Genomic DNA, 72,089 nt, shown 5'->3' with positions numbered 1-72,089 from the left:
ACTTTACAACCACTTTAAAGAGGTTGTAAAGGTCCGTATTTTTTTTCACCTTAATGCATCCTATGCATTAAGGTGAAAAAACACCTGGCAGTCACTGGCCCCCCCCCCGTTTTACTTACCTGAACCCCTTCATTGAGTCGGCGGGGACGAGCTGTCTCTCTCTCCACGGGCTCCCAGCTCTTGATTGGATAGATTGATAGCAGCGCAGCCATTGGCTCCAGCTACTGTCAATCAAATCCAATGACGTGAGCGCGGGGGGGCGGGGCCGAGTCCTGCATTCGGCCTCTATGGACGCCGAATGCTGGACACGGGAGCGCGCCCGCAAGGTAATCCCCCAGGAGAGCGCTTCTCCTAGGGGGTTATCTGATGTGGGGAGGAGCCACGAGAGCCGCCGGGGGACCCCAGAAGACGAGGTTTGGGACCACTCTGTGAAAAATGAGCTGCACAGTGGAGGTAAGTATGATATGTTTGTTATTTGAAAAAAAAATAAATGACCCTTACAATCACTTTAAGGCGTCAGCATACCAAGAAATTTTGGACAATTTCATTCTCCCAACTTTGTGGGAACAGTTTGGGGATGACCCCTTCCTGTTCCAACATGACTGCTCACCAGTGCACAAAGCAAGGTCCATAAAGACATGGATGAGCGAGTTTGGGGTGAAGGAACTTGACGCAGATCCCTGACCTCAACCCGACAGAACACCTTTGGAGTGAATTAGAGCGGAGACTGCGAGCCAGGCCTTCTCGTCCAACATCAGTGCCTGACCTCACAAATGCACTTCTGGAAGAATGGTCAAACATTCCCATAGACACACTCCTGACCTTAACCTGACAACACAAGTTGCATCTTTTTTATTCTAGGTTATATTTTAAAAATATTTTTGTTATTTACCAGTGGCGGCTGGTAGTATATTTTTTTGGGGGTTGCAAACAATGCACCCACAGAACCCCCCCCCCTCAAGTCAGTCGGGTCAGGCTCTAATCGTGTGCTTCTAAAAAAGAAAAACCCCATTGCGTCCAGCGCCCTGCATGGAGGTTAGGGGGTCGGTTGCATGGATTGGGGGGGGGGGGGGGCGCACCTGTTGGGTACTGTTCATACTTTACAATGATGGAGCCATCCACTAAAGTCTGCGGGGATTTCACTTTTCACAAACACTTGCTTTCATCTTTCAGGCCGCGGAATTTGTTGTGTTCTGCACTTGGGAATGCCGTTAGCAGTTGTCACACAACGTTTCTAAACTCTGCACAGCAGCCATTATACATCGCGATCCTGATATATAACAAGCTGACGGGGAAAAGCAACAAGGGGACTGAAGACCTGGAGATAAGACAGTCGGGTTAATCCTTGTTACCATCAAGAGGTTGCCGATAAAGCTTCCCAAAATACTTTGGTTAACTGAATGTGGTGCAGACTTTTTCCTGGAAACATCTGGTTATTTATAGGTAACTAAAGCACCACCACACATAAAAAACGAAGACTAAAGCCGCGTACACACGAGCGGAATTTCCGACAGAAAAAGTCCGATGGGAGCTTCTCACTGTATATTCCGACCGTGTGTACACCCCATCGGATTTTTTCTGTCCAAAAGTTCAGACGGACTTAGATAGAGAACATGTTCTAGATTTTTCAGACGGAACAAATTACTATCGGAAAAAAAACGCTCATCTGTATGCTGTTCCGACGCACCAAAAACGATGCATGCTCTGAAGCAAGTACGAGACGGAAGCTATTGGCTACTGGCTATTGAACTTCCGTTTTTTAGTCCCGTCGTACGTGTTGTACGTCACCGCGTTCTGGACGGTCGGAATTTGGCGTGACCGAGTGTAGACAAGACCGCTTGAGCGGAATTCCATCGGAACTCTGTCGGAAAAACCATCAGAGTTTATTCCGACGGGAAAAACAGTCGTGTATACAGGGCATAACCACTGATAGACTGTGGCACCCCATAATACTTTCCTGGTGCCAACATGGCAGCATACTAAGGGAGACCACCATATGTATGCTGCCATGGATTGGCGCCAGGAAGGGAAAATGATGGTAATTATTTGATACAATTTTCCCGTTTTCCTGACGCCAACATGGCAGCATTATAGGGGGGCTATCATATCTATGCTGCCATGGATTGGCACCAGGAAAGGAAAATTACTGTAAATATTTGACACATTTCTGTTTTCTTGGCACCAATATGGCAGCATACTAAGGGAGAACACCATATGTATGCTGCCATGGATTGGCACCAGGAAAGGAAAATTACTATATTTTTAACATCTTTCCGTTTTCCTGGCGCCAACATGGCAGCATACTAAGGGCGGTCACCATATGTATGCTGCCATGGATTGGCAACAGGAAAGGAAAATTACTGTAAGTATTTGCTACATCTTTCCGTTTTCTTGGCACCAATACGGCAGCATACTAAGGGATACCACCATACATATGCTGCCATGGATTGGCCTCGGAGATGTAAAATTAATATAAGTATTTAATACATCTTTCTGTTTTCCTGGCGCCAACATGGCAGCATACTAAGGGAGACCACCATATGTATGCTGCCATGGATTGGCGCCAGGAAAGGAAAATTATGGTAACTATTCGATACATCTTTCCATTTTCCTGGCGCCAACATGGCAGTATACTAAGGGAGACCACCATATGTATGCTGCCATGGATTGGCACCAGGAAAGGAAAATTATGGTAAGTATTTTATACAATTCTCAGTTTTCCTGAGACCAACATGGCAGCATCTTAAGGGGGCTACCATATGTATACTGCCATGGATTGGCGCCAGGAAAGGAAAATGACTGCAACTACTTGATACATCTTTCCATTTTCCTGGTGCCAACATGGCAGCATACTAAGGGCGGCCACCATATATATGCTGCCATGGATTGGCACCAGGAAAGGAAAATTACTGTAAGTATTTGCTACATCTTTCCGTTTTCTTGGCACCAATACGGCAGCATACTAAGGTCGGCCACCATATGTATGCTGCCATGCATTGGCCTCAGAGATGTAAAATTACTGTAAGTATTTAATACATCTTTCTGTTTTCCTGGCGCCAACATGGCAGCATATTAAGGGAGACCACCATATGTATGCTGCCATAGATTGGCACCAGGAAAGGAAAATTACTGTAAGTATTTGCTACATCTTTCCGTTTTCTTGGCACCAATACGGCAGCATACTAAGGGATACCACCATACATATGCTGCCATGGATTGGCCTCGGAGATGTAAAATTAATATAAGTATTTAATACATCTTTCTGTTTTCCTGGCGCCAACATGGCAGCATACTAAGGGAGACCACCATATGTATGCTGCCATGGATTGGCGCCAGGAAAGGAAAATTATGGTAACTATTCGATACATCTTTCCATTTTCCTGGCGCCAACATGGCAGTATACTAAGGGAGACCACCATATGTATGCTGCCATGGATTGGCGCCAGGAAAGGAAAATTATGGTAACTATTCGATACATCTTTCCATTTTCCTGGCGCCAACATGGCAGTATACTAAGGGAGACCACCATATGTATGCTGCCATGGATTGGCACCAGGAAAGGAAAATTATGGTAAGTATTTTATACAATTCTCAGTTTTCCTGAGACCAACATGGCAGCATCTTAAGGGGGCTACCATATGTATACTGCCATGGATTGGCGCCAGGAAAGGAAAATGACTGCAACTACTTGATACATCTTTCCATTTTCCTGGTGCCAACATGGCAGCATACTAAGGGCGGCCACCATATATATGCTGCCATGGATTGGCACCAGGAAAGGAAAATTACTGTAAGTATTTGCTACATCTTTCCGTTTTCTTGGCACCAATACGGCAGCATACTAAGGTCGGCCACCATATGTATGCTGCCATGCATTGGCCTCAGAGATGTAAAATTACTGTAAGTATTTAATACATCTTTCTGTTTTCCTGGCGCCAACATGGCAGCATATTAAGGGAGACCACCATATGTATGCTGCCATGGATTGGCACCAGGAAAGGAAAATTATGGTAAGCATTTTATACAATTTTCCGTTTTCCTGAGACCAACATGGCAGCATCTTAAGGGGGCTACCATATGTATACTGCCATGGATTGGCGCCAGGAAAGGAAAATGACTGTAACTACTTGATACATCTTTCCATTTTCTTGGCGCCAACATGGCAGCATACTAAGGGCGATCACCATATGTATGCTACTATGAATTGGCCTCAGGAAAGGAAAATTACGGTAAGTATTTGATGCATCTTTCCGTAGTATGCATTGTGTTATGATGCTATGATCCTTTCCGTTCTGTTGCATCATGTTTTGGGATCCCTTTAGTAGGGCCATATCATCCACAAAACAGCCTAGGCAGAAGCCCCCCAGGGCCTATGGATCTCCAGAGGGCCCAGTTACCACCTTCATGCTCCTAGCAGGACCGCAGAGAGAGTGCAGTTGGTCAAAGCTGTGCAGCTGCCGGTCACTCAGGCCCCTTTCACAAATCACAATTCGAAGTCGGAATTGCCACAATGGTGGGGTCTATGCCATGCCAGTACAGACAATGCAAATTGGATGGCTGTGCCTATTGCAGTCCTTATCAGTTTTAGTTAAAGGGCTGGGGGAGGGGAAGAAGTGCTAGCTTTCCTAGGACCTTATTATGTCTTGGTTCATCACTTCCCTTTAGTAGACATGTGCAATTCGTTTAGTTCCGAATTCGTTTTTAAACAAATTTCATCAAATTCGTTAATTCGGAAATATATCCGAATTAACGAAAACCCGTTTAACTAGTTTTTCCGAATATTCGTAAATTGGAGTATTCAAAAATTCGTAAATTTGTAAATTCGTAAATTCGAAATTCGAAAATCCGAAAACCCGAAAATTAGAAAATCTGAAATAATAACTAACTAATAATAACTTGACTATCATTAACTATTAAATTAGAGGTATTGGAATTTCCTTTCAAATTTGGCTGTTAGCGAACGTAACCAATACAAATTTATCCGAAGTTACGAATTATCCGAAATAAAGAATGCCGCATCTAAACGAATGGAATGTAACAAATTATTAATAATAAATAACAATAATAATTTTTAAAAAATGTTTTATTATTATTATTATTAATTCATTCAGTTCCATTTGTTTAGATGCGGCATTCGTTATTCCGTCTAATTTGTATTCTCGGATAAATTCATATTCGTTACATTCACTAATTTGTTACGTTCAGCCAAATTTGAAAGGAAATTCCGATACCTATAATTTAATAGTTAGTTATTATTGGTTATTATTAGTTAATTAGTTATTCTTTCAAATTTTCGGATTTTCTTTCTTATTTTTCGGATTTTGGAATTTTGTAATTTACAAATTTTTTAATTTACGAATTTACATATTTTCGAAATTTACGAATTTATGAAATTGCGATCATAACGAATGACCCGAAAGAAAAACGAACACATTTTTCAGCAGTGCACATGTCTTTAGTATTTGTTACCAAGTGCTGTTTATTGCTATTTTATTGATGCCCTATGGCACATTGTACTGAACTGTAACACCATGGGGGGGGGGGGGAGATTTACTAAAACTTGAGAATGCAAAATCTGGTGCAGCTCTGCATAGAAACCAATCAGCTTCCAGGATTTATTGTCAAAGCTTAAAGTGGTTGTAACCCCTAACATATACTCAGTGAAATGACTATTCTCAGGTGATACACAGAGATGAAAACAAATCCTCGTGCATAAAGTGTACCTGTACCAGGCGGTGGGTGTACAGCGGTGGGGGTCAGGCGGTGGGGGTCCGGCGGTGGGGGACAGGCGGTGGGGGTCCGGCGGTGGGGGTCAGGCGGTGGGGGTCCGGCGGTGGGGGACAGGCGGTGGGGGTCAGGCAGTGGGGGTCAGGCGGTGGGGGTCCGGCGGTGGGGAACAGGCAGTGGGGGACAGGCGGTGGGGGTCAGGCGGAGGGGGTCAGGCGGTGGGGGACAGGCGGTGGGGGTCAGGCGGTGGGGGTCAGGCGGTGGGGGGTCTGGCAGTGGGGGTCAGGCGGTGGGGGTCCGGCGGTGGGGGTCCGGCGGTGGGGGACAGGCGGTGGGGGACAGGCGGTGGGGGTCAGGCAGTGGGGGTCAGGCGGTGGGGGTCCGGCGGTGGGGAACAGGCAGTGGGGGACAGGCGGTGGGGGTCAGGCGGAGGGGGTCAGGCGGTGGGGGACAGGCGGTGGGGGTCAGGCGGTGGGGGTCAGGCGGTGGGGGGTCTGGCAGTGGGGGTCAGGCGGTGGGGGTCCGGCGGTGGGGGTCCGGCGGTGGGGGACAGGCGGTGGGGGACAGGCGGTGGGGGTCAGGCGGAGGGGGTCAGGCGGTGGGGGACAGGCGGTGGGGGTCAGGCGGTGGGGGTCAGGCGGTGGGGGGTCTGGCGGTGGGGGTCAGCCGGTGGGGGTCCGGCGGTGGGGGTCAGGCGGTGGGGGACAGGCGGTGGGGGTCAGGCGGTGGGGGGTCTGGCGGTGGGGGTCAGGCGGTGGGGGTCTGGCGTTGGGGGTCAGGCGGTGGGGGGGTCTGGCGGTGGGGGTCAGGAAGTGGGGGGGCACGCAGGTATCTGTGTACAGCCCGAGGTCCCGCTGTGTGTGGGTGGAAATCCTCTGATATAAAGAGATCTGCTTATTGTCACTCTCAGATCTTTCATGAACTGCATCTAATAATAGCTGACAAGCAGTTCTTAGATTCTTAGTACCGACACAAGTGGGGCGGGGGGAGGGGAGGGGACGGGGGGACATATCAGAAATCACAATTTCCTAGAATTAAAACAACAAAATACCAACATGGTTCTTTGAAACCAAAAAATATCATCTCTGCTTTTCAAGCTGATGTATATCTTTGTGTATCTTACTAAAGGAAGAACAACTAACCACATTCACACAGAAGTTTGTATAGATAGAATTGTGTCTCTGGACAGGATCACAGCCAAATCTTCCAGTAATAATAGTCATAGCAGCCCACACCACACCACACCACTGCTATGGAGCCTCAGGATGGAAGTGGAAGTGGGGCCACTATTTGGGGGTCTCTTGGTGTTGGCGGAATACAGAATTGCATTTTGTGCAACAACTACTGTACATCGGTATTTAGCAGAGATATATTTTTCAACCAGTAAATGGAAGGGTTTAACCGCCTCCCACCCGCCATATTTAATAATGACAGGTGGGCGGTGGCTCTCTTGTTCTGGGATGACATCATATGACGTTGTCCCAGTCTTGCTGGGGGGTGGGGATGCACAGCATGGCGATCTGTGGTGCGCTCTGTCCTTGGGACACGGCGCAACACTGATGTTGGTAAAGAGCCGATGACGAGGCTCTTTACCCATGTGATCAGCTGTATCCAATCACATCTGATTACATGTAACCAAGGAAATGTCGGTTATTGGCACTCCTCTCCTCGCACTGACAGAGTGTGAGGAGAGGAGAGCTGATCAGTGGCATTTCACAGGGGAGATCTGCACAGATAGTCAGGGCACTGATCATCAGTGCTGCCCCAACAGTGCCCAGCAGTGATGCCGGTCAGTGCCCATCAGTAATGCCAATCAGTGCCACCTTTCAGTGCCCATCAGTGCCGCCAATCAGTGCCCATCAGTGCCACCTATCCGTGCCACCTCTCAATGCCCATAAGTGCTGCATATTAGTGCCACCTCATCAGTGCCACCTCATCAGTGCCCTTCAGTGTCGCATAATCAGTGCCCATCAGTGCTGCATATTAGTGACACCTCATCAGTGCCCTTCAGTGTCGCCGAATCAGTGCCCATAAGTGCTGCATATCAGTGCCACCTCATCAGTGCCCTTCGGTGTTGCTTAATCAGTGCCCATAAGTGCTGCACATTAGTGCCACCTCATCGGTGCCCTTCAGTGCCACCTAACCAATGCCCATCAGTGCCGCCCATCAGTGCAGCCTGTCATTGCCACCAATCAGTGCCCATCAGTGAAGGAGAAAAATGTACAAGATTTAATAACAGAAACTAAGAAGAAGTATTTATTTGTTCTTTATTTTAGCAAAAAATAAAACCCTAGTGGTGATTAATTACCACCAAATGAAAGCTCTAACAGTGTCAAAAAAATGATAAAAATGTAATTTGGGTGCAGTGTAGAGTGACCGCGCAATTGTCATTTAAAGTGTGAAAGCGCTGAAAGCTAAATATTGACCTGGGCAGGCATAGCATAGCTCATTATTGAAGCCGTATGCTCTATGTTTTTTCTCTCTGAATTCCTTTCTGCAGTTAAGCAGCAAATCCCATGTGAGGGCTGTTTCTTCTGTAGGGCTATAAATAACATTTTTAACAGTTGGGACACTTTAAAAACAAATCAAACTTTGTGCATGTGAAGAATATACAAATTCATTACTGTAGCATTAAGCAGAGGTTTCAGTTGACACTGACCCTGTACCCCCTGTGACATTTTCCTCACCCCGTTTAAACCTCATTTTTTGCTGACAAATGTGCCGCAACCACAGGCTTGCACACAGTTGCGGGCCGCTTGCAGCGCTTGCCATTTGCTTGGACGTGTAGTGCTGCCTTCTGATTGTTATATGACGATTAAACTTTGCCGTGGGTGTGAAGCATCGTGACCACACCTTGAAAACATCCCTGTATGGTTTAGGAGATATTTACCATATACGCTTGTGCCAACGTCATCGGCACATTGTGCACTGAAGAAGGGGCACGATCGTGCCGTGACTGGCGACTCACGCGACTCCGGCCAGTCACAGAGCCGGAGTCCACGGCCCCGGAAGGAAGAGTGAAGATGGATGCGGCCACCAGCGGGGACGTTGCGGGCTTCGTTTGCAGGTGAGTGGCACATAATGGGCTAGTATGCGATGCATACTAGCCCATTATGCTTTTACTTTACAGGGCAAAAAGAGGAAGTAAAACCCATCAGGGTTTATTTCCTCTTTAAGAGGGGGGGCCAGTGGCGGGCAGCAACAACGTGGCTCAAATGCGCATTTTTGCTGTCTCCCAACTGCAAATCTAAATGAAGCCCTGAGCTTTAACCACTTGCCTATTGGGCACACTTACCCCCTTCCTGCCCAGGACAATTTTCAGCTTTCAGCGCTGTCGCACTTTGAATGACAATTGCGCGGTCATGCCACACTGTAAAAAAAATGTTTAAACAAACAAAAAAAGACCGAAAATTTTGAAAAGAAAATGTTTTTCATAGTTTCTTTTATAAAATTTTGCAGAGGTAATTTTTCTCCTTCACTGATGGGCAATGATAGGTGGCACTGATAGGCTGCACTGATATGCAGCACTGATGGGCACTGATAGGCGGCACTGATGGGCACTAATAGGCGGCACTGGTGGGCACTGATGACGAGGCACTGATGAGGCTGCACTGATATGCAGCACTGATGGGCACTGATAGGTGGCACTGATGGGGCACTGATAGGTGACACTGATGGGCACTAATAGGCAGCACTGGTGAGCACTGATGAGGAGGCACTGATGAGGCTGCACTGATATGCAGCACTGATGGGCACTGATAGGCGGCACTGATGGGCAGTACTGATGGGCACTAATAGGCGACACTGGTGAGGAGGCACTGATTGGCAGCACTGTTGGGCACTGATTGACAGCACTGATGGGCACTGATTGGTGGCATTGATGGGCACTGATTGGCAGCACTGTTGGGCACTGATTGGCAGCTCTGATGGGCACTGATTGGTGGCACTGATGGGCACTGATTGGCAGCACTGATGGGCACTGATTGGCAGTACTGATTAGCAGCACTGATGGGCACTGTTGGGGCTGCACTGATCATCAGGACACTGATGATCAGTGCCCTGATCATCACTGTAGATGTTCTCTTTCACATTTGCCAGTTACCGGCTCTCCTCTCCTGGCGGAGTGACAGTGTGAGGAAAGGAATGCCAATATCCGGCAAGTGTCTTTACATCGTGATTAGCTGTGATAGGCCCTTTACCCCCCGATCAGTGATCAGCTGTGTCTGGAAGACAAAGAAAACACAGAGTGTGTGGGGTGGGTGTGGCAGCAGGCGTGTGGGGGACGCAGTTTTTTAAAGGGGCGTCAATAGAAGCCCTCCCAGAGCTGGACGATCGTGCCGTAGACAGTTATAGCGCGGTCGGCAAGTAGTTAAGAATCATTGCCATTAGTCACACATCTCCTTTGCAGGCTGCACAAGAAGGGGGATTAGTTTAGTTTAGATATATTGACCTTGGAGCCTCTGGTCATCCCAGTCAGCACTGAAATGATCCCTCTATGTCTAAGAGCCCTTGCACACTGGGGCGGTTTGCAGGCGCTATTGCGCTAATAATAGCGCCTGCAAACCCCCCCCCCCCGAAAGTGCCGCTGCTTTCATTCCAGTGTGCAAGCCCCGAGGGCTTGCACACTGGAGCGATGCGCTGGCAGGACGGTAAAAAAAGTCCTGCCAGCAGCATCTTCGGAGCGGTGAAGGAGCGGAGTGTATACCGCTCCTTTACCGCTCCTGCCCATTGAAATCAATGGGACGGCGCGGCTATACCGCCGGCAAAGCGCCTCTGCAGAGGCGCTTTGCGGTGGTATTTAACCCTTTCTCGGCCGCTAGCGGGGGGTAAAACCGCCCCGCTAGCGGCCGCATACCGACGGTAAAACGCCGCTAATAATAGCGGCGTTTTACCGCCGACGCCGCCCCCCGCCCCAGTGTGCAAGGGCTCTAACACAGTCTTCCTTAGGCTGTAAAAATCCCAGAGGGACTCCTCAGCTAAAAACCCTCAGGGGTCTCCAAACTTTTTAAACAAAGGGCCAGTTTAGTGTGCTTCAGACTTTTTACTGGGGCCTGGACCATAGTCATTGGGAGTAGAAAACAGCTTGACATCAGTGGGAGTAAACAATGTCTTATCCTTGGTTTAGGGGAAATATTAGTGCTCCGTCATTGGTGTCAGTGGGAGGAATAGTGCCCCATCATTGGTATTAATGGGAGGAATAGTGCTCCATCACTGGTGTTAGTGGGAGGAATAGTGCTCCATCACTGGTGTTAGTGGGAGGAATAGTGCTCCATCACTGGTGTTAGTGGGAGGAATAGTGCCCCATCATTGGTGTCAGTGGAAGGAACAGTGCCCCATCATTGGTATTAATGGGAGGAATAAGGTCCCATTGTTGGTGTCAGTGGAAGAAATAGTGTCCCATCGTTGGTATCAGTGAGAGGAATAGTGCCCCATTGTTGGTGTCAGTGGAAGGAACAGTGCCCCATCATTGGTATTAATGGGAGGAATAAGGTCCCATTGTTGGTGTCAGTGGAAGAAATAGTGTCCCATCGTTGGTATCAGTGGGAGGAATAGTGCCCCATCGTTGGTGTCAGTGAGAGGAATAGTGCCCCATCGTTGGTGTCAGTGAGATGAATAGTGCCCCATCGTTGGTGTCAGTGAGATGAATAGTGCCCCATCGTTGGTGTCAGTGGGATGAATAGTGCCCCAAAGCCCAAAGGCAAGCCAAGGGCCGCGTTCGGCCCTCAGGCCACAGTTTGGAGACCCAAAATATACAGCCATCAAGTGCTAACAATTACGTCATCATTTAAAGTATTGTGATGCTCATTATTAATGCTACTAGAACTCCTGTTTTGTTAGGATTTTGCTACAGGGCCTCATGATCTGTAGTCGCCCCTCATGTCCTCTATAAAATATTTAAACTGGAGCCCTCTCTGCCCTATCCGGAGTGCCGGATTCTGGGAATAAAGGGTGAATAATCCCACTTTATCCAGTAGGTGCCCTCAAAGAGCTATTAACTGCACAAAGATCCGAAACAAGTTCCTCGCATGGCTTCTCTGCTGATTCCTCCAACATCTGCTTTACATAAAGTGAGGAAAAGTGCCTGGGAAGGTGAGAGGGAGTGCAATGTACCCTTCTTGTGTGATCAGAGAGTGCAATGTACCCTTCTTGTGTGATCAGAGAGTGCAATGTGAGTGCACAGGTAACAGGCCACCGGTCCTCACCTGGACAGGGAAAAGTCTGACCGTCTCTATATAGAGAATAATGTACTGGGCTGTATATACTGTACACCTTTATAAGCGGGAATACTAGAGAGAGGGAACCCCGTCACCTCATTCATCCTGCAAAAGTTGGACTTATTTCTTTATTCATTATAAAGAGGAGCTTTTAAATTAAAATTAAATTAATTTAATTAATTAAATTTAAATTTGTTTCTGTGTGCACTGGATATTTTAATCCTTTATATATATATATATATATATATATATATATATATATATATATATATATATATATAGTACGATTATTATTATTATAATTTTTTTTTAAATATTATTATTATTTTTATTATTATTATTATTAATAATATTATACATGATTTATATATACAAAATAAAGGGAGACAGTTCAGTTACAATACAAAGTGCCATAGGTCATCAATAAAGTACACGAGGGCCCTGCTCATAAGAGCTTACAATATACAATTTTTTTTTTTATTCTAATTTCCTGGGCATTTTTTTTTTTTGCTCAGACAAGCATTATGGTAGAAGAAGGGTTGTCATTCACCATATAAGAGAAGGACGTGTCAGCCATGCTTTTGCTAGCATTGCGCACGCTCTTTCTGGATTATGGCTTCGGCATTTTGTAGCCGATCGAAGATGGTGGCAGAAGCAACGGTGAGGCAGTTTCCCATGGCAATCATTTAATTTGTTTCATTTAAAAAATGAAACCTTATTGGTCGCGACAGGCAACTCGTGTATGTTTTTTCATTTTTAAAAAAAAAAAAGAACCTGTCAAAGCGAAATTTGGTGAAAACTGAAACAAGTGAAATAATAGGGCTGTTTCCTCCCCCCACCCCAATCAGGTAGAAATGTTTTTTTTCTTTTCTGTACCCAGCATGCAATGTGAGTTACATGGACAAACAAGTAGGTGAGAGGTGAGTTTGATAAAGTCTGGTAAAGCTCAGACTGTTAAATATAGGGGAAATGGTGAAGCGCAGACTGGTGGGTATAGGGACTGATGAAGCCCAGCCTGGTGGGTATAGGTACTGATGAAGCTCAGACTGGTGGTTATAGGGACTGATGAAGCCCAGACTGGTGGGTATAGGTACTTATGAAGCCCAGCCTGGTGGGTATAGGGACTGATGAAGCTCAGACTGGTGGTTATAGGGACTGATGAAGCTCAGACTGGTGGATATGGGGACTGGTGAAGCGCAGACTGGTGGGTATAGGGACTGATGAAGCCCAGACTGGTGGGTATAGGGACTGATGAAGCTCAGACTGGTGGTTATAGGGACTGATGAAGCTCAGACTGGTGGATATGGGGACTGGTGAAGCGCAGACTGGTGGGTATAGGGACTGATGAAGCCCAGACTGGTGGGTATAGGGACTGATAAAGCTCAGACTGGTGGTTATAGGGACTGATAAAGCTCAGACTGGTGGTTATAGGGACTGATGAAGCTCAGACTGGTGGATATGGGGACCGGTGAAGCCCAGACTGGTGGATATAGGGACTGGTGAATCCCAGACTGGCGGATATTGAGACTGATGAAGCTCGGACTGATAGATATAGGGACTAGTGGAGCCTAGACAGGTGGGTATAGGGACTGGAGAAGCTCAAACTGGTGGGTAAAGGGACTGGTGAAACTCAGACCGGTGGGTTTAGAAACTGATGGAAATAGGGACTGGCGAAGCTCAGACTGGTGGGTATAGGTACTTATGAAGCCCAGACTGGTGGGTATAGGGACTGATGAAGCTCAAACTGGTAGTTATAGGGACTGATGAAGCTCAGACTGGTGGATATGGGGACTGGTGAAGTGCAGACTGGTGGGCATAGGGACTGATGAAGCCCAGACTGGTGGGTATAGTGACTGATGAAGCTCAGACTGGTGGTTATAGGGACTGATGAAGCTCAGACTGGTGGGTATGGGGACCGGTGAAGCCCAGACTGGTGGATATAGGGACCGGTGAAGCCCAGACTGGTGGATATAGGGACTGGTGAATCCCAGACTGGCGGATTTTGGAACTGATGAAGCTCAGACTGATAGATATAGGGACTAGTGGAGCCTAGACAGGTGGGTATAGGGACCCGAGAAGCTCAAACTGGTGGGTAAAGGGACTGGTGAAACTCAGACCGGTGGGTTGAGAAACTGATGGAAATTGGAACCGGTGAAGCTTAGACTGGTGGGTATAGGGAATGGTGAAGCTCAGCCTGGTGGGTATAGGTACTTATGAAGCCCAGACTGGTGGGTATAAGGACTGATGAAGCTCAGACTGGTGATTATAGGGACTGATGAAGCTCAGACTGGTGGATATGGGGACTGGTGAAGCGCAGACTGGTGGGTATAGGGACTGATGAAGTCCAGACTGGTGGGTATAGGGAATGATGAAGCTCAGACTGGTGGTTATAGGGACTGATAAAGCTTAGACTGGTGGATATGGGGACCGGTGAAGCCCAGACTGGTGGATATAGGGACTGGTGAATCCCAGACTGGCAGATATTGGGACTGATGAAGCTCAGACTGATAGATACAGGGATTAGTGGAGCCTAGACAGGTGGGTATAGGGACTGGAGAAGCTCAAACTGGTGGATACATGGACTGATAAAGCTCAAACTGGTGGGTATAGGGACTGATGAAGCTCAAACTGGTGGGTATAGGGACTGATGAAGCTCAGTCTAGTGGGTATAGGGACTGATGAAGCTCAAACTGGTGGGTATAGGGACTAGGAACTAGTGAATTTCAGTCTGGTGGGAATAGGGATTGGTGAATCTCAGACTGGTGGGCATAGGGACTGATGAAGCTCAAACTGGTGGGTAAAGGCACTGATGAAGCTCACTCTGGTGGGTAAAGGGACAGGTGAAGCTCAGACTGATGGGTATAGGGACGGGTGAAGCTCAGACTGGTGGGTATAGGGACTGATGAAGCCAAAACTGGTGGGTAATGGAACTGGTGAAGCTCAGAATGGTGGCTATTCAAGTATGAATTCCTAAGAAAAGTCCCTTCTATTGCTCTCAACCTCCTCCAAATCCCCAAATTCCTTTATAGGGCCATTGGGTAGTGGATGTGTATGGACTATTCTGGGAGAATAAAGATATTGTTTGGGGTATAACACCCTGGTCCAAATCTGTGGCCCTTTGGGATGTTTCCTGAGGCTCTTGGGTTCCCTGCAGAAAATAGTCAGTGTATCCCTATTGCTCTGTTATAATAATGATTTCTAGAAGCCTTGTGTAAGATGTCTTCTGTCTATGAAATCTAATCATAAAGCATGTTCACAGTCTCTGACCATCTCTTGTATCATGTCTGAAGTCTCTGACCATCTCCTGTATCATGTCCACAGTCTCTGACCATCTCTTGTATCATGTCCACAGTCTCTGACCATCTCTTGTATCATGTCTGCAGTCTCTGACATCTCTTGTATCATATCTGTAGTCTCTGACCATCTCTTGTTTCATGTCTGCAGTCTCTGACCATCTCTTGTATCATGTCTGCAGTCTCTGTATCATGTCCACAGTGTCTGACCATCTCTTGTATTATGTCTGCAGTCTCTGACCATCTCTTGTATCGTGTCTGCAGTCTCTGACCATCTCTTGTATCATGTCTGCAGTCTCTGACCATCTCTTGTATCATGTCTGCAGTCTCTGTACCATGTCCACAGTGTCCGACCATCTCTTGTATCATGTCTGCAGTCTCTGTACCATGTCCACAGTGTCCGACCATCTCTTGTATCATGTCTGCAGTCTCTGTACCATGTCCACAGTGTCCGACCATCTCTTGTATCATGTCTGCAGTCTCTGTACCATGTCCACAGTGTCTGACCATCTCTTGTATTATGTCTGCAGTCTCTGACCATCTCTTGTAGCATACCCATAATTTTATGTGTGGCTCTTTGGGGTCGGGGGGAGGCACACTTGAGGACCCCATATATCAAGAAAAATGACCATCACCATTAGTGACCTATGAGAAGCACCACATGATAGTCAGTGATAATCTTTACATTGTTGCAAAGTGTTTTTGTTTGTTTGTTTTATTTAATTTTTTCCCTTCTATTGGTTGAACTGAATGGACGTGTGTCTGTTTTTCAACCAGACTAACTATGCAACTTTATAGCAATTTTGCTGATGATTTGGGAGGCGGTGTATAATGATGTATCCATTCCTCACACTGTATGGCAGTATAGATGGTGCACAGGAGACCTCTCCTTGTATTGCACACACCTATAGAGGAGATGTAGTCAGAGGGACCCCTGTGGAGGGAAGAACTCACTACAATAGCTGTGCTGAGTGTGATGGAAGCTCTCAGATGTCAGTGTCATTTTTAACCCCTTCAGATCCGCGCCCATCAATGCAGGCTATCGGTGCCCATCAGTGAAGCCTCATCAGTGCCCACCAGTTCCGCATATTAGTGCCCATCAGTGCCCCCTTATCGGTGCCCATCAATGCAGGCTATCGGTGCCCATCAGTGAAGCCTCATCAGTGCCCACCAGTGCCGCATATTAGTGCCCATCAGTGCCCCCTTATCGGTGCCCATCAATGCAGGCTATCGGTACCCATCAGTGAAGCCTCATCAGTGTACATCAATGAAGGAGAAAAATTACCTGTTTGCAAAATGTATTAACAAAATATAAAAGGGTTTTGTTTTTTTTTGTTTTTTTTTATTGCAGTATTTAAAAAAAAAAAAAATTTACAAAAAAAAAATAACAAACCCAGAGGTGATGAAATACCAGCAAAAGAAAGCTCTATTGGTGGGGAAAAAAATGATAAAAATGTTATTTGGGTGCAGTGTTGTATGACCGCGCAATTGTCATTCAAAGAGTGACAGCACTAAAAGCTGAAAATTGGTCTGGGCAGGAAGGGGGGTTTAGGTGCCCAGTAAGCAAGTGGTTAATTCTGTCCCCTCCTCCTGGGAGTGGCCTTGGAGGGGGGCGTGACATCTTGTCTAGGCTCAGGCTGGAGGCTGGCTGACACTCTAGTCTGGGAGAAGCTACAGGATATCCAGGAGAACTGAAAATATTATTGTTATTGTTATACAGGATTTATATAGCGCCAACAAGTTTGTGCGGTGCTTTACATTATAAAGGGGGACAGTACAGTTACAATATAATTCAGTGCAAAAGAGCTTACACTCTAATGCCCCATACACACGGCCGGATTTTCCGACGGAAAATGTGTGATAGGACCTTGTTGTCGGAAATTCCGACCGTGTGTGGGCTCCATCGGACATTTTCCATCGGATTTTCCCACACACAAAGTTTGAGAGCAGGATATAAAATTTTCCGACAACAAAATCCGTTGTCGGAAATTCCGATCGTGTGTACACAAATCCGACGGACAAAGTGCCACGCATGCTCAGAATAAATAAAGAGATGAAAGCTATTGGCCACTGCCCCGTTTATAGTCCCGACTTACGTGTTTTACGTCACCGCGTTCAGAACGATCAGATTTTCCGACAACATTGTGTGACCGTGTGTATGCAAGACAAGTTTGAGCCAACATCCGTCGGAAAAAATCCTAGGATTCTGTTGTCGGAATGTCCGAACAAAGTCCGACCGTGTGTACGGGGCATAATAGATTTTTTTCCAGTGCCAACCTTAAATTGTTACAAACAATTTTGCTGATGTACTGGTGGTGGGGGGTGTACTGATCCCACCACACTGTGGAGCAATATAAATGGAGCACAGAAAATCTCTCCTTGTATTGCATCTCCTATAGAGGACATATAGAGGAATATTGCACACTCCTATGGATTGGATATAGAGGAATATTGCACTATCCTATGGAGGAGATATAGAGGAATATTGCACTTTCCTATGGAGGAGATTATAGAGGAATTGACTCTCCTATGGAGGAGATATAGAAGAATATTGCACTTTCCTATGGAGGAGATTATAGAGGAATTGACTCTCCTATGGAGGAGATATAGATGAATATTGCACTTTCCTATGGAGGAGATATAGATGAATATTGCACTTTCCTATGGAGGAGATATAGAGGAATATTGCACTTTCCTATGGAGGAGATATAGAGGAATATTGCACTTTCCTATGGAGGAGATATAGAGGAATATTGCACTTTCCTATGGAGGAGATATAGAGGAATATTGCACTTTCCTATGGAGGAGATATAGAGGAATATTGGACTCTCCTATGGAGGAGATATAGATGAATATTGCACTTTCCTATGGAGGAGATGTAGAGGAATATTGCACTTTCCTATGGAGGAGATATAGAGGAATATTGCACTTTCCTATGGAGGAGATATAGAGGAATATTGCACTTTCCTATGGAGGAGATATAGAGGAATATTGCACTTTCCTATGGAGGAGATATAGAGGAATATTGCACTTTCCTATGGAGGAGATATAGAGGAATATTGGACTCTCCTATGGAGGAGATATAGATGAATATTGCACTTTCCTATGGAGGAGATATAGAGGAATATTGCACTTTCCTATGGAGGAGATATAGAGGAATATTGCACTTTCCTATGGATTGGATATAGAGGAATATTGCACTATCCTATGGAGGAGATATAGAAGAATATTGCACTTTCCTATGGAGGAGATTATAGAGGAATTGACTCTCCTATGGAGGAGATATAGATGAATATTGCACTTTCCTATGGAGGAGATATAGAGGAATATTGCACTTTCCTATGGAGGAGATATAGATGAATATTGCACTTTCCTATGGAGGAGATATAGAGAAATATTGCACTTTCCTATGGAGGAGATATAGATGAATATTGCACTTTCCTATGGAGGAGATATAGATGAATATTGCACTTTCCTATGGAGGAGATATAGATGAATATTGCACTTTCCTATGGAGGAGATATAGATGAATATTGCACTTTCCTATGGAGGAGATATAGAGGAATATTGCACTTTCCTATGGAGGAGATATAGAGGAATATTGCACTTTCCTATGGAGGAGATATAGAGGAATATTGCACTTTCCTATGGAGGAGATATAGAGGAATATTGGACTCTCCTATGGAGGAGATATAGAGGAATATTGCACTTTCCTATGGAGGAGATATAGAAGGAGAGGGACACTTGTAGAGGGCAGATCTCACTACAATAGCAGTGCTGAGCTCAGATGTCAGTGTCATTTTTTTTAGTTGTGTTCCCCTCCCCCTGGGCGTGGCTGAGGGGAGTGACAGATTGTCTATGCTCAGTCTAGAGGCTGGCTGACACTGTAGGAGAAGCAGCCGGTGTGATCACAGCAGGTCCGGCTCAGGAACAGGCTTGGATTTACCGGCAGGAGAGCCCCGTTATAGGACCAGCCGCCCCGCTCTGGGATTATTCTTCTTCTTGATACATTGTTGCAATCATGGATTGAAAGTCTTTTTGGCTCCGCCTCCTCTGGGATCTGTTACATTGTATCCGATTGTTGCACGCTTTTTTTTTCCCCCCTTGGATCCATGGAGTGACCCCGGCTTTTCGTGGCTCGGAAGATCTTCTATCATTGGTGGGAGTGGGGGGTCCTCTTGCAGGGGATCTACAGTCCTGTGTGGGCGGATGTTACTGGGAACCATGAACTTTCTGCTCTCTGTTCTCTGGGGCTTGCCTTTTCTGCTCTCTATCCACACTGCCCAGGTAAGATCTATAGCATTGAATGAGCCCCCTGCCTTGCACACAATAGAAGAATGCCCAACCTATACCCAATGAAACATGGGCGTGTTCACATTTCATGGGGGGGAAGGGGGGGTGCAGATAGAAGATCAGGGAGATGATCAGGGAGAATGGGGAAGGTTCCTCCTGGATTAGAGGACAAGGGTGCAATGTGGTGACCATTCACCATGGAAGGTGAAAAGTCTTCTCGGAAGTTTTGCTGCCTTTTTTGTTGTCATTGGAGGTGTTCCTGGACTCTGAATGGAAAGCCCATGGTCTCTAGGAACACACTAATGGATTACTTCATTTCCCAGCCTGAAAACTGGCTCTGCATACCAACCCCCCTTTTCCATGGGCACATCGCATTTTCCATAAATAACCACACTACACAAGGGTCGTCATTCCTGAAGTCCACGCCACCTTCCTTATCGGTGGATGGCACCCTTTCTCAACCTTTTGCACCCCTAAAAAATTATAGGTCTTGGGCAACCTCTGCTTAAAAATTCTTTAATTCGATGTAAATGGGGGAGGGGGGGGATGCCACCCTTAGGTTGGTGGACGGCACCCTTTCTCAACCTTTGCACCTCCCTAAACCCCCTAAAAAAAAAAAAAAAAATATTACAGGTCTCGGGGAACCGCTATTAAAACCAGTTAATCAGAGGTCAAAGGGGAAAAATGCCCATTGGTGGTCAGCAACCTTTGTATCCCAGAGGAACCCCTAAAAAAAAAAAAAAAAATACAGATCTCAGGGAAACTCTATTAAAAACAGTTAGTCAGGGGTTAAGGGGAAAAATGCCCCCCTTATGTTGGTGGTCAGCAACCTTTCTTAACCTTTGTATCCCAGGAGAAGTGGGAACCCCTAAAAAAAAATTACAGATCCCATGGAAATTCTATTAAAACCAGTTAATTAGAAGTCAAGAGAAAAATGCCCCCCCTTATGTTAGTGGTCAGCAACCTTTGGGAACCCCTAAAATAAGCTTCAGGTCTCAGGGAACCTCTGCTAAAATTGGTTAATCTATGGTAAATGGAGAAAAATGCCCCCCTTACTTTGATGGTCAGCAACCTTTCTCAACCTTTGCACCCCTAAAAAAATTACAGATCTCAGGAATCCTCTATTAAAACCAGTTAATCAGAGGTCAAGGGGGAAAATGCCTATCTTAAGTTGGTGGTCAGCAGCCTTTCTAATTTTTTTTTTTTGTTCCCCAGGTGAACCCCCTAAAAAAAAAAAAAATAAATAAATAATAATACAGATCTTAGGGAACCTCTATTAAAACCATTTGGTCAAAGGGAAAAATGCCTCCCTTACATTGGTGGTCAGCAACCCTTGGGGACCCCTAAAATAACTTGCAGGTCTCAGGGAGCCTCTACTAAAACCAGTAAATCAGAGTTAAATGGGGAAAAATGCCCCCCTTATATTGGTGGTCAGCAACCTTTCTCAATCTTTGTACCCCAGCGAACCCCCCCAAAAAAAAAAAAAAAAAAAAAAAAATACAGATCTCAGGGAACCTCTATTAAAACCAGTTAATCAGAGGTCAAGGAGAAAAATCCCCCTCCTTACATTGGTGGTCAGCAACCTTTCTCAACCTTTTGGGAATCCCTTAAATAATTTACAGGTCTTAGGGAACCTCTACTAAAATTGGTTAATTAGGGATCAGTGGGAAAAAATGCCCCCTTACATTGGTGGTCAGTGGGAAGCATGCATCCCTTACAGTGGTGGTCAAGAATGCCACCCTTACAGCCAAAAAGATCTCTGGTCCCATGCCGCTGGCTTTGGCAGTGACCCTGAAACTATGCAGGTACTGTCAAATGGGAGCTTAATCGGCCACGGCTCAAGGAACCTCTAGCAAACTCTGGAGGATCCCTGGTTGAGAATGGCTGGTGGACATTGTGTCAATGTGGACCTTGGAATATTGCAAATGGCTTTGTATTTAGCTCACCTAAATATGTGCAGACTTGGGCAATGCCTAGATCCTGATTGCCAGGATTTCATGAATTGCATAATGCTCCTTCACAGCAAATAAATCTACATGCAACATATTCAACATATTCAGGAGAGTTGTAAATTTGCGAAACTCTATTAAGTTTTGCCAAATGGGACTGATGTATACATTCGCGTGCACATTGCTGGTAGGGATGTTGGTGTAGCTAAAGTCTGGTGGGTAAGGCAGAGGCAGGTCGGTGCAGATGTGGGCCAGTTACATCACAATGATCTTGTCAGAGAGCTAGAAGCAGTTGTGGGAAACCGGTATATAGCAATAGCTATGAGCAATGGTTGGCTTTGGGTTCCGATTTTCCCATGTTGATGCCTTCTCAAGCTTTCCTCTAGTGCCCCTGACTACTGAATCCCAAGACTGACAGACAAGGACCACGTGTGTCTAGTACTGGGGCGGACAAATTAGTACAGAATTCAGGAGCCAGTCTGTCCCATCCCAGAGCCTGCTCCATTGACAAAGCCTAGAGAGAACCTCCAAAAATTAGGTGCCAGCTGTAAATTTTGAGGAGCATTGGCTACTTGGGTCCTAGGACCTGTCCAGCCCTGGTCTCGTATATCCATAATCTTCTAACAAATCATGATTTTTGTGCCCCTTTTCGGATCGTCCGAGTGGACAGATCCACTTTCTAAACTCTCCTCAAACTTTCAGTGACTTTGAAGAGCGTGGAGGCTGGGATCCTCCAAACGCCGAGTCATTCCTGTCGCGTGACGGCTCTTTACATACCAGTTTTATTGATGGCATTAATGATTAGAAATGGCTCGTTAAACAACGGCTAGAATTCTGGGCAAAGAAATCTCGTCCTTTACCCGGAACCCTACTACGGCGAAGTGCATAGGTGGCACGAAACGCTGAATATTTCATTCTTGAATGAATGTGTGTTCTGTGCCTGAGTGGATCTCCCAGTGTGAGAATTTTGCTATGGCTTTTTTTTTTTTCCTGCCTCCAAAAAAAAAAAAAAAATCACCTACAGTCAAGAATTGTATTATTCATGAAATTTGGTGGTAGAGCTGAGAAGAACGGCATTGACCCCCCAGGGGGGAAATTCTTTCATTTATATATTTTTTTTTTTTTTATATATATATATAATGCCGTTTGCCGGGAAAGCCGGTCTGCTATATTGCCATAGATACAAGGCCGGGAGGAGTGAACGGTGGGCAGCGTGTGACCAGACTGTTAATGGTTGTCGCTCAAGTTTCTTCGGAGGGTTACTTAGCCCCCTTTTTTTTTTTTTTTTTTTTTTTAATTCTGACGACAGATCAGCGGGGCGGGTAAGCGATGCGGCTCAGGCTGCACGTACGCTTTTTTCCAAATGTAAACCACTCTTGAGACAGACTAAAGGCCTTTAAATCTCTTTCATGTGACTGGGCCAAGCTCTCTCTCTTTTTTTTTTTTTTTCTCCTTCATCTCTCCGAACACATTGCCAGCAATAAGTAGGCCTCAGCCCACGGTGTGCGTTGGAAATGCCCTTGAATGCAGACTCCTGTGCACTTTCCCCTCCTGACAGATCATGGCTTCAAACCCTTGCACTTTGAGTTCCATCTGCAGCTTTCTCTTAGTGAGGGTCCTTGTCTGCTCCTAGGCTTTATTTTTACAAGTCCGCCTAATTGTTTTTTCAAGCATTTACAGTTGCAAATCTCAGCTAATGAGGAAGGAGAGATTGTGGCAAGACAAGGAGGGGAGGGAGACTCCTTCGCTCCCTCCAGGCCTGTGCCTTGTGACTCACTGTGATCGGGGAGGAGACCAGGCACTGAGCAGTTCCATATAATCGTTTTTGTAAAGGCCTGTTCCATTCCAAGGACACGGCGTCTTTAACTGCGTTCATTCAAAATCGAGGTTGATTTTTACTAAAACCCGGAGAGTGCGAAATCGGGTGCGTGGTAGCCAATTGGCTTCTAACTTCAGATTGTTGAATGAAGCCTCGACAATTAAAACCTGGAAGCTGATTGGTTTCTAGGCAGAGCTGCCCCAGGTTTTGCACTCTCCAGTTTTCGTAAATCAACCCCCATAGTCTATTTTAATATTGTAACGTCAAAGTTTTCCAAATAATTTGCTTTTAGATTGATGTGACGAATGCCATATGTAAGATTTGCATTGAGACTGGAAGCAGCTGTTAAGTTCTAAAGTAAGTCTGAAGACCAGAACATGGGGAACAGGAACCCTTTTTTATATAAAACAAGGGGGTAGAGGGAATCTGGACACTTTCACCGTTTGGGGGTCACAATCTATGACCTCTCATAAGAGTCTGCAAGGTCAATTTTTTTTTTTTTCTTTTGGCTAACGCTCGCTGTTATACCTACAGAAGACGTCAGCGAAGTGTCACGTGCGTGACTTCTAGTGACCCGTAGTGCAGGTTTAACCCCTTTTTGTTTTATAGAATAGTCCCTCTATGTGTTGGGGGATGTTTTAATGTGAAACTGTACTGCTAATTATGGGGGGAATATATAAGGAAGTTTAAGTGGCTTGATAGACTATAGATACTATGGGGTTGATTGCACTTGGGCTTTTTTTGTTTTGTTTGTTTTTTTTTTTTTTATATGTATTTGTTTTTGTTTTTTTATATTTTGATTTGCTAAAATTGGAGAGTGCGAAACCTGGTGCAGCTGTGCATGGTAGCCAATCCGCTTCTGTCTTCAGCTTGTTCTGTTAAGCTTTGAAAATTTAAAACCTGGAAGATGCACAGCCGCACCAGATTTTGCACTCCTCAGCTTTAGCAAAAATCCCCCCCCCCCGGAATGTTTAAAAGGATACGCTGTCTATTCTGCATTTAAAGTATTCTTACCTGGTTGTACACAATGGGGTTAATTTACTAAAACTAAAGAGTGCAAAATCAGGTGCAGCTGTGCTTGGTAGCCAATCGGCTTCTAACTTCAGCTTGTTCAATTTTTAAGCTTTGACTGGAAGCTGATTGGCTACCATGCACAGCTGCATCGGATTTTTTCACCCTCCAGTTTTAGTAAATCAACCCCTATGGATAAGTCCGCTTTGGTGTCCGGAAAGGTAGCTATGAGTTGGTGAGCATGTTGGCTGTTGTGAGAATCCAGAACTGGTTTTATACATTACAGCTGTACAGTTGCTGTAAAAGAATCATTGTTTCGCGAGTATTTCTTGAAAACCTGGACCGGATTCAAATGTAAAGTAGAGTATAGAGCAGCTTAAATTGGTTACTGTATTCCTGTAGGAGTGAATGACGTCTGTGGGATGAAGAGCAGCGTTGCTCCAAGTGAAGTTTCTCATTGTAGGGTTAATGGTGCGTTTTACACCCATGTAAAGTATCCTATACTAAAATTTAGAACATCCTTTTTTTTTTTTTTTTTTTTTTTTATCTTTATAAAGATGACCTTCATTTTAAATATATAAACTGGTATTATCAGGTGTTCCAAGACCTGAAAATTATTTTAAGGGTAAAACGATAAAAAAAATGCCATTCTAGTATAGGATACTTTACATGGGTGTAAAAATGCACCATTATTATTATATTTATTTACCATGCTATATAAATGCTGTATAATAAAAATGGTGCATTTTTACACCCATGTAAAGTATCCTATTCTAGAATCTAGAATGGCATTTAAAAAAAAAAAAAAATCTTTTTACCCTTAAAATAAATTTCAAGTCTTGGAACTCCTGATAATACCAGTTTATAGGAAGTCAATATGCCCTTTATCATGGGTGCTTAAGCTCTGGCCCTCCAGCTCTTGGGGAACTACAACTCCCACGAGCCATTGCAAGGCTGACAGTTACAAGCATGTCTCCCAAAGGCAGAGGCATGATGGGACTTTTAGTTTCGCAACAGCTAGAGGGCCACAGATTGAGCACCCTTGCCCTTTATATTGGTGGTCGGCGCACGAATACCCCTTATCGTGGTGTTCAGAATTTCACCCTTACGACTAGCTAAAAAGATTATTGGTGTCATACCACTGACTTTGCCAAGTGGCTTTGGCCCCAGGACCATCAAATGAGAGGATAATCGGCCACAGCTCAAGGAACCCCAAGCAACCTCCTGGAGGAGCCCTGGTTGAGTGGCTGATGTAGAGAACCAGAGTTGAGAAACCTGAAGACCTGTAGAGGTAGATGAGGCAGTAGCTCCATACCGACCATTCTATATGGTTTCGTACATGCTAATACTCTATTCCAAGCTTTATTAATATGTGGTACACATTTTGTCTGCAGATTCTTGGCCAATAATTCATGAACAGATTGTTAATACTGCAGCATCATTTGCAGGAGCTGGTATGTAGAGATCTAAGCGAGGAAGAATTTGGATATCCGTGTAAATGATTTTACAGCTTGATTGCACATTTACCAAGACCAGCAGGGACAGATCTGAAACCTTTGCCTGGTGCCTCATGGGTTTGTTGGCTGTCCTGCAGGTTAAGGACCTCTGCTCTGTTTATTCCTATTCTCTAGAGCAGAGATTGAGCTCAGTGCCCAGTGTTTTATCTGCCGTATCTGCCACTGAGATCTTACAATCTGATAAGTGGCGCACAAGGCGCCTCTGCGGGGGATCACAGGTCCTTGGTGAATGGAAGAATTTGTCATGGGAAGAAGTGGCAAGAATTTCCAGTAACAGTAAACTAACCCCAATTGAATGGCTTAATCGAGAGAGGGAAAAAAGGTTCCTCCTCTTGGTGGTAGACTTGTCATATTAAAGCAGGGTTTCTCAACCAGTGTTCCTCCAGAGGTTGTTGGGGGGGGGGGTTCCTTGAGCAGTTTCTGCCTCTTATGCTGGCCATACACTATACAGAAAATCGGCCGAACCCATTTTCGAAAAACGAACGTTCGACCGTGACCGCAAACGATCGTGCCATCATATAATGACCGATAATCTGTTCAGTGGACATGAATAAATAATTTTGTGTTCATTTTTTTACATATACCTAGTGCAGGCAGTTCGGACGGGAAACACATTAACCTTGCAATTTATCGTACGTTCGGCAGAAATTTTCCAAACATGCCGTTCGTTTTTTTTCCACAAAAACGTCACAAACGATTATCGATTTGTACCCACTAACTTGCCGAAAAACGAACGAAGTGTCCATACGAACGATTTTTCGGCCGATTTTCTGTATAGTGTATGGCCAGCATTAGATAAGTTTCCTCTGACACCATTGATCTTTTTTAGCTATCTGTAAAGGGTAATTCTTCCCAATGACCAAAAGTGTAAGGAGCATTCTTCCTACTGACAAATAGTGATGGGCTTGGGCATGTTCGGATCAAACCCACCAGGAAGCCGTCACTGCACACCGCCAATCATAGGCAGTGGGACATTTCCCGATCGACAGGTGCACGTACACGGTCCTGGTGGGTTCCATCTGAACACGTCCCGAGCCCATTCCTACTGACCATCACACTCATGCAGTATTTCTCAACCAGGGTTCCTCCAAAGGTTTCTAGGGGTTCCTCAAACAATTTCTGCCTCTCAGATAAGTTCCCTCTGACACCATTGATTTTTTTTTTTTTTTTGGCATCTCTATCTGTAGGGGGGACATTTTTTCCCAATGTCCACAAGTGTAGGGAACATTCTTCCCACTGACCCTGAGTTCTAGTTATTTTTAGCAGGGCTTCCCTGAGACCGGAAAGTTACTTTAAAGCGGATCTCCACTGGATCTGAGCACAACAAACCAAAAACACTATTTCATCTTTAATATCCAAAGCAAACTCCCCCATCTATCCATGTCTCCATGCTTTATTTTGTTGAGAAATCACTTTGAAAAACAACCCCCTGGCATTTCTGGCCGTGGCCATCTTGAGTAAGGGCACGTGATTCACATAGCGTTTTTTACTTCCTGGAATCCATCTGCCCTTAGCTCAAGCATGCACATAGGAGGGTGTGCTTAGCTGAGAAAACCCCTCCTCCTCCCCTGAAGACTCTTGGCATGTATGATATAATTTGCCTAGGCAGGAAACCCGGAAGTAGCAGCCCAGATCCTCCTCCCTTTTTTTTTTTTTTTTTTTTTTTTCGGGACCCTCTTCGGTGCTCCTGGCCCCTCCCTCCTGTCGAGTGCCCCCACAGCAAGCAGCTTGCTATGGGGGCACCAGGGCCGAGTCACAGCTCTGTGTGTCCATTCAGACACTGAGCCCCGGCCCCGCTCCCTCTCTCCCCCCCCGATTGGCTGGCTGACTGACTTTAACAGCAGCGGGAGCCAATGGCGCCGCTGCTGTGACTTAGCCAAGCGGGAGAAGCGTCTCGGGCGGCCAAGGCACTCGTGGACATCGCTGTAGTGAGATGGGGCTCAGGTGAGTATTAGGGGGTGCTGCACACAGTTTTTTTTTTTTTTTTTTTTTTATCTTGATGCATAGAATGCATTAAGATAAAAAAAACTTTCTGCCTTTACAACCACTTTAAGGCCTCCTCCTTTTTCCATGAACTTTAAATTCAGACGATCCTCCAGACTAAACACTGTGATAAGTTGGAGGGCTGTTAGTAAAGAGTGAGAATTGTATTATACTCCCAGCAGATGAGAATTTGCTCCCTTTGCCATTTAGCACGCAAGTCCCTTAAACATGCATTCTTTTATGCCTCTGGATATGTGCCCAAAAATTGTGATGAAACAGTCAGTGAAGGGTCAAGTGGTCAGTGTATTGCTTATGGGTGAGAAGACGCCTTGCTGTGCAGAGCTGCAGGTTCTGACAATTCCGGCAAAGCAATGTCAGCAGGACTCGGCTTTTACTGCAAGGGAAAAGGTCACATCGCATAGCAAAAAAAAAAAAAAAGCTCAGTCGCTGCAGCAGCTTTAAACTGTCTTGTCTTGGAGGGCTCACTGTTCTTTCCCTGGCTGACTGGTACATACTGAAAGTACGCACAGGACCCATAATCATGTCTTCATTGTGTCCTTGGAAGCGCCCTCCTCAGACCGTTCCGATTGGCAAATCGGAGTTCTGCCACTTGCACGTCGTGCCCGGAGAGGAGGTCTCGATTATCAGCAGACACAACAGCTGTTTTAACCTTCATTAGGCCAAGACTAGAGTTGCATATTTTGTACATGTGTTGTCGGCTCGTTTTCAAGTTGGCCAATACAGTAACGCCATTTGCAAACGCCCCCCCCCCCCCCCCGCCGTGTGGTTGAACTTTAATTGGAACTATGTTTTTTTTTTTTTTTTTTAATAAATAAAAAATATTTTCATGAAGCTTATGTATACATTCTTTGTACACCGAATCCTTCTCTTCTGCTGAGAACTCAGTTAATGTCATGGGGAGACGATTAGCTCAATCCCGGCTTTTGATGTGATTTCATCACCCTTCTGTGTCATTCAGGGTCTCCTCTAATCCATGGCTCTTGAGAATTTGGTGTGTATAAAGAACAAGGCATTTCCAAAGGTTCCACAAGGAAGCCTCTTCTGATGCGCCATTTGGAGCTGTCTTGCCAAAAAAAAAGTCTGTTTTGGATTCGTTCTTTGGATTTTTGGTTGAATCCATCGGTAAACTTTTTTTTACTGGACTAATTTGAGTCCTTGTTCGAGGCTGTGGAATTGCATTCAGCCTGGATTAAATAATAATATTCTCTCCGCATATGCTTGGTTTTATTCAGGACTACAATTAGAGGAAGGATTTGCAATGAATAGGGGTAAGAACATCATTGACCACCGATGCCCAACTGCTGTGAGTTCTGTAATCCATACATGTTTTCAGAAGAAAGTCAGTTTTGGAGTTTTTGTTTCAGGGCAGCATATGCTGCTTGTTTGACTTGTTTGCCAGGGCTTGACAAATCCCAGGAGCCAGGTAGCCAATGCTCCCTAAAAAAAAAAAAAAAAAAAAAAAAAAAAATTACAGCTGGAGCTTAACTTTTTGAGGTTTTATCGCTGTCGTTGGGGGAGCTGGCTCCTATAAAAAGGAAATCCTCCTGGATTGGACAGATTGGCTCTTGAATACCCATATTAAATTGTCCACCCCTGGTGTATGTATGCTTTAATTCTCTAAATCTGTACCATTTTACCCCAGAGGAGCCCTTGAAATTATCTTTAGGTCTAGGGCAGTGGTCTCCAAACTGCGGCCCTTTGCTTGCCTATATCCGGCCCTTGGGGCACTATTCTTCCACTGACACAAGACATTATTCTGCCAACTGACATCAACAATGGGGCACCATTTCTCCCGCTGACACCAGCAATGGGACACTATTCCTCCCAATGATGCCAACGACGGGGCACTATTCTTCCACCTTATATCAATTGTGGTTATTTTCACTCCCACTGATGTCAGGACAATTTCCACTCTCACTGGCCACAGTCTGCCCCCCCCCCCCCCCAAAATCAGAAGAACAATAAACTGGCCCTTTGTTTAGAAAATTTGGAGACCCCTGGTCTAAGGGGGAACGCCTGCAAAAAAAATTGAATTGGACATCAGTTGGATACATTTCCTTTTACGTTGGTGATCAGTAGGAAGACGGCTCCATTTACAATGGTGGTCAGTTAAAAACAAAACAAAAAAAAAGATCATTCTTGACATGCGTCTGGCTCCTCCCAGTGGCATTGGCCCCAGAACTTTGCAGTCACCATCATATAGGAGGTCCATCAGCCACATATCAAGGAACCCCCTAGCAACCTCCTGGAGGATTCCTAGGGTTCCATGGAACCCTGGTTGAGAATGGCTGTTCTAGATATTTGACATGCTGTGTGCTGCCTGCTCTCTCTGTCAACTAGTTGTCATCTATGATAAAACCACTGCAGGACTAGGCTTCTGGAATCTTTCTTAATCTACTTGTATGTACAATGGTCCCCAAGGTCTTGTGGGCTGGAGGCATGTTGGCCTTTGCTTATGGATTTCCTTTGAGGATTTTGTTGGCTATCAATCATGCTGTTTAGTGAGCAAAATGTATGAGTTTTACTAATGTCAAGGGACTATCAAAGGGGCCTGGAGACTTGGAATATTAAGAACAGCATACTTTATACAGACCAATTGAATATTAGGTTGCTGTAGTCCAGAATGGAGAATGCCAATTTAAGGATACAGCGGGCCAAAACCAATAAAATTTTAGTACTGCTCAAACGCCCCTCCATGTGGATAGACTGGTGCAAGACAGACAGAATCGGCTTGTCAGGCTCCAGTAGACTTCCGGGAGTTCTCTACGGGAGGAGAACAGGAGCTGAAGCCATCTTTTTATCCATCTCATTCACATATATGCAACAGGGAGTCGGTGTCTGTGTGCAGACGGTCGCCATTTTGTTTTAAGGTTGCAATGGGTTACTGCGTTTGGCACATTTTGTCTTCTACATTGTTGGCCTCTTGTTGGCTTTCTGAATGTATAAATTCATTAGGAATGTCTATTTCCCAAACATTCCATTGGATTTCTCTATGGTGGTGTTGAAATGCATAGTTGGACCTACTGGGCGCTGCTTTAATCAATTTGATGTGGTTGATAAATCATTAACAACCACTTGGCCTTGGAAAAGCTAAAATACAGCCGATTGAGGGACCATCATACCATCGCTGTCTGAGTATAGGACACATGGTGGACAACAGGGGAGAAGGTAGCTTTTATTTCTTTCTTTTTTTTTTTCCTGTCAGAAATCTAGTTTCGGAGACTTCCAGTGAATTTTGGAATGTGTTGCACAATGTTCCCGCCTGTGTGCATTGCTCCTGTTATTGAAGTGTAGACTTTGAACTCATCAGAAATGTGTCACACATGCAGACATTTAACATGCAAGGCCTCTGCCGACCTGTTTGTTTTTGCTGCTGACTGACCTTCAGATATGTCAGATCTGAACAGGGAACAGAGGCCAAATGTATACACCCCCTGGAATTGTCTTTCTGCATGGTTAGCTGGTGCGTGTCTTCTCCTGACATGGTCCAATTATTCCCGGGTGTATTACCTGTCACTCCGGGACATTTCTTTAACAATGGATTAATCAAGCAACAGATCTAATTAGCACATTACAGAAATACATGATGAATTCTACTGCTGTTCTGTACATATTTCCACATCCCACGTATGCTATTATGTATCTACATGGAGACCTAATGGAGTTACGGGAAGAACCTCAAGCCGAATTCAATGAAGGCTGTTAGTAGAACAATTAGTCCAATTATTATGTATTTACTTGTATAGTTTAAAGCTACTAATGTAACTGCCGGTATTTGCCTTTTATTTATTATAGGTACTTGTATAGTGCCATCATTTTACACACACACACTATATTACCAAAAGTATTGGTACACCTGCCTTTTACACGCACATGCCTTTTAATGACATCCCAGTCTTAGTCCGTAGGGTTCAATATTCAGTTGGTCCACCCTTTGCAGCTATAACGGCTTCAACTCTTCTGGGAAGGCCGTCCACAAGGTTTAGGAGTGTGTCTATGGGAATGTTTGACCATTCTTCCAGAAGCCCATTTGTGAGGTCAGGCACTGATGTGGACAAGAAGGCCAGACTCGCAGTCTCCGCTCTTAATTCATCTCAAAGGTGTTCTTTTGGGTTGAGGTCAGGACTCTGTGCAGGCCAGCCAAGTTAATCCACCCCAAACTCGTTCATCCATGTCTTTATGGACCTTGCTTTGTGCACTGGTGGGCAGTCATGTTGGAACAGGAAGGGGCCATCCCCAAACTGTTCCCACAAAGTTGGGAGCATGAAATTGTCCAAAATGTCTTGGTATGCTGACGCCTTAAGAGTTCCCTTCACTGGAACTAAGGGGCCAAGCCCAACCCCTGAAAAGCAACCCCAAACCATAATTTCCCCCCCCCCCCCCACCACCACCACCACCAAAAGATTTGGACCAGTGCACAAAGCAAGGTCCATAAAGACATGGATCGAGTTTGTGGTGGAGGAACTTGACTGGCCTGGACAGAGTCCTGACCTCAACCCCATAGAACACCTTTGGGAGGAATTAGAGCGGAGACTGCAAGCCAGGCCTTCTTGTCCAACACCAGTTCTTGACCTCACAAATGCTCTTCTGGAAGAATGGTAAAACATTCCCATAGACACACTCCTAAACCTTGTGGACAGCCTTCCCAGAAGAGTTGAAGCTGTTATAGCTGCAAAGGGCGGAGCCAACTCAATTGAACCCTGCGGACTAAGACTGGGATGTCATTAAAGCTCATGTGCGTGTAAAGGCAGGTGTCCCAATACATCTGGTAATATAGAGTGTGTATGTATGTATGTGTATATTGTAATTTGTACATTCACCTCAGTCCCTGCCCTGTAGGAGCTTACAATTTCAAGGTACCCAATTCACATTCGTACACATACTAGGACCAATTTAGACAGGAGCCAATTAACCTACCAGCATGTCTTTGGAGTGTGGGAGGAAACCTGAGCAAGTTGGTTGGGCTGGATCGGTGACCATTCTGTTCTGTATGCCGAATGTAGTAGAGAAATATGAGCTTACAGAGCCAGCTGACACAGGAAACCGCCTCAAGTTCCTCTTTGAACTAGAGACCTGTGCAGATCTGTTTCAGTACCTCCATACCTGACCTGTAACTGCAGCCCAGTCCAATTATTCTACTTCGTTATAACTACAGAACTAGAAAATTCATGTTTATACCTGTTAACCTGAAAGAAACTGCTTCATCAGAGATACTCGTCACAAGAGAGAGTTCGAGATAACTACCATGTTACAAGAGACTGCAAATGGCTGCTTCCATGTTACATACCCTACTTATCATAAGCCGAAGGAAAGCTTTCCTACTCTTCCTGCATGTTAAATAACTATAAACCAAACCCCAGACTCAAACCAATCGACAGGCTGGTTTATTGATCCTGCACAATGGGATGTCTCTTCTGTGTTGCAGGAGATTCATGGGTGTTTGATGTGCTGCTAGACTCCACAGCAGGCCCTAGACGAGTCAAAAATGTAATGAAAATACTTGCCGGCTCCCTTTGAGTTTTCGCATCATTAGTGTGCCAGCTGCGACACTCGATTTTCGTGCCGCAATCGAAATGCTGGATTTTTATTTTTTTTTTTTTCATTTTTAGAAAAACTAAACAATTGATGGCACATTCGTGGGCGGCAGTTTAATCTTTTGATCAACAGAACATTCGGTTTTTGGAGTCTTCTATGGCCGGGTCATCAGTCTTTCTAAACCTTTCTACCCAAGTGGAACCATTTAAAAGTATTTTTAGGTCTTGGGGAACACCTGCTCAAAGAATTTATTGGGAGTTAAGTGCAAAATAATGCACCAATTTTGGTGGTCAAAATTTCACCCTCAGAGAGCTAAAAAGGTCATTGGTGCCATGCCAAATGGCGTTGGACCTGGAACTAGGCAACTAGGATGGGGAATCCTTCAGGTCAAGGAACCCCTAAAATATTCTGGTTGAGAACGGTTGCATTACATCAGTGGTTTCCAAACTGTGGCCCGAGGGGCTGGATGTGGCCTTTTGCTTTTTATCCGGCCCCTGGGGCAATATTTCATTCCTGACACCAACAACGATGGGGGGCAGTTCCTCCCCGTGACGCCAACGATGGGGGGCAGTTCCTCCCCGTGACGCCAACGATGGGGGGGCAGTTCCTCCCCGTGACGCCAACGATGGGGGGGCAGTTCCTCCCCGTGACGCCAACGATGGGGGGGCAGTTCCTCCCCGTGACGCCAACGATGGGGGGGCAGTTCCTCCCCGTGACGCCAACGATGGGGGGGCAGTTCCTCCCCGTGACGCCAACGATGGGGGGGCAGTTCCTCCCCGTGACGCCAACGATGGGGGGGGCAGTTCCTCCCCGTGACGCCAACGATGGGGGGGCAGTTCCTCCCCGTGACGCCAACGATGGGGGGGCAGTTCCTCCCCGTGACGCCAACGATGGGGGGGCAGTTCCTCCCCGTGACGCCAAGGATGGGGGGCGGTTCCTCCCCGTGACGCCATGGATGGGGGGCGGTTCCTCCCCGTGACGCCATGGATGGGGCATGATTCTTCCCACACATTGACACCAAAGATTTGGCATTGTTTACAACCACTGATGGCGGGACATTTTCTACTTCCAATGGCCACAGTCCGGCCCCCCAAAAGACTAAAAAACTGGCTCTTTTGTTTAGAAAGTTTGGAGACCCCTGTTCTACATCAATAGGTTAATGTGGCCAACTTTACTTCTATGGAATTTCTAACATGTCTGAAAAGTCTTCCAGATCAAACACCTGACGTTATTTTATCTTTATTATCCCACATTTGGCACAGATTCTCTTCAGCGTGTGTTTTTACAGTGGCCAGTGTTTTTATGAGGAACTTGTTATAGAGGCCAATAGCAGTGAACGATATCATGGTATTTTAAAAATTCACCTTCTTTCTTTTGCCGTTTCTTTCATTTTTTAGCAGTTATTCCGATGCTGCAGAAATTATTTGATCGCTTTTTTTAGATGAAAGTTTGTTTGTTTTTTGTTTTTTGTTTTTTTTTGTTTTTTTATGGTTTCCTTGAGGAAACGCTGGATCTAAAGTTAACATTGTGAATTTCCTTCTTCTAAATTATTCTGCGGAACCATATAAAACATTAGTTATATTGCAGTGATTCACTGGATGGTGTCGTCTTCAGTTTGAGAACATAAAATGAGAAGATGCGGCTGTTCGTAATTATTGTAGAGACAACGTGGACTTATCTCCATTGTTTTGTGACTTTTTATGCCTGTCTGGGTATCCGAGAAGGAAAGGCATTATTGTCTATATCTTTGGCTGCTCAGGAAATAATATTTGGCTGTTGACTCCTATTAAGGAAGTTGTTAAAGATGGGTTTGTCCTGGAGATAATACACAGTGGTTTCCTGTGGTCGTTTTTGAGAGATTCTCTAGTCCACAGATTATACCCCCTGATATTGCATTGGTTCATTGTGAATCAATACAGTCCCGGAACCACCAACAAGGTCATGTAAATTTATAACCATAGGAACATACACACCGTGTCTGTTTAATAAAGGATTTTGCCGTGCTGGCAAGGATTGAACAGTGCTGGCTTGTCAGTCTGGCACCTACATGGGATCACAAGGTCATAGGAAAACCAACAGAAGCACAAAGTCAAATAAAACAGACACATGGGCTGTGAACGCCACACAGGGCATCTGTAAAGTGGGAAAGGGTGACGGCAAAAAAACAGGATGTAGCCCACCCACATCACTTCTAATTTTGGTACAGAAATACTCCCAACCTTCGTCAAGTTTAGGCAACCTGGTCTACTGCAACTAGAAGTCCCAGCATATGCCAAGTTCTTCAACAGATGAAGTGTGGACATTGTTCTAGACCAGGGTTTCTCAACCAGGGTTCCTCCAGAGGTTGCTAGGGGTTCCTTGAACAATTCCTGCCTCTCCGATAAGTTCCCACTGACACCATTGATCTTTTTAGTTATCTGTAAGGGGGGATTTCTTCCCAATGGCCACAAGTGTAAGGAACATTCTTCCCACTGACCATCACACTAATGTATCATGAACTGTAGATATACTCCTTTTTAGCAGGGGTTCCCTTAGAATGGAAAGTTATTTCAAGGGTTCCTCTGGGTTGAAAAGGTTGAGAAAGGCGTTGTGTGTGTGTGTGTGTTTTTTTTTTTTTTTTTTTTTTCCATTGTGGATTTTATACCTCAAGCTTGTATTACCATGGCGAGGCCTGTTCTGAATGCAGTGTTTTTCTGCGTCCGTATGCGTGATCCCTCACACTCTTTGATTTTTATATGTTGTAAAAGGATTCTCTCCATGCGGATTGAATAACCTGATTGGGGCAGAAGTGTTTTGGGTCACGTTCGTTCTGGGCAGTCACAAGAGTGGGGGGGCAGAAGGAGACCTTTCATTCAATATGGCGACTGTCATTGCTGACCTCTGCTGAAAACGCTCACCACCTGGCTGGTATGCTAACTCTCCGGCTTCAATACTCTGAGCCATTTGCACAGACCAAGTATGCAAATTTTTCCTGCTAACTTGACTGAAATTTGACAGCTGTCAGAATACAAGAATAGCCTAGGCTGTCTTCCAGCTCCTGAGAATGCATAACTATGCCAGATAACAGCACCCCTACAGTAAGAGGAATGTAAACTACAGGCCTTTAATCGATGTTGTGCATACTCCGAAGCTCGGATGTAGTGTAGGTTATACAAGTACATACAAGTACATAGAAGGTAAAACATAACCTAAATCGATTACAAGTAAATCTATACATTTATAATAATCCAAGACCTATATTGTTTTTTTTTTTTTTTTTTAGTATATATGTCCTTGAGGTTGGTCAGTAGTTGATTTCTGCATTCTAGACTCTGCCATTAAAATGTGCACCCCTCTTATTAATATTGTTGCCATAAAAATGTGCGCCCCTCTTATTTACATTGTTGCCAATGAAATTTTGCACTCCTTTCACAGTGGTCACATACTAACTGATGTTTGGTGATATGGTTGTCTAGTTTGGCGGCCATTACGGACGGCCTTAAGACTTGTATTTTGTGACCTTATAATTTGCTACCTGTCTTGGCATAATTTCTTTAGATAAAGACCATAACCCAAAAAATGCGCACACCCCTCTGATTTACATTGTTAATAAAATGTGTTCCCCTCTTATGTTAGATTGTTGCCATTTAAAATGTGCACCCCTCTTATTTGTTTTGTTGTCATTTAAAATGTGCACCCGCTTATATACATTGTTGCCAATAAAATGTGCGCCCCTATTTGCAATGTTGCTGATAAAATCGGCACCCCTCTTATTTTACATTGTTGCATTATAATGCGCACCCCTCTTATTTACATTGTTGCCAATAAAATGTGCACCCCTCTTATTTACATTGCTGTTGTTATTATTATTATTTTTTTTTACTTTGTTGCACATTTCTGACCTCTCTATCTTTCTGCAGCTTTCCCAGGCAGCCCCTACACACGGAAAGGAGCACAAATCCACTGACAGTAAGGATGTTTCTCTTCCTTCTTTTTTTTTTTTTTGCTGTGCGTGTATTTTGGATTTTGCTGGGACCTGTGTTCTGTCGCCCTCCGCTCATTTATAATGTTTTTGCTGCGTGTTCTTCTATAGTCCATATGGTAATTCATGGTGATCAGCAGAGAGCGGGGGGTCACGTGTGCATGCCTCCCGTATCGCTGAGTGTTTGCTGATATGCAGGCCTACGTGCAGCACCTGGGCAGTTGACAAGTCCTAATATTATACAATGACATGCCGCCCCCTCCGGTGTTGTGGCATAGCTGGGACAGCAGCTTAAAGGGCAGCCACATACAGATCCCATGTTCCAGAGACTTGTCACATGCTGCAACCTGAACCATGGAAACTCTGGACGGGTGGAAAGGGCTGTAGGCTGTACAGAGCATCTCTCCTGCATGGGGATCATCACCTATATCTGCGTCCTTTCCCCCCTCTAGAATGGTGCAGCAGTTCGGTTTCAGCTGATTTTGCCTGACTGTATGCAATCTGCTGTCACTCGGTCTAGTCAGTTTGCAGAGAAATAACCGGGGGAATGCACTGTACGGTCTCACTATGCTGGCATAAAATGTCTCATTGTTATTTCCTATTATTATCCCGCCTGCGGTGGTTTAAGATTAGTCAGCCCGTTTATTTTAAGCTGGTGAAACGTGGGGATCGTGCAGCAGGAGGAAGGGGGGCCGCTGGGAAACACTGTCACTCCATGGAAGCATTGTTGGATAGTCACGAATCATCTGACTGCGTCACGGAATGGCTGTGCTGGAGACGTTATAGGTAGAAACTTCCAATAACGTCATGTGTTCACTGACTATAATCGATCTGCAGATTATAGAATAACAGTTGGAGACGTTGTTGGTCAAAACTTCTTGAAGGGTCATCTTGTGTCCACTGACCATTAATGAAGATGATCTGAAGATCATAGAATAACAGCCAGAGACATGATTGACAGACACTTCCAATAGGGTCATCTTGTGTCCACCAACCATTAATCTGAAGATCGTAGAATAACAGCTAGAGATGTTATTGGTAGAAACATTCAATAGTCACCACGTGTCTACCAACCATTAATGGAGATCTGAAGTTCATAGAATAACAGCCAGGGACATTATTGGTAGGAACTTCCAATAGGGTCTTCTCGTGCTTACCAACCATTAATGGTGATGATCTGCAGATCATAGAATAACAGCCAGAGGCGTCATTGGTATAAACTTCCAGTAGGAACATCATGTGTTCACTGACCATTAATGATGATCTGGAGAGTATAGAATTAAAGCTGGAAACGTCCAATAGGGTCATCGTGTGTTCACTGACCATTAATGGTGATGATCTGAAGATTATAGAATAACAGCCAGAGACATTATTGGTAGACCCTTCCAATAGGGTCATTGGGTGTCCAACCAACCATTAATGGTCATGTACGTATCATAGAATAACAGCTGTAGATGTAATTGGTAGAAACTTCCAAATGGGTTATCATGTTCACTGACCGTTAATGGTGATCTACGGATGCTAGAATAATAGCCAGAGATTTTATTGGAGGAAACTTCTAATAGGGTCACTGACCATTAATGGAGATCTAAAGATCATAGAGACGTTATTAATAGACACTTCCAATAGGGTCATTGTGTGTCCACCAACCATTAATCTGAAGATCATAGAATAACAGCTAGAAATGTTATTGGTAGAAACATTCAAAAGAGTCACCACGTGTCTACCAATCATTAATGGAGATCTGAAGTTCATAGAATAACAGCCAGGGACATTATTGGTAGAAACTTCCAATAGGGTCATCATGTGTCCACCGACCATTAATGGTGAGGGGCTGTTATTCTATAATATATAGATCATTTCCTTCAGGGTTTCAGCTTCCATTGCAATCTAGGGAATAAACCCTAGATCCCATCTTGCTGATGGGGGGGAAAAGAAAAAAAAAATCTTTCGGTGTAGGGGATAATCGTCCATAATATAATTCTCTTTATCAGTTGTGATTGTATCCCTCCCAGGGCTGCTTTTTTTTTTAATGGCTGCATTCATGGTGCAATCCTCTCCTCTTCTCTCCTACACACCATCTGCCCCAATTGACCCGGTGCACCCATTGTCACTAACCTTGGCATCGGGGGAACCGTTTTGTATTTTTACTTTTCTGCTGTTGTTTTGAAAATTTCTGGAAGAATGTCCAATAGTGATTAGATAGCAGCCCTGGGCTAGCGCCAAAAACGAATGCCCGTTGTACCCAAAATAAAAGTTCTGTTGTTGTTTGACTACAAATACATTTCTACTTTTGTGCAAGTTCCAAAGTGCAGCAGTGTAGCATGCGTTGGTCGGCGGTGATGTGGGCAGGAGAGCGCATTGCCTGCTAGTGTAATATGCAGGGCTATGAGTAGGAGAGTGCGGTGCCTGCCAATGTAATATGCAGTGATATAAACAGAAGAGTGCAGTGCCTGCCGGTGTAAAACGCAATAATAATCCAGGAACTATAAAAGAGAGAAACAAAAGCTGGTTAGGGTCTCGGAGCGCTCAGTCATTTCCTTTTTATAACGTCCATCAGCTCCTCATAGGAATGCAGCTGCTTCCAATTCAAATATACTGTAATTTGCAGGAAAAATGATTATTCCTCTTTCCAGGTTTAGTAAAGTGCAGTGAGGATCATGTTTTGTAGGGGGGTGGGGGTCTCGCCAGTTCCTTGGTTGCCTTTTTAGCAGTGCCTAGAAGGGGGGGGGGGGGGGGGCACCATTCCAGCAGCTGCTCTGGTGGTCTCCAGTGCTGGACCACTACAGAGGGAGCCGGTGGAGCCGGAAGGGAGGGACTGGGGGGGAGTTAAATGAGGACTCGTGAGGATCGCAGCCAGTTCTCAGTAGTACAGGATCACAGCAGAAAAACCTAATCGTTTGCCAACAAGTGTTGAGTCTTTGGGGATTTTGGAAAAGAAGGTTATAGGGGTTGTGAAATTGGGATGTGGTCCTCCAACAAGCACTAGTCACTGGCAGGGAATCCAGTAGGATTTTTAGGGGCTTTAAGTCTAATCCCGGCAGCCAATGGAACAATCACACTGGGACGCAGAAACTGCGAGGGAATTTTTTCTGCTAATCCAGACACCATGTGGCCGATCACTTCTTGACTAGCAGCCTTTGTCCTCCTTGCTGAGAAATGCATCTCTAATTAGTTCCCCTACATGTAGCTGGATATACCGTATTCTTCTTCTATAAGGACTACAGACACTGAGAATTTCTGCTGCTGCTCATTAACCAGATTGCAGTGTTTCGCCGTGTAATCTGACAGCGCCAACGGGACCAGCCTTGTAGTGGCATTACTGAGACACCAGGCCCAAGGTTGTGTAATTTCCAAGGCAGTTAATGCAGACGGGTGGTAGCAGCGTGTTTTATTTATTTTTTTTCGGAAAACCTGCCAATTACACACTTCCTGTCTTAGGGTGACAACAACTTCGTGGTGGAGCAGCGTTGTCACCCCAGGACAGGCACAGAGAACAAATCCCCTAAACGTCTTCTCTATAACATAGGTGTAGGTCTTCTCTAATTCACTGAGACAACTGGGCAGGGTTGTCAAGACCGCTTGAGATTTTGGGAAGGTAAAGAAAAAATCAACCTCTGGTCTAAACAAAATGTCCACAGCTATGTTTTTCATGACACAAGAGGCTCTGTAGGCACCAAGGGTCTCTTCATCAGGCTAAGTTTGTACACTGAGCGGCACATGAATAGCTCAATGTACATCCACACCTGATGAAGGGACCTCTGGTGGTTGCGAAACATTGCACTTCTGTAGGTGACATGCCAAACAAATGTCAATAAAGGTGGTTTTATTAAAAAAAAAAAAAGCTCTTGGTGTGCTGGCAACATATTTCTATTAGGTGAAACAGCACCTTCTACCTTCTCAATCCACAGTTCTAACCTGGTGCTCAGACTGTGAGGCTTCCAAAGCCTCTGCAATGCATAATCCACAGAAGGAAAAGTCGGGACCCCTTAAAAATACAAGCTGTAAGAAAACAGCCAACGGGTTTCAGCCATCAGGCCCTGCCATGACTAAGGCCAAACGGCTGAAACGAGTTGGTGGTTTTTTTATACCTGTATAATTCCATAAAGGAAGACCGCTATTTTAATTTATCCCGGGTCCCGACCTTTCCTCCTCAGGATATTTTTTATAATGTACAAACCTGTCACGATTCTGTGCCGAGATTAAATCACTCCTGTACGCATGCGCAGGAGTTATGCCATCCCAGCCCATCAAGATGGCTAAAGACTGCAAACCTGAAAGAAGGCCAGGTAAAGATGGTAGTTCCGGTGAGGGCAGCGCTGGACAGGATTTGCTTTCTTTCTGTGACGCTGCCAAAATGTTCTTGCACATTAGGGAAAATGGTTCCTGGAGGCCCAAAATGTGTTCTTTTTTGTTTTTTGTTTTAAGAGCTCACCAGATTTCTGACTAGATCACCTGGTATTTTTTATATAAGAAAACCCTTTCATGTGTATACTTAACAGAAGGGAGCAAATAAGTGAAGTTCATTGCTTAAAGCAGAACTAAAGTCTGTAACTACTCCTCTCTCCAGCAATGATTCAGCGTTTAATGAGGTCCTTCACCGGCTTCTTCCGGGTGTTGGGTCTTCAGCCGTTTTTGGTTGGCATGGCATAACGTTCGTTCATCCCGGCACCAAGGCACTGTGCCAAGAATATATCCTGAGCTGCGCATGTGCAGGAAGACTGCTAGCATTCATTCCCCCAGGTTTTCCAATGATAATCATTCATATATGTCCAACTTAAAGATGCTGCATCTTCAAAGTAGATCACGCACTACTTTGGTCTGACTTTCATGCAACCTGAGGGCCGTAGACTTCAATGTTAACTCTCAAAAGCTGCATGAAAGTCGTACCTGAATGTTATACAATGCAACAGTTGACCATAATCACTGGTCAAAGTCGTAGCCAAGTAAAGTTGCGTCAAAGTTGCACTCCAAAGTCGGCGCAACTTTTGAGTTGTACAAGTGTGAATGGAGCCTTAGTTCTGCTTTAAAGCGGAACTAAACACTTTGTATTCTTTTTTTTTTTTTTTTTTTTTTTTTTTTAGCCAAGGAAGCTGCCATCTTAGCGTCTGTTTGATCTGCAACTGCAATGGTGCTGCATATGTAATCGGTTTTGACGGTTTGGTTGAGCGCAGAAGCAAATGTGACAGTTAGCATTCCAGGCATACCTGGAATGCTGTTTTTTGAAACCATTAAATCGATGTGTTTAGTTACGCTTTTAAGTGGCAATCTTGCTTGTGGCCAGTCAGGTGACTTCATATCTTTGTTTGTTTGTTTTTTTTTTTTTTTTATCTCTAACGCAGATTATAATTATGTTTTTGTACAGTGATTCCCTTCTTGGAAGTATATAACCGCAGTTCGTGCCAGGTTCGGGAGACCTTGGTGGACGTACTCCAGGAGTACCCAGATGAAGTGGAGTACATCTTCAAGCCATCCTGCGTGCTACTGATGAGATGTGCAGGCTGCTGCAATGACGAGACTCTGGAGTGTGTGCCAACAGGATGGTACAACACCACAATGGAGGTATTATGCGAAAGTATCTTCACAACCTTTATAACCACCTCAAGGAGCTATTTTGTAACACCTTTATCTGAGAAGCAAAGATTACCTTTCCTAGAGCCCCATATTTCTTCTGAACAACATAATACTTTTTTAGTGTAGTAAAACGCACACATAGGTACTCTGAATGTGTAAAGCAACCTTTCTCAACCTTTTCAACACAGAGGAACCCATAAAATAACTCTGCTGTCTCAAGGAACACCTGCTGATAATGAATACATGTACAACTCATGATACATTAGTGTGATGACCAGTGGGAAGAATGCTCCTCACACTTGTGGTCATTGGGAAGAATCCCCCCCCCCCCCCTTACAGATGACTAAAGAGATCAATGGTGTAAGAGGGATAATTATCTGAGTGGCAGAAATTGCTCATTGCTCCAGGAACCCCTAGCAACCTCTGGAGGAACCCTGGTTGAGGAACCCTGGTCTAGTGGCATTGTCTAGTGGTCTAGACAATGTACATATTCGCCAACACACCAGGAATCTTCAGCTGTCGTCCAAAGGTTTTTATTGCAGATAGATCACATCACAAAGACAAGTGCAACTTTTAGAGCCACGCCGGACCCCTTCATCAGGCATGTGATAAAGTGCCAAAGTGGCAAAACAGAATATATGTGCACAATCCACCAATCAGAAACAGGAAGGTGTGCAATAGGAATATTGACAAGACTGGTCTAGACCATGTCCACCAGACCCGGACTGGAACAAAAAATAGGCCTGGGCATTTTTAGACTGAGCCTCCCATTTATTTATTTTTTCTCCTCCCCAGCCCTCTCCTCTTAACCCAAATCCCCCCACCTCCCCCTAGCAAAAAATCCCAACCCAATCTCCCTCCTTGCACATATCCCTCCCCTCAGCACATACCCAAATCCCCCCTTCTCGCACACTTCCCCTAAAAAGTTTGATGGTGTCAGTGGGATCTTATCTGAGAGGCAGAAATTGCTCTTTGTTTAAGGAACACCCAGAAACCTGTTGAGAAACCCTGCATTAGTGGGAAGAGTGCTCATTACACTTGTGGCCGTTGGGAAGAATTTCGCCCTTACAGATGGCTGGAAAGATCAGTGGTGTCAGTGGGAACGTATTGGAAACGAAGAAATTGCTAATTGCTCAAAAAAGAACCCTAGCAACCTCTGGAGCAGCGTTTCTCAACAAGGGTTCCTTCAGAGTTTGCTGGGGGTTCCTTGAGCAATTAGAAATTTCTTCCTTTCAGATAAGTTCCCACTGACACCATTGATCTTTGTAGCTATCTGTAAGGAGCATTCTTCGCACTAATGTATAATGAGTTGTAGATATAATAATTGTTATCTGGAGTTCCTTGAGACTGGAAAGTTATTTCAAGTGTTCCTCTGTGTTGAAAGGGTTGAGAGAGGCTGCTCTGGAGGAACCCTAACATTCCATGAAACCCAGATTGAGAAACTCTGGTTTAAAGGCTAACTTCACCTTTTACACCATTTTATGTTACTCATAGTTGGGGTGTAGTGAGATGCATAGGTAGGTACTCTGAATAGGTTGCAATGTAGTTGAATTGCTTTGCTGGTTCAATTGCAAAAATAAATACACAATTTTTTGCTGCAATTATGCATTTATTTATTTTTTTGCCAAAGCTTGACTAAGCCTTTAAGAAAGTTGCATGCTGAGAACAGGATTTTCCATTCTGTAGGTCTCCAGCCAAGGTAGTGAGCGGAGAGAAATGACAACTGTTCCTTCTTTCTTTTGCAGATCTTGAGAGTTCATCCTCGCTTCGTTGCAAACTATTTCAAAATGAGTTTCCAGGAGCACAAGAGGTGTGCTTGCAGGTAAGGAAGAGACATCGTGTTACATGAAACCCCCACCAACCATGTACTGCCTGTCGTCTGCTGATGGCCAGCTCTCCAACAAATAATTATTGTTTCTTGTTTTTCCTGCAGACCAAAGAATGAATTTAAAGGCCAACAGGAAAAGTAAGTGACTTTTTAATTTAATGTATTTATTGAAGTCATTCCCCTGTCATTGACCCTTCTTAGGCTGGAAGTTTTTTTTTTTGCTCCTCTAGCTGGGTTAATGGGCCAAGCTGGATAATGTCCATGAATAGACCGACCGCTGTACTCCTTGGTCGGTCATTGATATGGAGAGTGAGATATTTATGATGATATTTTAGAGAATGGCGCAGTATACCATCCACATCTTCATGTTCTCTGCTTCTCAAACTCTGCTTGTATAGTAGAGGTGGGGTCTGTGGGGGATCGTATCATCCCAGCCGGCATACCCAATGTCTACTATCATGATGGGTTTTGGGTGATTCTAACCTTTGGTGAATGGAGCATGGTTCTTGATTCTACGCATGTTCTCTATTCTAGAGGAAAACCAATCACTGTACAATCTCTATACACCTCTAATAATGTTCTGCTTTCTTTCCTGTAATTACTCCTTGATCTTTTTTTTTTTATGTGGTTTTAATGGCGTATTTTTCATCATAGTATGCAAGGTTCAGATCATCTTCAGAACACCCAGCTTGATGGGCCCCAGTTCTAGTCCCCAGCATTTTGTTCTTTTCAGACGGAGTTTAGTGAGAGGTGGGTGGATAAAAGCCCAGGGGGATACAGCAAGGGCGGCTTCATAGACCCTGTTGGAACTTGCCGCCTGGCATCAGTGCAGCTAAAGGTTTCTTCCAAATGCTCTTGCAGCATCATGCTGGTAGCACGAAGCTCCACGAATTGAGGTATTAACCTGTGTGTGGCTGGGTACTCCAAAAAGACATGTTTAGGAGGCACAGAGAACTTGCCTGTGCAGTCAAGCAAAGGAGAATGTCATCAAGCTCACCGTTCTCAGACAGCAAGGCTTCCCAAAGGAGGACCCAGTAGTAGTTCAAACTATAGTAAAGGGGGTGCCAGACCAATCGAACAAAAGAGTCCTAGATAAATTTAATTGTTGGTAAACTGGTCTTAAAACACACACATGCAAGATAATGGCACTGCAACCCAATCATGCAGCTAGGGCTGGCAAGAGCTCTCTGTTTTCACGCACCATGCCTGACATGTGGTCTCCAACACAAGAGTTCTTCCATGTAGGTAAAGTCGGCAACCTAGGTTAGGATGAATAAAATGACTTTTTATTTTATTCAAGGAGTACACATGTTCCAAACAAAGCCAACACTAATGTATTTCAGCCTATCGAGGCCTTATTTAAGTTCAACAATGAGTAAGGCCTTGGCAAGCTGAAACGCGTTGGTGTTTGCTCTGTTTGGAACATGTGTAGTCCTTGGATGAAAAAAGGGACATTTTACTCATCCTCACCTGGTTGCCAACTTTACATGGATGGCCATAAAACACGGCCAAACCAGTCCCTCTTTTATCAGGACTTGGCACAGGATCAAAGCTTGGTTGACTCAGGAAGAAAAAAAAAAAAACAGTGACCACCCAGATTTGTATTTTGCAATTTTGTCTAGCATCCCTTACTGTAGGTCCATGGATTGTAGCTGGGTACTGTCAGCCCAGTTGTGATGTTGGGCATTTGGGAGGTATAGAACATCTGTAAGTAGCTGACAAAGACGTATTCCCATGCCATTGTGTCTACTGTAGTCAGAATTTAATAGAAATGTAAATATATTTTGAAAGTAGCACCGCTGGGTCCAATGGGGTCTAAGACCCTGGGCTTCGATGGTATTTTAATGTGAATGCTCCTTGTGTTATATTTACACCAAGATGCAATAATCACTTAGTGGAACAGAGCCTTTCTGCTTTAAGTTCACTCCAAACCTCAGTCACCTGCTGGAAGGGTCTGAGCAAGTCATGGAAACACTACTCGAGGGCATGTCCCACAATGCCCCGCTCTAGAAAGAGCGATGTTTTTCCTATTAGGCTTACTATTAATATCCAGCCACGTGTGTGGGAAAGGTCACCTCTGTTCTTCATGCAGCTTCATAATTAGGAAGGGGGGGAGAGATAACTGCAGTGACATTGCTTCTGACTTTGCTTCCACCAGCAAAACCGATCTACTTTGCACATTAGTAAAGATGATCTGGACAGGAGCTGGCTAAGTACCATACTTTTCACAGTCCGTGACAACATCTGTGGGGAGACGGCAGTAGATAGGAGCGGTCACGCTGCCGCTATCTTCAGCTTTCCTGTTTGTATATGTGGGCCCAGTCATAGGTGCTGCATTCCAAAACATCATGCAGGTATTATCCAGGCAAGTACAAAGGCCTGTATGTATCTGCCCCAAGACAACCGCCAGAATCTCTGAATAGCTGATTCTGCAGCAGTTATGTATTCACTGTAATTATAGGTTACAGATAAAATGTTCTTGTTCTTCAAGAGGCAATCTCCTGTAAACTCTGTCTGCATTTTAGTCAAATAATACTTGTGATTATCCAAGTAACGGCCTTTCTCAACCTTTTTTACCCTGGAGGAACCCTTGAAATAATTTTCAGGTCTCGGGAAACCCCTGTTAGATTTCTTGGTAAAATAGCATGATCAGTAAGCCATTGAAAGTTCTCAATAAAAGGAAATAGTCTAGGTATGCCAAATTCTATTTGACACCCAGGGCCAGATAGTTTACATCTGCTTGCTCTATAAAATATAAGTAAATGTATAATAATGGCCAGAAATGAAACTGGCTGTAAAAAATGTCCTCTTTTACTAGTTGGCCATGGAAACGTGTCCCTTTACCTTGGCAGTCAGTGGAGAAATGCCCATTTACATTGGTGATCAGTGGGAAAAAAAATACTTGCACCGGTGATCAATGTAGAAATGCCCCAGGCAGTAAATGTGAGTTGGTAGTTGACCCCTTACATTGGTAATCATTGTAGGTGAGAGATTAATTTACTATTGCTCACAGAACCTCTAGCAACCTCAGGAGGAACATTTGGGGTTCTTTAGAACCCTGGTTGATAAAGGCTGGGTAAACATTCTACCAATATTATAGGATACATAAGTTGGCTGTCCTTTATGGGTGGATATACTAACCAAACAGCAGGTTTGTTGTTTGGTCAGTGTTGGTTAGATAGCAACCTCAGGAAGAACCCTAGGGTTCTACAGAACCCTGGTTGCGAAAAGTTGGGTAAACACTCTACCAATATTATAGGATACATAAGTTGGCTGTCTTGCAGTAGGTTTGCTGTTTGGTCAGTGTTTGTTAGATGGCAACCTCGGAAGGAACCATAGGGTTCAACGGAACCCTGGTTGGGAAAGACTGAGTAAACGTTCTACCAATATTATATGATGCATAAGTTGACTGACCTGTATGGGTGGATATACTAACCAAAAAGCAGGTTTGCTGTTTGGTCAACATTCTATCAATATTATATGATACATAAGTTGGCTGTCCTGTAGCAGGTTTGCTGTTTGGTCATTGTTGGTTAGATAGCAACCTCACGAGGAACCCTAAGGTTCTACAGAACCCTGGTTGGGAAAGGCTGAGTAAACATTCTACCAATATTGGAGGATACGTAATTTGGTCGTTCTGAATGAGTGGATACACTAAGCAAACAGCAGGAATATAAAGTCTACTGTTTCAGTTACTGGGAAGCAATATGAGGTCATCATGTTGGTTCAGAGGTTTCAGAGATACCCAGTAATCCAAAAACCACGTGCAGCATAATGTGTTTGCAGTTATTAATATCTCACTGGTAATTCATATCTAATTCCTTGACTGTTCCCTAAGTAGCTTGATGGTTGTCATCAGTTGACTGTGCCACATTGAATAGACCTTAGTCAAAATGTATCTCTGCTGTGAGTGTTCTCATCCTGAAAACCTAATCCAACATATTAACGCTGCTACCAGGCACCCTACGCATCCCATACCTGCCTCCATGCTGCTCTAGTTTCTCTCGTTTTTTGCCCTTTCTCTCTGTCTCTCGCTCTTTGTTTATTTTTTTTCTTCCAGAAAAGCAAAACGAGGGAAGGGCCTTAAACGAAAGCGCAAGAAAATCCGGTACAAATCGCACCGCTTGTACGTTTGTATCGTGTGCTCACTAAAATACAAAGCACCTTAAAAAAAATAAGGCATTGTTTCATATCATTCCACCAATTAATCCCATTAATCTGCTCGTCTGTCTTGCGGATTGGGGTAAATAAAAAATCGGGTTGGATAATTGAAGGTCTTTGTGGTGATGGGTAATCAAGCACTGGAATTGGGGGGGGGTGTTTATTGCGTTGTCTTAATGTCATCATGAGACTTGGTATTCTAGCTATTACCTATCCGATATGAAAGATCCCAGCAACTGATTGGTTGACTTCTGACCTTGTTCTTGTTTGTGGCCTATACGAGGTATAAGAACAGTTCTAGCAGCTGAGGTATGGGAGCAGCGGCGCTCCGACTATTGCGGCTGCCAACCAACCAACCCCCCCCAATTTCCAGATTCTGGAAGAGCAACAAGCCTTTCCATAGAGTTAGATGGCTTTCCTCTGGGGTCTCTCTCCGTCTCCTCAGATCTCATGATTACATTAGGTCAGCTTGTCATGTGGGCACGGCACTGGTGGTGATGGTATCTTCCTTTCATTCAGTCCATTGCTTGGTTGCAATTGTATTGGCACATTGTGTCATTGTGACATGCAAGATTGCTAGGCTTCTAAACGGGCTGCCCATTAGCTTACTTCTGTATTCTATTGACTGTGATAAACATTGCAACCGTGGCCAAGAACTATCGACAACTGTTCCAAGTTGCTCTTCTTTTTTTTTTTCCTAATCGGATTTCCAGGCATGGGCACACAGGCTGCTCTACAATTCAACATGGAGCTTGGATCTGCAAGTCACAGTGGCTTCTCCATCCTTTCCCATTCCCACTAGGCCATCTCAACGAGTAGTCTCTCTATGAGTCAAAAGTGATGCCACCTAACACACCAGATACCTGCCTTTTATCTGTATCAGGAAGGAACTCTTTCTGTATCGGCCTAACGCCTAGATAACTAGGTTTGCCCAGGTGGCAACTTTTAATATGCATGTATCATTTTGCATACGGTTAATGCTAAATTCATTTTTTTTTTTTTTTAATTTGTCTGCAGTTGCCTTTGTAATCGATCTTCTGTGCTCTGGTGTTGGGGAAACCTCTGTAAATGTATCTTGCTTCACCTTGGGTCCTAAGCGAGCCTGCAGTCACTTGACATACACATGCCATAGGGTTTGGAGAGAATTCAAAATGGCTGACGTCATCCCTGGAAATGTGTTTTCTGAAATGCAAACTACAACTGATGTAGCCCATTGGACTGTGACTATTTTTTTTTTTTTTTTTTCCTGTTCATTTCTTAAAATTAAATTGAAAAAAAAAAAATCTGACAAGGGCTAGAAACCTTGAGCATAATGACTGCACACAAAAAAACATGGGCGCAGCCATTTTTCTACTCTCCAGAATGTTGCACATAAACTCAAATGATGAAATATCTGGACACTGTTGGTTTTCCTATTAACAAAAGATGGAGGTCTAGCACATTTTCCGGTGACACTTTGCTCTACTTACCTTTCTTCTCTAATCCTAAAATGCTGCATTTGGAAGGTTTGATACAGTTGGGTTTTTAATTCCTGTTCTCTTTCCAGTCTCTGATTAATTAACACTGATTAACTCTTACATTATGTGTGTCTCCACATTTAGTTGCATATATATATATATTCAGCACAAAAAACAAAAAAACAAATTTGCATGCCTAATATGATCTTTAAAGCGGGGGTCCACCTATCTATCGTGTGTTTTTTTTTTTTTTTTTTTGTTCATTCACAAACTTTTCTTCTCAGCATTACATACTCACATATTGTGTGTAATATGTCCGCCTGTGTCAGATTTCGTCGGAAAGAATAACATATTATTCACTGCAGGCGGTTTCCATCTTCATTGTGGGCATTTGAAGCCCACAAGCATTTATTTCCTGGATGTGGTGAATGCTGTGCTCCCAGCATTCACCGCTCGTTCCTGCACATGCTCAGTGGCATCCTGGGAAGCCTGAGACTAGCTCCCAGGAGTCTGGGAGAGGCTAGAAACACGCCTACTCCCACGGGAGGAGAACCAGGAAGTGCAAAGAAGAATAGAAAAATAAAAGGTAATTATGGCGATTTAAATTTTTTTAAACGGCATGTCAGCATCTAGGCAAGGAAGAGAATACATACAGATATTGTTCAAAATTTGGGTGGAACCCCGCTTTAATGAAAGAATTAATTCCATCTCCTCCTTCCAAATGCAACTTTCTAATGCTACGCAATGTCTGCTTTCTTCTGCATGTCTCAGTGTCTTCCAACGAGAACACAGGAAGGTGGCTGAATATTGGTTGAGGAGCAAAGAGGTTGGGGGGGGGGGGGGTGCAAACAAGCCACCTTGTGTGTTAATGGGCTACAAAACATGGAGGCCAGTCACTAAAAGAGCTGTTCATAGATATTGGGTTACTGAGTATTACAGTGACCCGCTCTTCTTCTCTCTGGGGGACCACCTTCCACGGAATGTGACCTGCTCTGCCTTTTATATCCACTTTCACAATGTGCCAGGATGGGAAGCTATAAAAGCAGGCCAGGCCGGTGGTTCCTCTGGGGGGAGGGGGTGGTTCAGTGATGGAAGGGATTCTTTGTAATATGTTCAGGAGTAATGCATGTTGACATTTCTCTTTTGCTGTTGCGCTGTAGCTTAGAACTTCTTTTTTTTTTCCCTTTTGCTTTTTGCAGTCCTTGTGAGCCTTGCACAGACACAGAGAGGAGAAAACACTTGTTTGTCCAAGACCCCCAGACCTGTAAATGTTCCTGTAAAAACACAGACTCACGTTGCAAAACGAGGCAGCTTGAGTTAAACGAAAGGACTTGCAGGTTGGTTTTTTTACATCGCACATGGAAACAAATGCAATGCAAAGATAGAAGCTGCTTATTACTGCTGAATGCTGCTTGAAACTGTCTTCTTAAAGGATAGTGCTGTGTCTCCTATCTCTGTCCCTCTCCGATATTCTGTCCTTCATCTTCTGTGTGCTCCGTAGTTGGAGTCTGAACATGCACATTAACGACAATTCAGTGACCGTATTTGTCCAGGCATCATCAGTGGAGGCTTAGAAGGACTGTAGGTCTGGATTTGTACCAAAATGGGACATCACCCCCAGATGTCTTGTGACCCCCCCGAGTATGCAATTCAAAGGCTGGGCCAAGCAATAGGGCATCTGTATATGGGCTACATGCACCCAACTGGTCACGTGTCCTTCTGGAACAGATCCCTTTAAATACCCATAGCGTTTAATGTGCAGAAATTAGAGCAGTTTTGATTTGTTTCAAATGTGTACGATGGTGGAGAAAATCCTGCAGAGACTTAGTCTGATGTATATTCTATGGAGGAGATTCTTCATCCATCCATGTAGTGTGAACAATTATGTGTTGAGGTCCTACACACTCTCTATATTGACTAGAGTGGAGAGAACCCAACTTAAACCCAACTTGAATTTATCCTCTAAATGGAGCTTCCACAAGAGAACTCAATTAGAGCAGTATGTTGTCTTCCACTAGGAGAGGCAAGAAGCCTAGAGCAGTCCTGCCATATGGAGCCCCTCTTTCCGCTGACCTCGCTCACTAACATGCGCTGTGCCACCTCTGTGCAGCAAAGTAAGTTACCCCAAATAACACCTGCTTCTTCCTCCATATTCTTCCATCTCCTAGCGCAAGGGTCTCCAAACTTTCTAACCAAAGGGCCGGTTTACTGTCCTTCAGATTTTAGGGGGGCCGGACTGTGGCCATTGGGAGTAGAAAAGGTCCCAAAATCATTGAGAAAAAAAATAATGGCCCATTGTTTGTCTCAGTGGGAGAAATTGTGCCCCATCATTAGTGTCACTGGGAGAAATATTGCCCCGTCATTGGTGTCAGTGGGAGGAATTGTGCCCCTTTGTTGGAATCACTTGGAGGAATTGTCCCCCATCATTGGTGTCATTGAACCCCATTATTGGGTTCATGGGAAGAAATGATTCCCCATCATTGGTGTCATTGGGGGAATTGTGCCCCATCATTGGTGTCAGTGGGAGGAATTGTGCCCCATTGTTGGAATCACTTGGAGGAATTGTCCCCCATGGTTGGTGTCATTGGACCCCATTATTGGTGTCATTGGAAGAAATTATTCTCCATCATTGGGCCCCATTATTGGTGTCATTGGGAGAAATTGTGCCCCATTGTGTATCATTGGGGGGAATAGTGCCACATCATTGGTTTCATTGGAGGAATTGTCCCCCATCATTGGTGTCATTGGGCCCCATTATTGGTGCCATTGGAAGAAATTGTTCCCCATCGTTGGTGTCATTGGGAGAAATTGTGCCCCATCATTGGTGTCATTGGGCCCATTATTGCTGTCATTGGGAGAAATCGGGCCCCATCCTTGGTGTAATTGGGAGGAATTGTATCCCTTCATTGGTGTGTGTGGGGGGGTGAATTATGTCCCATCGTTGGTATCAGTGGATGAAATAGCGCCGGTGAGCCACATAAAAGCAAGCAGAGGGCCGCATCTGGCCCCCGGGCCGCAGTTTGGAGACCCCTGTCCTAGCAGATGCATTCATGTACAGTTTGGCTTAAAAGTGATGGAACATCCTCCTAAAACAAAAAATGTGTAAAACTAAGCCGTTAATGTTTGTCCTGCTGATCGCACCCCAACTGTTCCCACAAAATGAAGAAGATTAGATGTCAACAAATTAGATTTTTTTTTTTTACTGCAGCCTGGCACTGATGGCTACAGATGAAGGTGCACCCCCTGCCTTATTCTTTCCTTGCATTGTCACCCATAGACACGTTGCCATATCTGTAACATCAGGGTGTGCAATCACAAGTATGTAGATAGCGTGTGATTCAATTCATCGACTGTCCAGCTTCCAGACTTTTTTTTTTTTTACCCAGGGTTATCAATAAAGAGCCCATCTGGATGCTATAGGATCTAGTTAATGATGGTAGTCCTAGTTTACATGAAGAATTTTATTGTTAGCTTGTGCCAGAAGTGAATTCTTTTTATTTTATTTCCTTCTCTATCCTCACTTTTTCTTCTAAATCTTCATTATTTTGTAGCGATTCTTTACAAGCCTGCATTTAGGTGATCTGGTTAATGTGCTGCTTTAGAAGATTTTGGGATGCAGGGACGGGCTTAACGACGAAGTATCACCAGAAGTTGGAAATCCTAGTTAAACCCCCCTCAGGGACCCATTCACATCTGAGCTGTGGTTGCTGAACTATTGTGGTTGACAATGTGTCCTCCTCGCTTTCACTGCAGTTTGACAACGCTGCTCAAAAGAAGATTATTGGCTAATGATGTCTGAGTAACAGCGGGCAGAGGGGGCAGTGAGTGCTCCCATCTGCAGCTGCCAACGCCTGATGGTTTCGGTACAGCACAACCTGCCAGCTACTACTCTAGTCTCTCTCTCCAGAATAGCGGGTGGGCAGGTCTGGGCTTTGTTGTCTTTCCTCCAGTGTAAAAAGAAGAGATGTCTAAACAAAAAGACTCGCTGCTCCAGGTGAGGTTTTGAAAGCCTGATGATCTGGACAGGTGCCCGCCTCGGCTCGCCTCCGCATATAATCAAAAGAAGAAATGGCCGCACTCTGTACTCGATCAAAATTCCTTTATTTAGAACATCCCAAAGTGTTGACAGAAAGCTGGTAGATGCATTTCACACACTCCACTCCAAGTGCGCTTAATCATCCTATAAAAGGAAGAGATGCATAGGGTTGGTAGATAGCAGAGGAGGAGATATCAACCGCCAACGCTCTTCTGTAATTGTTAGAAACTGACCTGCCTGGCCAACTACCGCAAGGAAGAAAGGGGGCACACAAATAAAAGGAAGTGCAGGCTGGTGCTGTGTGGGCTCAGGGGATGAGAATGAAGGAGAGGTGGCTACGGTTGTCGTGCTGTAGCTCTTAAGCTCATAAGAACGTGTATAAATTGGGCTACAGCCTGGGGAAGAGCTACAACCAGCACATGCAGTAAAAAAAAAAAAGGGATTTTTATTTCTCAACTACAGTATGGATCTAAACAGGACTGAGTACTATATGCACCTGGTCCCCTGGGAGGATCCAAATACGATTTTCACTTTCTGGTGATACTCCTTCTTTAACAGAATTTTGGATTTTCGTCTAAAAACCATTGGGATAACTTGAAAGTTTTTTTTTTTTTTGTTGATGCTTTTAATTGTGTATCGGTTTTCTAGCACTCTAGATATGTCTTTCCTAAATTTTTCCCTTTTTTTGTTTTTTTTTTTCTTCCCTCCCCATGTTCAGATGTGAAAAGCCACGACGGTGAGATCTGTAAAGAGTCTCCAAGGAAGAGACAAAAAAATGGAAGAAAAATGAAGGATCGAAATCAGCACAGCACTTTCTCATGCATTCCAAGTCGCACGGAGGGGCAGAATAACTGTTGTAATTCAGTTAAAAAATCCCATTTTCTCCTCTCCTTAACACATTTGATGCTGCTACACGTTAAGAGCCAGAACAGCGGGGTCTTTTTTTTTTTTTTTTCCGGATTCTTATAAATATATTATTATTATTATTATAAGTAAATATAGATATATAAATATATATATATTTCTGTATATATATATATATTGGACTTTTCTTAACAGAGTAGTAATTTACTGGACTGTGGTTGCCAACTGCATTGATGTAGCGAGGTACAGCTGCTCCGCTGACACTAAACTCTAATAATATTAATTGTTCCGGACTGTAATCTATTGTTGCTATATCTCTGCTAAACCGTACTTGCAAGACAAAAAAAAAAAAAAAAAAAAAGTTCAGATCAAAGGTCAAAGAAAACCCTGCTGACGCATTCTGGAATCATGCAACTGCAAAAATAAATTCGATCCTTCACGAAAAACACGTAGGCCCTTCTCATGAGAGGAAAAAAAGGACTATGGGAAGTGGAGTCTGAGTGGCGCCAGAGACCGGCCTGGGATTAGTTTCATTGTGTAGCACCGCCCATCATGCACAGTACCCGCCCTGGAGGAACTTCTAAAACGTCATCCTGTGTGTGTGTGTGTGTTTTATGGTTTTTTGGGGTATGTGAACTACTTTCATTCGACAACGGAAAGGCTTTGAGAAAAAAACAAAAACTCTGTGACTTTTATTTTCCGATGGACGCTTTCGTTTTATCTGTCAGCCAAAAAAGAGAAGAGAAACTTTTTTTTTTAATAAAGTGACCTGTTGGCTCTATTTTGTCAGGCTTGTGCTGAGCCAGTTCCAGATAAAATCTCTGTGGTCTTAAAAACAAAACAAAAAAAATAACACTAAAAAAGTCCAAGGACTCAAAGAAAGCGAGGAACGGAGTCTGGACCAAAAAAGGAGGTCACGAGAGAAAGAGAGAGGAACGGTTCCGGATGATCGCTAGATAGACTGGTATTCTCCCAGGGAGCAATCGGCATATATATATATATATCTATAACAGTGAACTCTTGTACATTTTTTTTTTTTTTTTTTTTGACTCACCCCCGTGAGGAAGACTCACTCATAATGAGTGGAATCGCCTATAATTAGAGTAAGACTCACTCAATGAGTGCAGCTTGCTGTTTTAATGAATGAGACTTGTTTATTGTTGAGTGAGGCTGCCTTCCAGTGGGTGAAAGTTTCCCACCCCCTCCCCCCATCCACGGACCCCCCCCCAATAATCCCCTTTCTCCTACCACCATCACCACCACCACCACCACCAAGTCACAGAACCAGGAATGGCTCAGCATGTGTGAGAATGTGAAGCAAGCTGGTCCAGGCACCCATTATGACAACGAAACCCACCCTACCCACCCACCCCAAATCCTGGAGATGCATTATCTTGTGGCGCCACTGGAGTCTATTCAAAATGTATTCACTGTAACCTTGTCTGTTACTCATGTATACAGACACACACACACATACCACCCCCCCCCCCCCCCCCCCTGTTATAAGGTTCCATGTGCATTGCAGCCGCACCACCAGCTCCTGCACCGAGAGGCCCTGACGTAGGTTCTGCTGAAAGGACTTTAGTGCCAATGACCCAATATTAATAAAAGGGTGAACACCCATGTTGGTGGGGTGGGGGGGGGGGTTACGACTTGGCTCCTTTTGCTGCTAGACCTGTGTTAGATCGCTAAATCCTCATTCAACTACAAAACTGTCTGGGCTGAGGGGGTGGGAATGGACTTACAAGTACTGTGTGGATGGATACGTGCGGTGATCAGTGTTAACCCCTTTCAAGGTTTCAAGGCAGGAAAGCTTTCCAGGTGATCATGTTGCAGGCTTGTTGCTTGCAAAGCCATTCATTACATGTGAAAGCCCCCAGCAAGAAACTTGATTCTATAGAGAGTCTAATATTACCTGCATATAACGGCACCCGCTTCTTCTTTTACCCCCCCCCCCCCGCCCCCCCAACCTACTCTCTAGTGCCAAATACAGACTCCCAAGTTAGCGTATTAATAATCATGTGCAACAAGTGCCTTTCTGGAATGTACCGCACATTATAGAGCTACTGATGTTCCCCCCCCCCCCCTCCCCAAATACGCAGTCCGTGGGTCAGGTCTCACCGCCTCCACCGTAACCCTGTAGCTCCACCTCACACTGTAGCTGATAAGGAGCCGCCCTTTTTTCCGGCTCTCCCGAACCTGTGTGTATGTGTATACATGGGTGCAGACGCAGTTCACTACACCATACCTTTTTATTTAATATCATTTTGTTGGTAAATTAATTAAAGTTTTTTTTTTTTTTTTTTTTTTTTTTTTGTGAGGGTACAGTATTTCTTTTGTTATATATATTTAAAATAATTTATGAAAAAATACATGAATTGTCCAATGTTTTTACCTGGTTTCTGTAGTGGTCTTTTTAATTTCTTTTGTCACCCTGCTTGCTGCTTGAAGCGGGTTCAATGTACCCGTGTTTTTGTTGTCTCGGATGTGGAGGTAGGTGGGGCGGGGGATGCGGGACAACTTGGTACGTGTCACTCAAAAATACAAATGGCCACTTTCACCCTACGTATCCATAAAGCTTTATGGCCCTTAGGTCTTACAGCTAACAGGGGCTTTCATAATCTAAATAATACCTGTAGTACGAGTTGCTTTATTGCTGTGGATGCCCTGTGTATGGTCTACTTCACCCCCAAAGTCCATTTTGACTGCAAAACTCAAAAAAAAAAAAAAAAAAAAAAAAAACCTTTGTGACTGGCAGTAATAAATATCATACTGTTAAGATAGAATGGCTTTTAAGACTGCAAGGCAGCAGTAAATTTATGTTGGCACTCACGTGAATGTGTGTGATGCACCCTGAATTTATGGTCAGGAGAAATCCTCTCTGAGATGTATTCCTAAAACTGTGTAAGTGTGGGATGATTGGTAGGATTGGGTGCACCCCGGATTTATGGTCAGGAGATCTCCCCTTTTATGTACTCCTGTAGCTGTGTGCACATGTGATGATGGATGGGATTGGTTGCAACCCAGCTTTATTGTCAAGGGAAACCCTCCTTTGACGTGTATCCTTGAAGCTATGTTCAAATGTGCAATGATGGGTTGGGATTGGGCGCACCTTGGATTTATGGGTGTACCTGGAACTATGGTCAGGAGATATCCCCTTTGAGATGTATTCCTAAAACTCTGTGCATGTGTGATGATGGATGGGATTGGGTGCAACCCAGCTTTATTGTCAAGGGAAACCCTCCTTTGACATGTATCTTTGAAGCTATGTTCAAATGTGCAATGATGGGTTGGGATTGGGCGCACCTGGAACTATGATCAGGAGATATCCCTTTTTGACATGTATTCCTAACACACACACTGAGATTGGGTGTGCCCCCGGTTTATGGTCAAGGGATATCCCCTTTGAGATGTTCTCAACTGTGTGCACGTTCGATGATGGGTGGGATTGGGTGCACCCCTGCTTTATGGTCAAGGGAAATACTCTTTTGACATGTTTTCCTGAAGCTGTGTTCAAATGTGCGATGATGGGTTGGGAACTTGGGATTGGGCGCACCTTGGATTTAGGATTAGGGGAATCCCCCCACACACACACACACACACACACACACACACACACTTTGAGATGTATTCACAAAGTTATGTGCAAATGTGATGATGGATGGGATTGGGTTAACCCAGATTTATGGTCAGGAGAAATCCCTTTAAAGATGTATTCCCTAAGCTGCATGCCGATGTAGGATTGGTTGCACCTGGATTTAAAGCCAGAAGACATCCCCTATAACATGTATTCCCTAAGCTCTATGCACATGTGTGATCATGGCTGGGATTGAGTGCACCACGTATTTATGGGCAGGATGCAACCCCCGAGATGTATTGCCTAAGCTCTAATAGAGCACATGTGTGATGAAGGTTGGAATTGGGTGCATCACAGATTTATGGTCAGGAGACATCAACTATGAGATGTATTTACTAAACTCTATACACATGTGTGATGAAGGTTGGGATTTGGTGCACCACGCATTTATGATCCGGAGAAATTTCCCTTTTAAGATGTATTCTCTAAGCTGTGTGCACATGTGTGGTGATGGATGGGATTGACCAGGTTAAGTATCAGCTGTTTTATTAATGCAACTTGGATTTATGGTCAGGAGAAATACCCTTTTGAGATGTATTCCCTAAATCGAATGCACATGCGTGTTGATGGTTGGGATTGGGTGCCCCACACATTTATGATCAGGAGTAATCCTCTTTTGAGATTTATTCCATGACCCGGATGCACATGTGTGAGGATGGGTGGGATTGAGTGCGCCACAGATTTATGGTCAGGAGTAATCCACTTTGAGATATGTTCCCCAGGCCGTATGCACATATGTGATGATGGGTGGGATTGAGTGCACCATGGACTTATCGTCAGGAGTAATCCACTTTGAGATATGTTCCCCAGGCCGTATGCACATATGTGATGATGGGTGGGATTGAGTGCACCATGGATTTATGGTCAGGAGTAATCCTCTTTGAGACGTGTTCCCTAGGCTTTGTGCGCATGTTGGATGTTGGCTGTTGGATGATGGATGGGATTGGGTGCACCATGGACTTATGGTCAGGAGAAATCCTCTTTAAGATCTATTCCCCTAGGCCGTATGCACATGTGTGATGATGGATGGGATTGGGTGCCCCACAGATTTATGGTCAGAAGAAATCCACTTTGAGATGAATTCCACCAGGCTGTGTGCCCATGTGTAATGATTGGTGGCATTGTCCAAGTTAAGGAGCAGCCATTTATTATTGAGCGTTGGGGCAGCGTCAGGCAGGTACCAAGAAGATCTCTTCCCATACACGTGGAAATCCATCAAATCAGTCATTTTGTGTTGACTCACCTGTGTAAAAAGTAAATCTTTGCTTTGTGGTTCTGGAACCGCCTACCCCCCCCCCCCCTTCCTTGTTTAATGATCCCAAAAGCGCTGGATACAGTGTGGAATGCCTGATCGCTTTGTCTTGTTCCCGTGTGAGCTTGTCTCAGCAGACTTGTAACTGAGCACACAATGGTTGGTGGGAGGTTCGGGGGATGCCAATCTCCAGGGGCACCTGAAAAACCTCATGGACGTAGGTGTTGTTATCTTCAAAGGTAATCCCAGCCTTTTGTGCAACATCAAAGTCTGTGGAGGAAAGGAAGTGCGGCTGATAAAAAAGGCCGCACGGCGCACTGTGGAACAATACGTTGCCATCCTCGCTGGCAGTGAAAGGGTTGGGCTTTTAACCAAAAAAAAAAAAATTTTTTTTTTTTTTTTTGCCAGGTAACGATGACTTCTTAGTCTTTCCACTGGAGTGTGACAGTTAACAGTGCTTATAAATGGCGCGTTTTGGTGTATAGCCCTCTTCTGTGTTCTCCCAGCCGAACCCAAAGCTTTGAACTTCGGAAGTACAGGACGCTTCACTTTCTTGGGGGTTGATTTAAAAAAAAAAAAAAATGGTCTTGTGCAGCATTAAGCATTGCAGACGCCGGCATGAAAAAAAAAACAAGTCCAGAGAGCGGGTTAGCATTATATTGCCATCTAGTCCACGTTTGCCACGTTAGCTCTTTTAGAAGTGTCTCCTGGCAGGCGGATGGACCTGACCTGCTCCTGGATCCTTCAGCTTTTTACATCCTGATCCAATATCCTCTGGTCAGCTTCACCATCCAAAAACCTTAACCCCCCCCGGCACGTTTCCTGAGTATTTTATTTTATTGCAGTATTTTATTATTATTTTTTTATTGCATTTCAATAATGGACATAAAAGTCATTTGACGACCTGAGAAGGTGATGCACCGCTGTCTCCAACGCAAGGAGAAGGCCTCTGTCCTTTTTTAAAAGTCATCCCTTTGTTCACGGACCTCTCATGGCGTGCTTCTGCTAATGAGATTGGTGCGTTTTTAAAGCTGCATGTCGACCATTTTTTTTTTTTTTTTTTCTTTTAGCACTGCGTCTGTAGCTAATCAATGCCATTAAACACATAGCGACCGCAATATCTATACCACAATGCCTCTGGCGGCCAAGTTTTAGTATATGTATATTTGTGAATTACGCAGAAAACACTACAGGTTTTAGCCTTTTTGTAAATAAAGACAAAAAAGAAAAACAGTCAAAAAAGACCTAATTCTGCCTAACAATTTTTTTTAATGTAATTCTGTGTTCATTTTTATTTATTGGTGCTATCCTTTTGTTTATTGTTGTGAAAAGCAGTCATTAACACATCTTTCTTTCCAGATTTAAATATTATGTAGACATATTTATTTTTAAAAGACAGCATAAACACATTATTCAAAAAGACCTGTTTGCTTTGTTTTTATTAAAAGGAAATCTGAACGAGAACCCTTTTTTTTTTTTTTTTTTTTTTTTTTATTTTTTTTTTTTTTTTAATTCTATTAATAGGGAAAGCGTTCTTATATAATCCATACCGGAAGACAGACAATGGCATCCACCCTTTACATCAACTGATATTATAGCACCAAACTACTTTATTTTTTCCAATATTTTTTTTATTACATTTATCAAAAAGAGCATCAAAGTACAAACTTTATTTTTTTTTCCAATATTTTTTATAAAATTTGCTCTTTTTGATAAATTTAATAAAAAATATTGGAAAAAAAACAAAATAAAGTTTGTACTTTGATGCTCTTTTTGATTAATTTAATAAAAAATATTAGAAAAAAAAATGTAGCAAAAAGAGCATCAAATTTAATAAAAAATATTGGAAAAAAAAACAAAACAAAATAAAGTTTGTACTTTGATGCTCTTTTTGATTAATTTTTTTTTCTAATATTTTTTTATTAAATTTATCAAAAAGAGCATCAAAGTACAAACTTTTTGTTTTTGTTTTTTTCCAATATTTTTTATTAAATTTGATGCTCTTTTTGATAAATTTAATTAATAAAAATTAGAAAAAATTGCTCTTTTTGATAAAGCACAAACTTTTTTTTTTTTTTTTTTTTTTTCAATTTTTTTTTTTTTTTTCAATTTTTTTTTTTTTTTCAATTTTTTTTTTTTTCAATTTTTTTTTCTTTCAATTTTTTTTTTCAATTTTTTTTATTAAATTTATCAAAAAGAGCATCAAAGTACAAACTTTATTTATTTTATTTTTTTTTTTTCTTAACAGGAATATTTAGTGAGGCATTGTCTGCTTTTATGCATATTCTTTTCCAGTTACAATACATTTTTGCATATACAAAATGGAATCACAATGTCAACCCAACAAACCAAATAAACACAAATTGGTATTAAACGCACCACATCTGCATAAATATACATAAAAAAAAGAAGACAGAAAAACAGGACTTTGGAGGTGCTAATATTGTCAGAATGAAGAACCCCAATATAAAAGAAGAACAGACAGACTGGATGGACCACTCAGACTTTTATCTACCATCCCTTTTCTATGTTTCGATAAAATCACAGAAGACAGAAAAACAGTAGTTTGTGTCTCTGCCCCTCCCACGATGGTGAGATTTCCCCAAATATCTTTGTGTCTCCACCCCCTGCAACAATGGTGAGACCTCCCTACAGTAGTGTGTCGGGTCAATTACTTTGCAATTGAGCAAAATTACAATTGAGTACCAATTGAGCATTTATTAAACCCCACGACCTACCTGAGTATTGTTGCTGACCATGTCCATCCCTTTATGACTACAGTGTCCACATCTTCTGATGGCTCCTTCCAGCAGGATAATGCACCATGTCACAAAGCTCCAATCATCTCACCACTGGACAATGAGGTCCCTGTACTCCAATGTCCTCCACACTTACCACATCTCATCCAATAGAGCACCTTTGGGATGTGGTGGAACAGGAGATTGGCATTGATGTGCAGCCGACAAATCTGCAGCAACTGCGTGATGCTATCATGTCACTATGGAGCAAAATCTCTAAGAAATGTTTCCAACTCCTTGTTGTATCTATGCCACCAAGAATGAAGGCAAAAGGGGGTCCAACCCAGTACTAGCGAGGTGTACCTAATAGAGTGGCCCGGCGAGTGTAGATACAGTGCCTTGAAAAAGTATTCATACCCCTTGACATTTTCCCACATTTTGTCATGTTACAACCAAAAACGTAAATGTATTTTATTGGGATTTTATGTGATAGACCAACACAAAGTGGCTCATAATTGTGAAGTGGAAGGAAAATGATAAATGGTTTTCAACATTTTTTACAAATAAATATGTGAAAAGTGTGGGGGGGGGGGCATTTGTATTCAGCCCCCTTTACTCTGATACCCCTAACTAAAATCTAGTGGAACCAATTGCCATCAGAAGTCACCTAATTAGTAAATAGAGTCCACCTGTGTGTAATTTAATCTCAGTATAAATACATCTGTTCTGTGAAGCCCTCAGAGGTTTGTTAGAGGACCTTAGTGAACAAACAGCATCACGAAGGTCAAGGAACACACCAGACAGGTCAGGGATAACGTTGTGGAGAAGTATAAAGCAGGGTTAGGTTATAAAAAAATCTCCCAAGCTTTGAACATCTCACGGAGCTCTGTTCAATCCATCATCCGAAAATGGAAAGAGTATGGCACAACTGCAAACCTACCAAGACATGGCCGTCCACCTAAACTGACCGGCCGGGCAAGGAGAACATTCATCAGAGAAGAGCCAAGAGGTCCATGGTAACTCTGGAGGAGCTGCAGAGATCCACAGCTCAGGTGGGAGAATCTGTCCACAGGACAACTATTAGTCGTGTTCTCCACAAATCTGCCCTTTATGGAAGAGTGACAAGAAGAAGGACATTGGTGAAAGAGTTTGTGAGAAGCCATGTGGAGGACACAGCAAACATGTGGAAGAAGGTGATCTGGTCACATGAGACTAAAATTGAACTTTTTGGCCTAAAAGCAAAACGCTATGTGTGACGGGAAACTAACACTGCACATCACCCTGAACACACCATCCCCACCGTGAAACATGGTGGTGGCAGCATCATGTTGTGGGGATGCTTTTCTTCAGCACGGACAGGGAAGCTGGTCAGAGTTGATGGGAAGATGGATGGAGCCAAATACAGGACAATCTTAGAAGAAAACCTGTTAGAGTCTGCAAAAGACTTGAGACTGGGGTGGAGGTTCACCTTCCAGCAGGACAATGACCCGAAACATCCAGCCAGAGCTACAATGGAATGGTTTAGATCAAAGCATATTCATGTGTTAGAATGGCCCAGTCACAGTCCAGACCTAAATCACATTGAGAATCTGTGGCAAGACTTGAAAATTGCTGTTCACAGACGCTCTCCATCCAATCTGACAGAGCTTGAGATATTTTGAAAAGAAGAAAAGGCAAAAATGTCCCTCTCTAGATGTGCAAAGCTGGTAGAGACATCCCCAAAGAGACTTGCAGCTGTAATTGCAGAGAAAGGCGGTTCTACAAAGTATTGACTCCGGGGGGCGCCATACAAATCCCCCCACACTTTTCACATATTTATTTGTAAAAAAAATTGAAAACCATTTATCATTTTCCTTCCACTTCACAATTATGTGCCACTTTGTGTTGGTCTATCACATAAAATCCCAATAAAATACATTTCAGTTTTTGGTTGTAACATGACAAAATGTGGAAAATTTCAAGGGGTATGAATACTTTTTCAGGCACTGTATTAATTGGCTTGGATACACCTTAACTATGATAACATGATCAGTTCTAGATTTCTAATAAGAAATAAAGCTGTAACAGAGACAACAATGAAAACCTGACAGAGGCTCTACCAAGCAGAAAAGAAGTCTTGGCTGGCCTGTGTACGGGAAGATCAGGGTTGCTCAGCAGTGGCGGCTGATGAAGTTTTAGGATGGGGGGGCGCCAGACCCTGCCCTTCCTTTTTGACCCCTCCCACTTCACATAAGCCCCACCCCTTATAGAATCCACCCACTCCACCCCCTGTATTCCACTTGCTTCCACCCATAGTGTCAGGAGTATACAGCTCGGCATCACAGGACAGAGTATATGGTTCAGCATCACAGGACAGAGTATATAGCCCCAACATCACAGGACAGAGTATACAGCTTAGCATCACAGGACAGAGTATATAGCTCAGCATCACAGGACAAAGTATATGGTTCAGCATCACAGGACAGAGTATATAGCCCCAACATCACAGGACAGAGTATATAGCTCAGCATCACAGGACAGAGTATATAGCTCAGCATCACAGGACAGAGTATATAGCTCAGCATCACAGGACAGAGTAAATAGCTCAGCATCACAGATCATGGTATATAGCACAACCTCGCAGATCATGGTATATAGCGCAGCCTCGCAGATCATAATATATAGCGCAGCCTCGCAGATCATGGTATATAGCACAGCCTCGCAGATCATGGTATATAGCACAGCCCCGCAGATCATGGTATATAGCACAGCCTCCCAGATCAGGGTATATAGCACAGCCTCACAGATCATGGTATATAGCACAGCCTCACAGATCATGGTATATAGCACAGCCTCACAGATCATGGTATATAGCACAGCCTCCCAGATCAGGGTATATAGCACAGCCTCACAGATCATGGTATATAGCACAGCCTCACAGATCATGGTATATAGCACAGCCTCCCAGATTATGGTATATAGCACAGCCTCACAGATTATGGTATATAGCGCAGCCTCCCAGATCATGGTATATAGCACAGCCCCGCAGATCATGGTATATAGCACAGCCCCGCAGATCATGGTATATAGCACAGCCTCCCAGATCATGGTATATAGCACAGCCCCGCAGATCATGGTATATAGCACAGCCTCCCAGATCAGGGTATATAGCACAGCCTCGCAGATCATGGTATATAGCACAGCCTCACAGATTATGGTATATAGCGCAGCCTCCCAGATCATGGTATATAGCACAGCCCCGCAGATCATGGTATATAGCACAGCCTCCCAGATCAGGGTATATAGCACAGCCTCGCAGATCATGGTATATAGCACAGCCTCACAGATTATGGTATATAGCGCAGCCTCACAGATCATGGTATATAGCACAGCCTCACAGATCATGGTATATAGCACAGCCCCGCAGAAAATGACACTGTTAAGCACTGATTTGTAATTTGCTGGGAAGATCAGTCGACTCATCCAATTCCAGAGTAGCGTATCTTTCAGTTCCAATTTGAAAAAAGCAAACTCTGTACTGACCAGCATATGTGGTACATTTTTTGCATGTCATTATATACAGTATAGATATTACTATATGATATCAACTTAAACTCCACTTTTCCTTGTTTATATTATCTGCCAATAACTTAGTATACAGTCTTCATTACGTGGTTATATTTAATGTTATTTCCCCCGGTTTATGACATCCTCATGTCGGAGCCTCCAGTAAGGGTGCCATGGGGATGATAATCTGTGATCGCAGTTTGAGCATCCTCTTTAAAATGATGGGACCACCCATGTACCGCTCGGGGTTGTCGGGGACAATGAGAGCAATGAGCCTCCGAGGTTACATTCGGTGGGGCTTACTTACTGAGCTCCGCTCGGGCCGCGCGTTCCACCGAGCTGCTGACGTCACTTCCGGTTTATCACCGGCACAGGGAAAGTGACGTCATAACTTGGAGGGAAAGCACCTCCCATGTCCTAGGGTGGTGGCAATCTCAATCAAAGCACCCGACCGTAGTGATACTACGGCCGTCGGGGCGGAAGTATTCCGGCGCAATCGATTGCGCCGCAAGGCAGGTCAACATCCTGCAAATGAAGCGCCTCATCTGCAATCTCGTGATTACATAGACCTCCCGTCTCCCATAGTGCACTCTGTCCGGCGCCCGAAAAACAGCGCACTTAAAGGCCTTTTTTTTCTTTTTTTCTCTTTTTTGTATTTATGTTTTATTTATTTATTTATTTTTTGTGACTGCCTGGAGTGGGGGGGGGGGGGGGGGAGCGGCATGCGTGCGCCCCCTAGGGACAGGCCTCCACTTTTGCTCAGTCATCTTTGACTTGTCAGTAACACATCTTGTTGACAAGTGGCGATATGTACTAAACAGATGGCAAATCGGAAGACCTTCGTCTCCATGAAAACCGCAGTGGTCTGTGACCCCGGAGCTGCTGTTCCTGGTGTATCCATCGGACTGACCTCGCTAAACTGACACCCCTCCAGGCCCCCCCCCCCCCCCCATCCTTGTTTACAGATGTACAGGGAGCTAACCATTGCATCACACACAGACTGCACTCCAAGCTGGCCAGCTACTGTCTGCACGCCCACATCATGTGCTTGATTCTGTTTACACATTTTCATGAAAACATCTTCCATCTTCCAAGGTTGCAGCACACTTCAAAAGTTAAATTCAAAGGTATTTAGTCAGGGTCTGATCTACCCCCTGTCTGATGTGGGGGTGCAGCAGTAGTGGGGGGGGGCAAACAAAGCACCCACCAACCCCGTTCGGTCGGTCCATTAGTCAAACCCCCCCAGTCGATCGCTCGTTTGTCCACCAGCCCCGCATTTACCCCATCTAGGTCATGAGCAGCTTCGGCACCTTCCTGCGGCTCCTCCCCCTCGGCAGCTTCACCCTGAATCTCCTCCTCCTCTGCGGCATATACGGTCGCTTTTCCTCTTGGCCAATCGGGTTTGCTATTGTCACACAACTGGGTGGGCTCAGGGCGCAGAGCTCTGTGAGCCCACCCTATTTTAAAGCCCATTAAAGCCTCTAATCATGTGCTTAAAAGAAAAAAAAAAAACATTGAAAGCCATGCGTCCTGCGCCCTGCATGTAGTTTAGGGGCCAGGTACATGGATTACGGGGGGGGGGGGGGGGGCGACGCCCCTAATGGAGCAGCTGCCACTTGGGTGCAGTAAATAAAAAAATGTGGGGGGGGGCAGAGGATGCCCTGAAGTCATCAGGGCAGTGTACAGGGGTTCAGCATGGCGGAGGACAGGGTCAGCAGTCTGTAGGGCAGAGTACAGAGGCCATTAGTTTTAAGGGCAGTGTACAAAGGGGTAATCAGAGCAATTAGCAGGGGGCAGCAGGGCAGGGCATAAGAGGTCATCAGGGGAGTGTACAAGAGTCAGTAGGGCAGTGAACAGGGGGTCAGCAGGGCAGACAACAGGGGTCAGCTGGGTGGAGAGCAGGGGTTATCACAGCAGAAAATGGGGGTCAGCAGGGCAGAAGAGAAGGGTCTGCAGGGCATTGTACAGGGGGATCAGCAGGGCGGAGGACAGGGTCAGCAGTTTGTAGGGCGGAGTACAGAGGCCATTAGTCTTAAGGGCAGTGTACAGTGGGTTATCAGGGCAATTAACAGGGGGCAGCAGGGCAGGGGATAGGAGGTCATCGGGGGAGTGTACAAGAGTCAGTAGGGCAGTGAACAGGGGGTCAGCAGGGCAGACAACAGGGGTCAGCTGGGTGGAGAGCAGGGGTTATCAGGGCAGAAGATGGGGGTCAGATGGGCAGAGGACAGGGGGTCAGCAGGGCAGAGGATAAGGGTCTGCAGGGCAGTGTACAGGTGTCAGCAGGGTAGAAGAGGTGACACAAAGGCAGAGGACAGGGATCAGCATGGCAGAGGAAAGGGGGTCAGAAGCGCAGTGTACAAGGATCAGCAGGGTGGAGCACAAGGGGTCAGAGGGCAGAGGAGAAGGGTCTTCAGGGCAGTGTACAGGGGTCAACGGGGCAGAAGAGGGGTCACAAGGACAGAGGACAGGGGTCAGTAGGGCAGAAGGGGGGTCACAAGGACAGAGGACAGGGATCAGCAGGGCAGAAGAGGGGTCACAAGGACAGAGGACAGGGGTCAGCAGGGCAGAAGAGGGGTCACAAAGGCAGAGGACAGGGATCAGCATGGCAGAGGAATAGGAGTCAGCAGGATGGAGGACAGGCATCAGCAGGGCAGTGTACAGAGGTCAGTAGGGCAGGGTACAGGGTATCAAATCGTCCCCCCTATTCCTCCTCTTAGTTAAAACCCCCAACCCCTTCCCTGCACAAATTCCCCCTCCTAGTACATACCCCACCAATTCCTTCGACTATCCCAAATCCCCCACCTCTACCCCCCCACAACAAATAACCTTTCCCAACACAAAGTGCCCCCTCATCCCCCTCCTCCACAAACCTTTTATCTCAAGCCCAAATGATTTTTACACCCCCCCCCCATTGTATTTCCAGTACAATTCCCCCATCTGTAAGTTTCCACCCCTCCCCCAAAACTTACAGGCAGAATATCGCTACAGAGCCGGGAGGAGGTGCGGGCTGTGCTCTCCCCCTCCTGTCATAACAGCACTCCTACATGCAGCAGATGACAAAGGATTGCTCTTACATGGGACTGTACTCCCATGGTTCGATTACCCGCCACCTATGTCCTCCAATAGCGGCTCATCTCCCGGCAGCAGGAAATGTGGGTCGGGGGAGGGTAATTGTACTGTGTACAGTCCGATCCAGCGATCCTGTGTCGTCCGCTGCATGTAGGAGTGCTGATATGACAGGAGGGGGAGAGCACAGCCCGCACCTCCTCCCACCTCTCTTCTCTGCCACTGTGACTTCTGTCTGGACTTTTTTTACTTTAGTTCACAAGGCTAATCCCCCCCTGCCGAGTCCTGAAGGCATGTAGCATATCTGCACACACTTGAAATCTGGCAGTGCGCATACATCATAAGAGGCACGAGGAGCACAACGTCAAAGAGGAAGCGCTCTGCTGCAGCACAAAAAATGCACACAGTGTGACTAAAACAATTACATAGCACCTGTGGTCAGTAGAAGAAGAAATAGTGCCCCATCATTGGTGTCAGTGGGAGGAACAGTGCCCCATTTTTAGTGTCAGTGAGAGGAATAGTGCCCCATCATTGGTATAAGTGGGAGGAATAGTGCCCCATCATTGGTATAAGTGGGAGGAATAGTGCCCCATCATTTGTGTCAGTGGGAGGAATAGTGCCCCATCATTGGTATAAGTGGGAGGAATAGTGCCCCATCATTGGTATCAGTAGGAGGAATAGTGCCCCCATCATTGGGTAAAGAGGGTAAAGGTGATGGACTGGCCAAACATGTCTCCAGACCTAAACCCTATTGAGCATCTGTGGGACATTCTCAAACTTGGAAGGTGGAGGAGCACAAGGTCTCTAACATCCACCAGCTCTGTGATGTCGTCATGGAGGAGTGGAAGAGGACTCCAGTGACAACCTGTGAAGATCTGGTGACCTCCATGTCCAAGAGGGTTAAGGCAGTGCTGGAAAATAATGGTGGCCACACAAAATATTGACACTTTGGGCCCAATTTGGACATTTTCACTTAGGGGTGTACTGACTTTTGTTTCCAGTGGTTTAGACATTAATGGCTGTGTGTTGAGTTATTTTGAGGGGACAGCAAATTTACACTGTTATACAAGCTGTACACTCACTACTTTACATTGTAGCAAAGTGTCATTTCTTCAGTGTTGTCACATGAAAAGATAGAATAAAATATTTACAAAAATGTGAGGGGTGTACTTACTTTTGTGAGATACTGTATGTAGAGGGTTATGGAGTGTTACATTGTTATCTGCCATTGACAGATCACAGGTACAAACAGCGGTGACACCTCTGAGGTCATCAATCATTGGAGACAATTATACTCTAACATTATCTTTTGGTGGACATGTCAGGGCATGCTGCATGAATCGAATTAGATAGAAACCCCAACTGAATGGGGGGCTGAATAAGAGAAATCTACACTGGTATGGCCAGCATTAGCAAGGAGCATGCTGATAGGAGGAGAGAGCAGATGAGCTCATCAAACTGCTGAGTACAAAAGTAGTGGGGGAAATGGGGGGTGTGGAATGAGGTGTAATAGGGGTAAAGAGGTAGTGTGGGAATGCAGGGGGTGCAGAGTGAGGTGTAGTGGGGGTTGCAGGGGGTGCAGAGTGAGGTGTAGTGGGGGTTGCAGAGGGTGCAGAGTGAGGTGCAATGGAGTACAGAGGTAGTGGGGAATGCAGGGGATGCAGAGGGACATGTAATGTGGGTACAGAGGTAGTAGGGGATGCAGAGGGTGCAGAGTGAGATGTAATGAGGGGGTATAGAGGTAGTGGGTGCACAGTGAGGTGCAATGGAGTACAGAGGTAGTGGGGAATGCAGGGGGTGCAGAGGGAGATGTTATGAGGTTACACAGGTAGTATGGGATGCAGGGGGTGCAGAGTGAGGTGTAATGGGGTACAGAGGTAGTGGGGGATGCAGTGAGGTGTAGTGTAGGGTGCAGGGGATTCAGAGTGAAGTGTAATGGGGGTACAAGGGTAGTAGGGGATGCAGAGTGAGGTGTAATTGGGGGGGGGGGGGGTCCAGGGGTAGTATGGGATGCAGAGGGTGCAGAGTGAGGTGTAATTGGGCGGGGGGGTTCAGGGGTAGGATGGGATACAGGGGGTGCAGAGTGAGGTGTAATGGGGGGGGGTCAGGGGTAGTATGGGATGCAGGAGGTGCAGAGTGAGGTGTAATGGGGGGGGGTCAGGGGTAGTATGGGGTGCAGAGTGAGGTGTAATGGGGGGTTCAGGGGTAGTATGGGATACAGGGGGTGCAGAGTGAGGTGTCATGAGGGGGGGGGGGGGGTTCAGGGGTAGTATGGGATGCAGGGGGTGCAGAGTGAGGTGTAATTGGGGGGGGGGTCAGGGGTAGTATGGGGTGCAGAGTGAGGTGTAATGGGGGGGTTCAGGGGTAGTATGGGATACAGGGGGTGCAGAGTGAGGTGTAATTGGGGGGGGGGGTTCAGGGGTAGGATGGGATACAGGGGTGCAGAGTGAGGTGTAATTGGGGGGGTTCAGTGGTTGTATGGGATGCAGGGGGTGCAGAGTGAGGTGTAATTGGGGGGGGTCAGGGGTAGTATGGGGTGCAGGGGGTGCAGAGTGAGGTGTAATTGGGGGGGGGTTCAGGGGTAGGATGGGATACAGGGGTGCAGA

General features: G+C 44.7%; 1 protein-coding gene across 9 annotated transcripts; it reads left to right on the top strand.

Moving 5' to 3' along the window:
* Nucleotides 1–19,087: 19,087 nt before the first annotated feature.
* Nucleotides 19,088–61,364, top strand: VEGFA (vascular endothelial growth factor A). Of its 9 annotated transcripts, none has more exons than XM_073628721.1 (9): nucleotides 19,088–19,522; nucleotides 37,263–37,311; nucleotides 42,690–42,886; nucleotides 44,644–44,720; nucleotides 44,832–44,864; nucleotides 48,787–48,852; nucleotides 51,544–51,681; nucleotides 52,363–52,458; nucleotides 55,099–61,364. In XM_073628721.1, exons 1-8 carry the CDS (start codon nucleotides 19,445–19,447, stop codon nucleotides 52,427–52,429), a joined length of 705 nt encoding a protein of 234 aa, XP_073484822.1. In that variant the 5' UTR covers nucleotides 19,088–19,444; the 3' UTR covers nucleotides 52,430–52,458; nucleotides 55,099–61,364. The 9 variants fall into 9 exon arrangements, with proteins under 9 accessions (XP_073484822.1, XP_073484818.1, XP_073484817.1 ...); XM_073628717.1 differs by lacking the exon at nucleotides 19,088–19,522 and adding an exon at nucleotides 22,516–22,799 and having other exon boundaries at nucleotides 48,787–48,834; XM_073628716.1 differs by lacking the exon at nucleotides 19,088–19,522 and adding an exon at nucleotides 22,521–22,799.
* Nucleotides 61,365–72,089: the final 10,725 nt, after the last annotated feature.

Source organism: Aquarana catesbeiana, linkage group LG04, assembly GCF_042186555.1.
Source record: "Aquarana catesbeiana isolate 2022-GZ linkage group LG04, ASM4218655v1, whole genome shotgun sequence".
NCBI lineage: Eukaryota > Metazoa > Chordata > Amphibia > Anura > Ranidae > Aquarana > Aquarana catesbeiana.
This window is presented reverse-complemented; position numbering and strand designations above follow the sequence as displayed.

What these genes read in the sequence shown, in the direction of transcription:
- VEGFA (XM_073628716.1), top strand. Translation starts at nt 22,617, where the DNA reads ATGCCGTTTGCCGGGAAAGCCGGTCTGCTATATTGCCATAGATACAAG. An exon ending in TTTAAAGGCCAACAGGAAAA is followed by an intron (nt 44,865 to 48,786) that starts GTAAGTGACTTT and finishes TTTTTCTTCCAG; the next exon opens with AAAAGCAAAACGAGGGAAGG. An exon ending in CGGTACAAATCGCACCGCTT is followed by an intron (nt 48,853 to 51,543) that starts GTACGTTTGTAT and finishes TGCTTTTTGCAG; the next exon opens with TCCTTGTGAGCCTTGCACAG.